This window comes from Lepisosteus oculatus, chromosome 3 (genome assembly GCF_040954835.1).
Source record: "Lepisosteus oculatus isolate fLepOcu1 chromosome 3, fLepOcu1.hap2, whole genome shotgun sequence".
Lineage (NCBI taxonomy): Eukaryota > Metazoa > Chordata > Actinopteri > Semionotiformes > Lepisosteidae > Lepisosteus > Lepisosteus oculatus.
In genome coordinates, this window is record NC_090698.1 from 22,889,111 (window position 1) to 22,961,199 (window position 72,089).

The 72,089-nt window shown below is 36.0% G+C and overlaps 1 protein-coding gene and 1 long non-coding RNA gene across 2 annotated transcripts; both read right to left on the reverse strand.

Annotated features, from left to right (window-relative positions):
• Nucleotides 1-8,125: 8,125 nt before the first annotated feature.
• Nucleotides 8,126-10,880, reverse strand: LOC138237712 (uncharacterized). Its single transcript, XR_011189060.1, has 3 exons — nt 10,806-10,880; nt 9,052-9,120; nt 8,126-8,714 (listed from the first exon to the last, which is right to left on the reverse strand). It is a non-coding gene; the product is annotated as an uncharacterized lncRNA (long non-coding RNA).
• A 1,181-nt stretch (nt 10,881-12,061) lies between these two features.
• On the reverse strand, nt 12,062-31,427 carry tars1 (threonyl-tRNA synthetase 1). The gene is made up of 19 exons (XM_015340165.2): nt 31,238-31,427; nt 30,078-30,158; nt 27,800-27,990; nt 25,867-25,990; nt 25,330-25,454; nt 24,760-24,877; nt 24,590-24,654; nt 23,568-23,646; nt 22,266-22,412; nt 21,047-21,145; nt 18,793-18,959; nt 17,587-17,749; nt 16,503-16,640; nt 16,315-16,392; nt 15,761-15,861; nt 14,909-15,013; nt 14,370-14,442; nt 13,660-13,774; nt 12,062-13,218 (listed from the first exon to the last, which is right to left on the reverse strand). Exons 1-19 carry the CDS (start codon nt 31,295-31,297, stop codon nt 13,070-13,072), a joined length of 2,178 nt encoding a protein of 725 aa, XP_015195651.1. The 5' UTR covers nt 31,298-31,427; the 3' UTR covers nt 12,062-13,069.
• Between the last annotated feature and the right edge of the window lie 40,662 nt (nt 31,428-72,089).

The window sequence follows — 72,089 nt, forward strand, 5'->3', positions numbered from 1 at the left end:
ACAAATGTCTATGTGCTGATTTTGGCCACTTAAAATCCCTGTCTGCAAGGCTCATAGACCTTTTCATTGCATGCTTTTTTAAACACACTTGTCTCAGATGGAAAATTAGTTTGTTCAATTCAATAGAGCATTTTGACCCATAATGGCCATGGGCCCAATGAACCATATGGTGAAGATCTACCAAGATGAAAATACTACAGTACTTAAAAAAAGACTGTGGATTCATAGAAGTCTCTTGTGCATATGGTAATGACTAAAGGTTAAATATAGAGCAGCGCTGTCTTTCTTCAGACTGTATTGCATCTGCTATACTGTCTTAAGCCACTTTTCAAATTAGCCTTTACATAAATGTTATTCTTTCCCACACTCTATGAAAACCAGCTTTTCTGTTTGCCTTAAGTAGTATCTTGCCACCTAGTGGCAGTGAGTTACAACACAAGGCTGCCTCCCTGTTCATCTGTGGCCACTCTGGTCAGGTAAAGAGTAATGTAATGTTGTAATAAAGGCCATTTTGGGTGGAATTTCCACTCCACAAATATATATTTTTTAAACTTTAGTCATGATATTTTTGTACAAAAAACAGATATGGTTAAACTTAGTACTCATAAAAAAATCAATTTAACTTAAAATTGCTAAACTAACCCTGTCTGGTATTTTCACTGTCTAACTGTAATACTGCAATAAAAATCAGAATTTTTCTTATTTAACATGGGCCACAGTTTCATGCTATATTTTATTTAAGCTGCCACAAGCAATTAAAAAGACCAAAAGCAACATTATTAGTGTAACAAGTATTCTCAATGTGTGAAACCCTCATCTTCAAAGACAGTAGAACACAATGCTTCTAGCATATTTCGCACCATTAAAGTACTGATAAGAAAAAGGTACAATAATACAGCTAACTAAGTTTCTCAAATAAAGTATGTGAAAGGGATCAAATTGACTAAATAATGAAACCAAAAATATGAACATTCAGTTCAGAAAGTGTTCAATTTAGAAATACAGCGTTTTTAAGAAAGCAATTGGCTGGTCATCTGTGTGTTTACGTAACCTAACAAGAGAAATGTAAAAGCCACATTAACTGGAATTACATGAGAAAAATAAATGACTATGCTCACTGGCTTGAAACTCATTTATTTTTTTTCTTTTTCTCATTTAAGAATTGACATTAATAAATTCTTTTAGAACTAATCTTTGGGTGGTTTTGTGAAAAAAGAAGTCCTACTGTCTATAGCAGTGTGTAGTCTTCTCACATTTCACAGGTGGGTTCAACAATAATAGTTTTTCCTATATGGTAAGTATCCATGTAGTGTGGTAATTTTAATAACAAAAAAACAGTTTTTGAAGGTTTAAAAATGAGTCCTTGTTACAGTTATTTCAGGTTTTATTTTACAGTATGCTAAACAGAAAAAAAACATACATGAAAGGGGATAAACACCGCATTTTAATTGTAAAGCAAACCAACTCTGGTACACAGTTGGTACACAGGAGCTGTGATATATGCCTTTAGGGTTGTCTCTTTATGTGTGAAATTAACACAATGCATACATTACCTGGTCTGTGTGAACAGATGTGTGATCGCTCACCAGTGTGAAGTGTTGCCTTTTATCCAGAAGGGGGATCTCCATAATTAATCCCATGTGCTGAAAGCAATGCCTTTTTCAAACTACGGTACCTACTCAGCATTATATTTTTTATAGTTTATATTATGTCCTTTAATCTTGATTTTGGAAATTTCTGTTCTTTCTATTAAGGTATCAAAGTTTTTCTTATTTGATTTTTTTTGCAGTTTGACAACACTGTATTTTCAATTATTCCTACTCTGAGCACTTTCACTTTTATGTCTTTTTGCATTTTTTCTGGAGAATAGTTTTTTATATTTTACAATGAAATTTGTTAAATGTATTGGAAAAAGCTCTTAACATTTATGGGCAGATGAACACATTTGAGAGGCTTCTCCCTGTCTTTTTGCTATTCATAGTGTGTGCCACTATTAAAGGAAAAATACTATTTACAGGAAAATGTGTTGCATTTTAAATGAACAAACAATTTGTATTTTTATAAACATACTTCTTTTAATTGGAATATAAACCAGGACTGTGTATTCATTTGAACAAGACTGAAAAGTATTTAGATTACTGACACAAGAAACAATATTCTGAAGTGCATTTTTTTGTTAAAGCAGTGTTGGCAGTATTTTGTTTTTATTTTACCTTTTATTGTTAAATTACATATTAAGATATTGATCTTGGTTTAATACAATAATTTACTAAATCATATCTGCTATGAATCCAGCATAAGCAGAAAAAATATTTAATTTAATGAACTGTAATCAGGGATATGGTGAGGTGAATTAAATATTATCCCAGTGCAATTACTTTATTGGGTGGCTTTCACAGATGCCAATTAGCACTAAGCCTGGTGCAGTACAGTACTCACTAAAATTAAGTGCAATATTGCAAATTAGGGTTTCTAAAACTACTGTTTTATAGAATTTGAAGACTGATTAAATTGCAGCATGTCGATGCAGTGGTTGTCCAGCACTGGAGCCCTGGGTTACATTCTGAACCTGGGGTGCTATCTGTGTGGAGTTTGTATGTTGTTCCCCTTTTTGCAAGGGTTTCTCCTGTGATTTCTGGTTTCCTCCCACACTTCAAAAACATACTGGTAGCTTAACTGGAAAATTGGCCCTGGTATGAGTATGATTGTGTCTGTGTCAGTGTGTGCAATGGACTGGCATCCCTTCCAGGGTGTATCTTTTCTTGCATCCTTTGATGCTGAATTGGATGAAGGAAAAAAGGGTGGATGAACCGAAATTTAGCCAGAGAGAACATTTTATGAACAAAGCTTCCTTTTGAATGTAAGAACCCCATCTAGTGTTCACAATGTAGCATGTTGTTTAAAAGATTCTTCAAAGCCACATAAACTGCTAAGAGTAGACCGCTCATAAAGCACGCTTATAAATTAGATAAAAGAATATGAGTTTTTAACTTTTTTTCTTAGAGCATTAGAAGGGCTGCATGCTGTTAGCATGCATATACAGGAAACATGACTCTATTTTTAATTAGTACAAAAAAAAATCACTTCTACCGAATAACTGATGGCTTCTCATTCTCTTTAATTATGCAGGACCTATAGCTGAGCCAAAAGTAAACTTTTTATTGGCTAGCTTTCAGTTTCTGGGCAGACGGCCCATTAAACAACTTGGAAGCAGAAATGTACCCAGCTAATTGTCTTCACTTAGTCAAGCAAATTGCATCTTCTTTGAGGAAACAAAGAGCTTTTATTATAACATCTATCTAAAACTCCAGTGGGGATACAGGACATTTTTTATTTTCTTTCTGTTTTAACTAACTTCAGTTGGGGTCTTTTTTACAAATAACAGTTCCAATGACCAACTTTTTTTTTCAATCAACAGCAATTCATTCCTTTATTTCTTCACAGCAGTAAACTGTTGGTATTACTGTAAGTTTTTATTTCTCTGTAACCATCTCTGATATCCATAAAGAAATAGCACACATTACTAATCCATCCATCGCAGCCAGCAGCTATATAACCCTGCAACTCACAACTGGCAACCCACTGAGGCTAAGCAGATGTGACCCTGCTCAGTACCTGGATGAAAAACTAAGATTGCTAAGGGGCCAGCAGGAGGTGCTCACCCTGTGGCCCATGTGGGTCCTAATGCCCCAGTATGGTGACGGGGACACAATACTGTAAAACAGGTGCCATCCTTCGGATGAGATGTAATACTGAGGTCCTGACTCTCTGTGGCCATTAAAAATCCCAGGGCATTTCTCGAAAAGGGTAGGGGTGTAACCCATTGGCCCTTACCAGTCATGGCCTCCTAATAATCCCCATCTATGAACTGGCTACATTACTCTGCTCTCCTTACCACTGATAGCTGATGTGTGGTGAGCGTTCTGGCGCACTATGGCTGCCGTCGCATCATCCAAGTGGATGCTGCACATTGGTGGTGGTGGAGGGGAGTCCCCATTACCTGTAAAGCGCTTTGAGTGAAGTGTCCAGAAAAGCACTATATAAGTGTAAGCAATTATTATTATTATAATTATTATCAATTCGTTTGGGGTCTATCCCAGCAAGCAAAAGGGACAAGGCAGGATGTATCCTGAACAGCATGCCAGCTCTACTAATGTGTATTACATTTTTTTTATTCTATAAGCCCCAATATTACAAAATAAATAAAATATATACTGTAGGGTGGACAAATGAGCAGTTATTCTAATTCTGCTGTTTGTGCCCAAAGCACATGTTACATCCAACACTTGTTTAGGCAAGGTTTGCCAGGTCCTAATTAAATAACTGCTTGCACATTATTTCAGGTTTAAAGTTCTACAAGATTTTGTTGGAAAACTTAATAATTTAATAACCTCAAAGATTAGCTGAAATCAATTGGAAAATACACAGGAAAGCTGTAACAACGATTGTGAAGCATGTGAAGCTTTTTACTATTGCCTGACATCAGCTAGGGTCTATTGCATCCATTTTATGACACATTTAGCTGTCAAGCTATTGACATTATAGGCTACAAATCATAAAATGAACATTCAAAAAGCCAAATAATGTGTTGTGCAGTGTTTCAAAAAGGCAAATGTCTGCTAACCAGAAAAAATATCAGACACCAATGAAACACTGCTTTGGCCCCAAAGCTGTAACTTTAGTCTGGATATTTGAAGAGCAAGAGGGCATTTGTAGCTGTCTTACCAGTCACAGATCCCTAAGGTGTCACTTAATGATGACTTCTCTTTGCCAGAGGCGTGATGCACCTACCTGAGTTTTCAGTTTATATTTGGTGAATTGGTTAAAGTTTGGCTATAGTTTGTATTGAAGTGTCATTGGCAAACAAGCCAAAAAAAAATAATATCAACCAGTTTAGCCACAGATCATTTATGTTTGTCTGTTCTAGGGCTATATTTCATACAGAAAGTTAACAGGGACAGTGGTTTAATATACTGCTCAAATTTAACCTCTGTGATGACGTTGTTACTCAGGGTTTAATGGGATCAGTTGAGTACTTAGATTGGTGGTAACATCAAGGGCTGCCATCTCACTCCATACCTAATCAAACCTTGAAATCAAACAGCAGAGATCAAACTATATACAGTGCTGTATGAAAACATCAGTTTTAATAGAAAGTTCTCTGTTCCCCTTCTCTTGCTGTTATTTAAGAACGACTTAAAAAGGCAGAGAAGGGGCCCCAAACACTGTCTGCCAGAACACCCCACCCCTTCCAATTGTGCAAAGCATGGAAAAGGGTTCCTCCAAGCTAAATGACGCCAGAGGGACCGATCACAACTTATCACTCCCTCCAGAATAAATGACTTTCATAGTCTTTGGCACATTTCAATGCTGCATGATCAGGCCAAACACATTAAGAACAAGTTCAGTGTATTTGGGTTTGTTTTTGTCTCCAAAAAATTCTAAGAAAGCAAACAAATCTGTAAATTCAACAAATGTATATAGGAAAACCAACTATATACAGTATTTCACTTAGCCAATGTGAAACTCGCAAATTGTATTTGAATTGAATGCTTTGTGAATGTTTGGGAACTTGGTGAGATAAGTTTGGCTTAATCCGCTTGGTTAACAGAGTGATGGTGTAGCTGCAAGGCGGTAATGGGGTGGAAGAGGGATGTCTGAAATTAATGTGAAGGGAGGTATTTGAGTTCTGTATATATACAGTAGATAATTTCATAATGGTACTATGGACTAGGTACAGTTGTGTGAGATTGACTTCTCATTGTTATCCTCAGGAATTTCAGTTAATAACTTCCATATAATACAATATTATCAGAAAATAAAACTTACGAAATGCTTAAAAGCACTTAGAATTCAAGAGAAACTTTTACATAAAATAATTAAGAACTTTTACTAGAAAAAAGAAGACTATTCACAGAATTAAATGTAAAATGTCCAGTACAAAGACAATTATGTAAATTACATTTAACTGTTATACTTACAATCAGACTGTGTAAAAAAAAAGATGTTCCTGTATTATACTGTACAATAGGCACTATTCACTATCGTGAATATATAAAATGATCTCTATCATTTTAGCTCATTTTAAAGAAGTAATAAAAGCAATATATTTTTATATATTATTATGTTAAGTTATATATAACATGACACACTGATGCTAATCATTTAAAAAGTGGTCATTACATCCTGTACATGCTATTTTCCTATATCTTTTATTAAGGTATAGGAACTAAAAATGTGCAGGAACTTCCTCTGCATGAATCTTCACTACAACATTAAAGAAAAGTTTTGGTGATTTAGATTACAAAGAGTATGATGCCAGCAAAGTACAGTACATTCTCTTCAGAACTGATAACAAACTAAATTGTTATCGTATTTTTCAATCCATGCAAGACAAAAAAAGATATGGGCTGTGAAAATAAAAGCATATTTTTCATCTAAGCATTCTGGGCCATTTATGAAACACTCAAAATTCACTCTGGTGTTTTATCCTGGTTCAGAGCTTCTGAATGAATGGGATGGGGAATATCTGCAAAACAATATGCTTTGAGGTATTGCTGCATTAAAATAACTAAATACTAAACTCCCTTCCTGCAAAATATCCTAGTTGTTCTAGTTTTATCTTTACTAAGATTTAATTTCCTTAGTAATTTCCTTTACTTTAGAAGAAAAGACATGTTTAATGTACTGTGTTTTTTTTAAAAGCTTGGCCTTTTCCGTGATTATTCATTTGGACTTTATATGATCATATTGGCCAAACTTAAAATCTTCCTGCATTTTTCGAACATAAATTTAATAAAGCGCTGAGTGAAAAACGATCAAAGCAAAAACCAGGAATCAATAGCACCTCTTCTGCATTTCCAGTTTATGACAAAAAAAAAGATACAGGGAAAATTGACACTAAACAACAGGGCGACAAAAGTTGAGAGTTGAAAAGAGAATTGAAAGCAGACAAATGAGAAATGATTTACAACTGGCATGGACACAGTCATCCAGAGGTCCTGGCCAAATAAGGCAGGAACACCCTCTGGACAGGACACCACTCCATCACAGGGCACACACACACAAGCACACAGGGACAATATAGGGATGCCAATTAACCTAATCAGTGCATCTTTTGAAAGTGGGAGAAAAGCACCTGTCAAAAACCTCTCTGAATATTGGGAGAACCTGCCAACTCAAGATTTGCTTCAGGCCAGATCTGAGCCCTGAACTCCAGTGCAATGAGTTAGTAGTATTAACTGTAATGCCACTGGGCTGTCTGCTGTATACATCATCCTGTGAGAAATCTTAGCAATGTATTTAGGTCTCAGCATGCTACTATGAGTTTGTATTTTTTCCTAAATGAGTTGACAGGCACATATTAGACATAATCCTTTCCAAGATTCTTATTTAAAACAGAAGTACATAGCAACATGTTTTCTTTAAGAACCTGACCAAACTATTGACAATCGTTATGTCATTAACATGTATTCTTGTAATCTAGTAGAAAAGTGTCCTGCCAGTTGTGGCTTGCATTACTGTCCTTTGCTAACAGTTCTCAGCCACCTTGGGTTTATTCTCCCACAGTAAGCATTCTGTCACGTCTTATTGCATACATAAAGTGGTGGAAACTGGTACTAATTTCATAAAACAAAACTTATGAAACCCCTTATGAACAACATTCCCAAATTAAAAATTGAACTGAAACCAACCACTTCCTTGCAATAGCAGAAAGAAAGAAACACATTTGCAGGCAACAAAGACGGTAAGGAAATATCAATATTTTCATATGTCTTGCTCATGTCTTGCTTGCAACACTTTTGTCATAATCATTTACAAACTTAAAACTAAAAGGCCCATCTTAGGCCCTTACTTTGAAAATATCAGTTGATGTGCTTGGAAGTCAAATACCTGATCCAGTTTGTCTGTTTCAGATCAAGTGGAAGAAGGCCCTCTATTGCAGATTAAAAACAGCATGGGTGTGATATTGTAAAGAAAAGTGTCTGACAAACTTTTGTTCCAATGTAAAATACTGGAACTGTTATTACAGTAAATATTAAAGAAATAAATATTATAACTTGATAATATTGTTCGGAACTGTACCACAAAAGTCCTATAATAGATCTGAGTCAGTATTTATAAATAACACAACAACTGTCATCTTTATTCTGGAAAAACATTATAGGAAAACCAACATAATGAAACAGATCTGTACAGAAAATACTAGTGACACTGTTCTCACATGCATTTTCAGATATATGAAACTTTATAAATCATTCATATCTGAAAAAAATGGTATTAACACCTGTGTCAAGGCAGCATTTTGCATGTCCAAAAAAAGAATAGACGGATGTGGCCAAACGGCAGGTCCGAAAGTTCGGGAGGGACAACAACAACCAAGCTCAAACGTACTCAGCTGTCAGTAATTATCAATCACTCCTGTCATCCTTCCTCTACAAAATGCTATAAATACCTAGGTGATCCCCATCTCCCCCTCACGTACGTCTTTTGCATCCCACCTCCACTTCATTCAAAATGAAGAAATACTGCAAAAACAATTCTCATGTTCCTTTAGGAGTGCAGCGTTGGTTATTGTTGTGAAAACTAGATACCACCATTCCAAATCGGAGCCGGGCCATGAACTCAAACATCCATTCTTCAAGCACACTTTGTGGCTTTGCAAGGTCACGAAGACATTTTTCCAGTGGTGAAAGCGTTCCATCATCTGAGGCCTAGAAAAGTGCAAACAGTATATACATGTAATTTTTTGCACAGTAACTAATTTCATCCTCATAAAATGAGGTAGTCATTTACTACAAAAGATTACATTTTGTATTTTCAAGCATGATGGTAACTGACTTTGTGGGACTGTTTGACTCACAACATTAACAATGAAATCACCTCCCTTTTAGAACATCTTTTTCTCTGACTGGAAAGTATGCTGTATGCAGATAAAGAAAACATCTTTCATGCTTGTTGTGTTTGACCCTTAAGTTCAATGAAAATCTTTATTGATGGATTGTGCATGAAAATATCAAGAAAAAGATATTGATTAAGAAAATGCATTACCGTGGATAAAATTAGTTCCAGCCATATTTTCTCCTCTTCGCTGAAATCCATTATAAACCAGGTGTTTTACTGAAAACACAGTAAGTACAGTTATTTAATCTCATTTTAACTGCTTTAAGACGTGTTCTAAAAAGGCACAAATTAATTCACATAGTCAATACAAACATGAAAACTGATGTTCTTGTTTTGTAGAATGTCAGTTGATCTGATCTGTCACTTCTATGCAATATTCAGTGTAAGCAAATATCCTACCTTGCCCTTCTATGAAGGAAATTATGTTAATGCTTGTATAGTAATGAGAGTATTTTTCCAGCAGCCATATCACAGGTGGCAGCCCACTGAAGCTCAGCAGGTGTGAGCCTGGTCAGTACCTGGATGGGAGACCTCCTGGGAAAAACTAAGGTTGCTGCTGGAAGAGGTGTTAGTGGGGCCAGCAGGGGGGCGCTCACCCTGCGGACCATGTGGGTCCTATTGCCCCAGTATAGTGACAGGGACACTGTAAACAGGCACCGTCTTTCAGATGAGATGTAAAACTGAGGTCCTGACTCTCTGTGGTCATTAAAAATCCCAGGGTGTTTCTCAAAAAGAGTAGGGGTGTAACCCCGGCATCCTGGCCAAATTTCCCATTAGCCCTTACCAATCATGGCCTCCTAATAATCCCTATCTATGAATTGGCTTCATTACGCTGCTCTCCTCCCCACTGATAGCTGATGTGTGGTGTGCGTTTTGGCGCACTATGGCAGCCGTCGCATCATCCAGTGTAAGCAATTATTATTATATATATTTTCATATTGTAAGTTCCCTAAGCTTGTTGTATAGTACAGAAACTATTTTAAATGATAAAATTATTAATGTCTAATTGAGAGAACTAATATTTCAAGTGTTCAATTAAGTATCAGTGCGATGTTACACATAAAACAGGAGCAAGGATGTTCTGGAATCAGGTTTATAAAGCCTTGTGGATTTTGTTTTGCCTCCAATGTAAGTACTAAGCACCAGCTATCAGCACTAGATGGTGCAGTTTTCTAGTTAACCGTCAGGTTACAAGATTAAAAATGTCTTCAAAACAGCTGATACGAATTGCGTCATAAACTTTAAACGTACAAAAACTCAAGACTAAGAAATAAACAGCTAATAAAATTCAGTAATATATATATATATTACTCCAGAACACACAGATACAAACAGTACGCAAACTCCAGTGTATGCTGGCAACTGAGGTGTCACTGAATTGTTTTTGCCCCGATTTTCTAAGCATTCCTGAACAGAAATCCTAAAAACATGAATTTTGCGGAGTTAGCAATTACCGTATGTTCAACCAACACCTACGCCTCAGTGCGACACCAATTTTATATAGCGACGGCCGCTGGGGTGGCATTAATTACATTACAGTAACTATTATCTTTTACAAAAGGTTATTAGCAAATGTGTCAATTGCAAATGGTATGGTTTTAAAGAATATCTAAAACCAATGCAATAATTACAATAAGACACTGACTTGGTTCCACAGGGAAAATATTATTTTTCTGTCTGTCATGTACCTAGCGGTACTTAGACAGATAGACGTTTTTAGAAAATAGTTGTTACCATATAGAACTGAGTACATAGTCTTGTAATCATACATTTAGAAGCATTATTTTGACATTATACACAGTAGTTGCATTGCACTATGATGACCTCTAAACTCGTCCAAAATACTTCAACACCATTTTAAAGTTAGGATAATACAGTACTTATAAGTATAAAACGTATACCTTTTTGTCCATAAAAGAAATAACTGCATTTGTTTCCCACACGATTAATAAAAAGAAAGTTAAGTACGGTATAACTATGGTTTACCTTTCAACATCAGAAGGCCAGAAAAGTGCGGTCGTTAAAATATCCGATTCACATGAAAAGACAGAACTAACCCTTTCCAAGAAATAATGCGACTGTTTCACAGTTAAAAGCGAAAGTGAAAGTATACATAAAAATGTCTGTGAACAAAAGCAAAACAAAATCGAATCTATGTCAAAATCTATGTTGTTAAACCCGTGTGTGAGAAAAGAACGCAGAACCTTATACTGTACATAAACGTTTAGAACGTTTAGTCATCTGGTGTTAAACATACAGTACAGCATTATCACAAAATAATATATCCTGTCGTGTGGTGTTTCACTGTTGGAATTCATTCTACAATTGTACAAAACACTCTCACATTCCTCCCGTCTCCCAGGACTTTGGGCTACTACAGTACCTTGCTGGTTGAGTGCAAGTTAAATCCTACAGGCCCAATTTCACTCTTTTCAGACTTGGCTATGGCATTAGGCATCTTCATCTGATGCTCCCCAAGTACCAACAAACACCAGCCAGGTGCCAATGTGGCTAAAAGCACCTGCATTAGTTGGGATACTTTCATTCTTTCGTGCCACAGCAGTTTCAGTGTTTTGTCAGCTTTACATTTGTCAAATGCACACAGAGCATTCCTAGAGCAAAGTCTATTTAGTATAGTTTTATTGTATTGCATTAAGTCAGGGGCCACAGTGTCAAAGTGAAGGTTTTGTTTGTATGCAGCCAAACAGCTGTATCATGATGTCTTAAAGTATTCCAATTGCCCAATTGTTGAATTACAGATATATACATTTTTGGTGAATAGTAGTCAAAACTAGTGCTCAAATTGTGGGGGAAAGAATTTAGTAGTTTTTATGACATTTAAAGAAAAAACACAAACTAAAGTGTTAATGGCAAAAGTATTCACCCAAATGATGTGACAAACTCAAATTAGTTCAGATACACAAAATTACTTTGACAAGTCACAATTAGTTGATTGGCCTCAGTCTACATGCAATAACAGTGGTTCACATGATAACAGAAGAAATTAATCTGTACCTCTATTCCTATGCATAACAATGCATACATATTTAATCTAACAAAAAACATTAATTTTACTGAAGTGTGAGAAATCTTATGACACATGACATGCAAACATATGTTCACATTATCACTTCTAAAATAATACACAACACAAAAATGCAAGAATAATCCTTTACTTTTATTTTCCTGGGATGTGAACTGTTAAATCTGATATGTTAATGATGAAGCAAATCCTCGTTTGAGGGAAGGAAAAAAAATTTTTTCTTTAACCTTACTCCTAACTATTAAAAGGTCCCTTATATCCATCCAGATCCCAATAAATTATGTCTCCAGATACAAAAAACACTGTAAATACCCGTTAACCTGTACTGTACAGCATCTATTTTGCAGAAAATAAAAAATTACATTAAATTCATTGACATGGAATAAGTCACTGAATTTTACCAAACATTTCTTAAGATGTAATTTTAGAAAACCTTTTTGTACACTACCACTCAGATTTCCAGTGTATTCCCAATGACAGTGCATTGAAAGGTAAAATAGTTACGGCATTTAACTTCACGAGAAAGATGAAAGCTACAAGCACTGGTAATCCCAGTTAATTACTGAAACTCTGCCCTTGTGGCCAGACAGAGACCCCACATTTTAACACAAAATCAGTCAAGAGGATTAGATCATCACTTCACAACTCTGATTCTGTCCTTCCAGCTGGAGTCTTGGTTGCATAACGGAACCCTGGACTGAATTAACATGTTTGATTTTAATCAGTTTTATTTTCTGCTCCTGAAGATTCTGACTTAATGTTCCTTATAAATATTTAAAATCCCACATTTGATGGACATGAAACAATTCAAAAGTGTCTAATCAGTAAATCAAGTATGGATTTAAATTAAATAATCAAGAATTCATCTGGAGTATATTTGAAAATTGAAAGCCATGGATAAGAAAAAGAATTGAGTGTTGACAGGACTCAGGACCAAAGTAACCCTAATAAACCACCCTAACATTGGAAACCCAACACATTTTTAAAGGCTGCAAGGAAAAAGTAAAGGTTGTCTTGCACAATGTAAGTGATGCAAAAATGATCCGTTGCAAAAACAAATTGGCTGCCTGCACATTTTCTTCCTATGCAACTGCATTGCAGCAAACGTTTAAGGCAGTTTGTTCAGAACTCCTCTTCTGCGTTTCTGGTGCGGATAGCCTTGAGGTGCTGCAGGCGCTCGACACACTCCTGCAGGCCACGCTCCCCATGAACTTTGTTGTCTCTGGTGCGCACATTCACAGTGTCGCTGCTCTTCTCCTTCTCACCCACAACTGACAAAGAAAAACACAACATCTCGCCAAAATCCTTGCGTGTTTGATGCGTCAGATCCTATTCACAATGTACAATTACACTGTGTGTCAATGAAGCCACAAAAATACTTGATCATATTTTAGAAGGCTCATTGTACTCAATGTCTTTAATTGTATTTATTATACACTTCATTTATACAGTGCAAGGCCACATGCCTTATTCATGTTATCCATGAAAATCTTTTTTAAGGTAAAGCAAATATTGTCTGCTACAAAAGTCAGTCATACAAGCTGTATGCATCACACTTATCTGCGTTTTCTACTGTACGTCATGTCAACACGTCATTTTAATAAAATGAATGAAATTACTCAGTTTTCCTGATACCTACGTTTTTCAAAAAACTAAATGTAAATGTGCTGTTTGACAGTATCACTGAGGTCAAGCAGCCCCGGTGCACTCACCCAGGATGAAGTTGTACTGTGCCAACTGTGCATTTCTGATCTTTTTATTAAGAGTACAGCTTGGATCCAAGTCCACATCACACATCAAACCACCACTATAGAATTGGTGCCGCACCTAAATTTTGAGGAGAAAAACAAATAGGCGTTTATGAGTAAAAAAACAATGTTTTTAACGCTACTTAATAACTGGCATTAAAGTCTACTAATTAATGTTAAAGTGAGTAATCAATCATGACGTAGCCCAGTTGCAGCCCTATTACAGTCGTTTCTCTTTAGGAAATATCATCAATACTGATGTCTGGACCTTTATTACTGAAGCAAAATTTAATTTAGGATGGACATCAAAAGACTGCACCTTAAAGCCATAATCGAACTCTATTGACAAATGTGAGGAAAAAAAGTTAGGTTGGAATATCCCTGTATAAAATTCCCTTTAGTTTGTTCAGACTACATCTATCCTAAACTGCTGAAATCATTTGAAGGCACAGACTGCAAAACTGAGAAAGAGAAGCTAATTTTTCTTGTGTTTCCTGTTCACACAGTTACACACTGCACAAAATGTTGATCTATAAAATAATGGCTACACAAGCTCATGGTCATATTTAAAAAACAGGCAAATAAGGCATCTGATGCCAGATATTCATTTGAACTTTATTTAAATGTTAATTTGAAAATTAACCAGAGTACGAGGACTATTGCTTAGATTCTACCTTTTGCGCATACTCTTCACAAGTGGGTCCAACTGGTACAACCATCACCTGACGTGGAGACAGCCAGAGTGGCCTGTTCATGGAGAACATAGTTCATCATTTCAACAGATAGTACAAATAACAGCTGACAGCTGGCAAAACCAGCACTGAAATTTACATACTGTAGACGCAAACATCTGATTGTATTGTATGAAATAGTGGGACAGAATAAGATGTCTGAATCTGGAGTAATATCAAGGTTAATTTTCAAATGCGACTTGTCTACGAAGCTGCAAAGCATGGATATAAGTAAAAAATGAGTTTAGCCTGTGATGCGGATGCATTGTTTCTCATTTCCCATTTAAGGAGACTTCAAACAGGTCAACTTAAAGAAAACATCAAAAATAGGTGAAGAATAATTTAGGGGATCTTTAATCAGACGAATTAAATTTGAGTTGGTCTGGTATTTAAGCTTCAGATATGTAAGTTGTCAAATAGGAAATGTGAAGTGCTGGCATAGACTTTTATACATTTGATACAGTAAAAACATTTCTTTTTACCATTTTCCACCATAATTTTCAGTCAGAATAGCAATCATTCTTTCGACAGAGCCCAGGATAGCACGATGAATGATAACTGGTCTTTTCTTGTCATCACCATCATGGCTACATGAAAAATAAAAGAATATCTTAATTGCTGAGCTGCAAGTGGAAATTAAAAAGTATTTATCTAGTTCACATAGGTAGCTGTGTCAGCATGCAAAAGCTACAAAGGAACAGGTTAGGGTTTATTCCATGCTGAAAGAGACAACATTTTGGCTGTGGAGCCTTCTTCAGGTGTGAAAAATCCATTCCTGTACTGTTTTTTTTCCTGTTGTTTATTTAGCCATTTATCAGTTCTAGATTCTACCCTCAAACCCAATATTACTTGAAGAAAGCTCCATAGACCAAACTTTATCTATCTTTTCATTTTCTTTCTGCACGAAACAAACCGTAACCTGTGGCTTTGCAGCCTATTTATCTAGTTACAGCTCTTTACATTAACTTGCTTTTCAATAACCCAAGACATTCAGTTAAAGTTCAAGTACAAGCAAGAGAGTACTGAGAAAGCACCCCAATAAAGTCATTCAATTAACTTGTATAATACTGGACAAAGCAGAACAGTTATAATTTCTCACCGTGAAAAAATATGTCAAGACTAATATGTATGTTTATTATTATAAACCTGCTTAATGCTATTAAGAAAAATAAAACTACTTACCTCCTAAAAACGCTGTTGCAATGTGTAATTAAAGACTTAAATGTAAATAAAGACTTAAATGTAAATGCATTTTACATACATATACATTTACATTACATACATATACAAGTAATTAGTACATGGTACATCTGTTTCATTAGAGTGTTCCATACCTCACATAGGTGAGATTAAACCTAATTGGAAGCTGAAAGTCCAGCTGGATTGTTGCACACTGATGGTACCTTCCAATGGCATCCTTAATCTGAATATCAATCTGCAAAAAAACATGTTTGATTCAATATTATTTTTTTTTTAACAAGATTGAATTAAAAATGTGAAGTCTTCCCAGGTGTAAACTATGTGGGTTTTCTTAGTAGCTCAACCAGGTACAGATTGACTCTTACTTTCCAGATGTCATTGATGCTGGGTGGGATATTAGGCAGCTGTGACCAGGACTCGGATTTTAATAGCCCAGGGTATCCTCAGCCTGCTACACTACAGAGGACATTGTCCCTGATTAAATGCCTGTAATTTTGCCATGTGCTCCCCTTCTTACAGTACTAAATGATCTACTTGATTACTTAAACCTTCAGGAAAACATACAAAACCAAATCTCCCCTAATAACTATTTTAAGTGTTAAAAATTAAAACTGTGAAAACAATTTGACAATCAAGTGATTTTTTTTGTTTTTGGTGAAAGATGCCTGCAGCAAAATGCCTACTTCACCTTTGGTCCATAAAATGCTCCATCACCAGGGTTAAGTACCCACTTCTCTCCAAATTCATTCAAGCTGTTCTCAAGTTGCTAAAATCAAAGAAGTAAAAGCACAACTGTAATTGCTTATACACCATTTTCTGTAACTGATTTATATAAAGAAGCATCTTTCTCTCTCTATATATATATGCTCTCCATACTTTCTCTGCCTGATTCCACACTTCGGGTTCACCAAGGAACTTCTCCGGACGAGTGGAGAGATTCAGCTTGAATGTGAATCCAAACACATCATAAACAGCTCGAAGGAAATTCAGGCAACCTTTGATCTCCTCTTCAATCTTGTAGATAGAATAAGAACAAAAAAAGAATAGAGATATTTTTAAACAACTACAGGGACAGAGCTATCCAAAATCCATTCCTGTTCTGTTTATTTTTCTTCTGTTGTTTATTTATTCACTGATCAGTTCCAATTTCTACCCTAAACCATAATATCCTTAGCAAATAAAAGATAAACACGACATTACAAAACCTATGGTATCAGGCCCTCCAAGGAGCTAATTTGCAGTACTTTTCAATAACTGGACTTCAATAACTGGAAACCAGGACAGTCAAACTAAAAATGGTATGATATTTATTTTGGCATATTTGCTAATTTAATAAGGCCACATCTTCAAAGATAATAAAGTTTTCTACAGTTCCTGTAAAGTTAGGTCTTGGGTCGGCAAGATAACTGAGAGAAAAATGGACTGTTTTGTGGTCCAGGTTCCAAAATAGCAGATTAATCAAAATGGATTTGAACATTTACAAAACAATCAAAAATGTAAAAAAAAACATTCCCCACAGACTGCAAAATGCCTGAAAGAATTGGTGGGTAGCCTTTTTCTTTAAGTACCTTTTCAAAGATTGAGAACTTGAAGTCCCATGTCAAACTTTTTTTTAGTGATTTACAACCTTTTGCTAATAACTCCTCTTCCTGTGACCCTTCTCTTGTTTTTAGGTGGTGGGAAAAAGAACAAAAAATGCACCATCCCTTTGTCATACAAAGCTTCCAGTAAGGATATGTTTTCATAGATGGCAAGCAACACAATATGATGATATATTAAGGCATCAGAAATGATATCTAGGAAATTAATGTAGGGTGTGGTGGTGAGCTTACTTTCTAGTACTTCTTCTTTACCTTAAAAACAATTACAAAACCTTGCTCGGAAGTATTTAACCCAATAAACCGTAGCTTTGAAAGAGGCAGCTCAAGCAATAAGGCCCTGGTGTGTGCTGCAACCACACCTGGTCCATTGAGCAGAAGATGTGAGCGTCGTCCTGCTGAAAGCGCCGGACACGGGTGAGCCCAGTCAACGCCCCGGACAGCTCGTTACGGTGGAGCACGCCAAAGTCCGCCAGGCGCAGGGGGAGCTCTCTCCAAGAACGTGGACGGTGGTCAAACATCAGGCTGAGAAGAGGAAACATCTGGTTAACTACGGTTTAAAACACAAGGTTACCACAGCTTTACACTGAAATGTAACAGAACTTCTCCAATAAAGACCCACCCAAAGGGTCTTTACATTAACAAAAAAGATCCAATTTCAGTTATTTGGAGTAAAAAAAAGCTGTCACACAAAATTCAGTCTTTTTACACAGAAGACAAAGAAAGAGAATTTGCTTGTTGTTTTTACAAAGTAATGCTTTATGCTTTTAACCTTAACACTTCAGATTCTGTATCTTTTCTAATTTTTATCTAAAATCCAACTAAATCCAAAACACAGGACCACAAATTCTGTAGTATCAGTCCAGTTCACCAGCAAAGGCCCAGTGAAGAGTGTGTGAAAAGAACAGTAAAGGTCTAATCTAATTAATGTCAGATATCCATAACTAAGTAAGAGGGGTCTGGTCATCAAGAAAATCAAGTAGTATTGGTGGACCAATGTTTGGCACTCTTCTCCCTGGACCAAAACTTAACTCCTTACATTTAAATAATGCATCTGGTGAAAGTACTTCTACTGCATCTTCTGAGCATATCACATTTGACAAAATCTTGTATCTCTGCCTAACTAATTTACTAGAGTTCTTTAATTACTCAAAAGCCTGTTTCATGGTCTATCACTATATTCTGGTAGACATCTAAGTTCTTTAACCTAATTCATCTACTTATTGGTTTATATGGAGAAAGTGTTGAATGATCCGAGTTCTTTAGATGATGCCGATATAAAAAAAGCCTAGAGCCAACCTGCTGGTTTGCCTCCCCACAGTCTATATGCTTTTTAAATGCACTGAAATTTTACCCTGACAAAACGCTTCACTAAACCAAATCCTTCAGTAATGCTGAAACTAATCTGCTTTCAAAGTAATTTATTTTTATACTCATCCCTTATTTTTCTTATACAGTTTAAAAATCATGGCTTTTTGACACTGGTATCCTGTTGATAGCACCAACACACTCTGCTTAATAACGGATATGGTTTAAACATTACACTGCATTGTTTGCAGTTGGGTTACCAGTGGCCTGGACAGTTCATGGGCTTGAGGGCAAAGATCTCCTTCTCCACCTCAAAGGAGAACATGTTGTCGCTGTAATGGTCCCAGTGGCCGGAGGTTTGCCACAGTTTGCTGTTGTAAATATTTGGGGTCACCACCTCCTGGAAGCCTCTCTTTCGGTACTCGCTCTGCAATGAGAGAAAAGGGAGGGCAAAATTAAGAAATACTGTAAATTTAAGGAATTTGTTCTATTCAGCATTTCTCAAGGAATATCTTGTTTTGGTCCAATTTCCTCTTGACACGAACACAAAGCTTAACTTTCTTAAAGCCTGTTATTCCTATTAAAAAGATGTCCAACTGGACTAGTGAAATTCTAATAAACAAGCCTATCATGAAACAGGGTTCCGAACAGATAAGAAGAAAAACAGGACAGGAAAAATAACCATCACCACTTATAACATGCCTTATGTTTACAATACCATTTATTAAAATGCACAAGTCTAAAAGTACTGAGAATATACAATTAATGAATTCATTTGTTTTCAAATGCAAGGCAGTAGATAAATAACTTTTAGACCTTTACAATCTGTGATTTACCTTTTAATGTCAAATCCTTTTATTTTTTGTATAATTTTCAATCATCAAATAAAACAAGAATAACATAAGCTCTCCCCTATACTCCCTCACCCTTAGAGATAAAACCCTCCAAATCCCTCCTGGACAGGCAGAGATTTGAGTCTTCCGTTAAGAACACCAAGCGAAAAAGGAATATCCTGACACAGAATAATGGTAAAAGAAGATAAAACCTGTGTTCAGAACTTAACTAGACTTATGCCTTACTGGAACATTCTTAGTATTACTTTTGCATCACCTACTGTGAACTTGGGGCAGACAATCTTTCTCTTGGAGAAAATCTTCTGTTTTTTTATCCAGCTCTTTGTTAAATACCTGAACCCCAACCTGATCTGATAACAGGATTAATATGAACTCTGTAATCGGCTCTTAAACCTATATTGAACGTTGCCTTTCTTACCCTTCTATTTAATCTATACATCCAGTTTAAGAAACCACTGTATTCCTAGGTTATTCCTAGAGTCGATCTCTGCAGTCACAGGACACAAGTTAAAATGTCAATCCATCACAATGCAAACACATCAATTCACGCATACAGAGGGCAATTTATGGACATCAATTAAACCTTTGACCAGGACAGTACATCTCTGGACTATAGGAGGGAACTGGAGTGCCTAGAGGAAGCTCATGTGAACTTGGGAAAAACATACAAATTGTCCCAGAGTCAAATTTAAAAATAGGACCCAGGAGCTCTGAAGTGCTGACACTGCGCTGCAACATCATGCTACCTCTATTGTGTTACATATACACTTGAAAATCAACATAACTCTTAAGGAAACAATGCAAATGTAAAAGTCCCGATCAAGCACTCTGATGTTTAATAAAGAGTTAAATTTAGAACTCAAAGTAAAGAGCTCAAATAAAACAAAAATCAAATGTGTGGACTTTCAGGACCAAGACTCGCAATCCTAGCTGTAGGCTGTAGTTTTGTATTATGAACTGGTCACTGTATTTTGTGGCATTTGTACTGTATCAATTTCTTTCCAAATTGTGTATTGCGCTATTGAAATTTCACACTTTCTGGGTTTACCTTGATTTGAAGGAGTTGTTGAATAAATAATGCTTGCAATGCGTGTAGCTAAAAATTTTCTTTGAACTTTCAGATGTGAAATTACAGTTAAGAGCATTTTAAAAACATTTAAATCTAAATCAGTAACATATTTTGGGAAAGATACTTTTAAAAGCAATCTTCTTCTTAAAATTAAGAATGTGAGGGAAAATTACTCTAATAAGTCCCAAGTTACAGTGGTCTTCATGGTGTGTGTACAGTTCCTATGTAAACTAATACATTCCATCCTAAAAGTAATTTCCCTTTTCTTCTTAGTAGCTTAATAAGTAACCCCTTACATACTGTAGGTAACTTCCCCATTCATAATACACAAACAAAAAGAAAACTATCTTACACACTCCAGTGGTTATTAAAAATAAAAGTTGTAAAACAGACTCTTCTTCCAAGGCATAGTAAAGCTTGCTAATCTTTTGTCTTCTCTCATGTGCAGCAGCAATGCAGCTTAATTGGTGAATGTATAGCCAAAGGGCACCAGACCTCATAAACTACTGTACTGTTAACCTGGGGAGCACCCAGAATTCACTCCCCTCCCTCCAAGTAATTAATTGTGACCAACTGAAAACTGCTACTTACCCTGATAAATTCAATTAGAGTGTTATAGATATAGGCTCCTTTTGGCAAGAAGAAGCAGCTCCCAGGGCTTAGGTCATGGAAGAAAAAGAGCTCTTGTTCCTGTGAGAAGAACACATGGCCTCATTTATGAAGCTATTCCTATTATAGAAAGCATAGCGCCTTTCAACAAGCAGTAGCAGATGGTATCATTAATGATGTCAAATTTATACAGGTTGATTAATCATTCTGCTTACATTATGGGCATTGATCCTCCTGAATTTGTAACCATCCTCATGCACATTATGTCAAAAGATCAAGGAAGACCCGATCTGGTTTAGCATAGAAAATTATTAGAGCACCACAGAGTTCTTGCTCTAACTTTTTTCCAAAACCGATCACTTTTGTTTCTAGGATCTGCTGATAACATTAGTGCATACATACATTTAACTTAAAACTTTAAAGAAAAATAACTTGAGTGATGAAATTCATGTGACTTTCTAGAAGACTGATGCTGGCTAGCTTTAAAATTACAGGAATTCATGAATCACCATTAGTTCCCCCATTAAGAAGAATTTCAATTTTCCAAGTCAAGTGACACAAGTAAGATAAAGCTGTCTTTAGTCCTGATTTAGGCCTAGATTAAACTCCAAATCTTAACCTACAGTACCAGTCATTTAAACTCTGTACTTTAAAACAGCTTTCCCTATGAAAAAAAGGATTCTGGTTGCTACCTACTAGAAAAAAGCTTTCAAGGAATGCTTAATCTGAACATTAATCTAATAAAATTCCTGTAGCAAGTAAATAAATCGAAGTTCAGTTAGTGCAGCTAGTGATTTAAGCAAGCTGTTTTAAATTTGCAGAAAAGCAGCCAATAAAAAGCTTCCAATTAACACTTGGGAAACTTATTTCCATCGGTTAAGAATATAGAAAGGTTACAAACAAGAATATGCCATTTGGCCTGTTTTGCCTATATGGTACTTAGTTGTTAATCGATCCAAGGACCTCATCCAGCCATTTCTTGAAAGAAGCCAGGAAAATTACTTCAACAACACAGCTAGGTTGCTTCTTTCTACAACCCTCTGGGTGATGTATCTGAATAATCCTTTATCTGAATAAACCCCTTGATTACTATACGATCTGCTTTTAACTTTATATCCGAGGATTTTGTTTGTGGTTCCCATGTGATTGGGCTCATGTTGACAATGTACAGCTTCTATTACCAGAGTGTCCTCTCACCTACCCTGCCCAATTTCCTGTGATCTCGATTTTTAGCCTCCTCTTGAAACCTCTCCCATTCCTTCAGCATCTTGGGGTCTGGAAAGGAAATCCCATAAATCCTCTGCAGAGTTTCCATATCTGCTTTTCCTTCCCAGTATGTAGAGGAGTTCTGAAACAAGGTGGAAGAGAAATGAATCACATACCTCAATACATCTCCCCCCCCCTCCCGTCCACGAATGAAAAGCATTTTAAGAAAAAAAACATTTTAAGGATTTTTCTGTGTTTAAAAGCGTTCTAGTCAGAGGGCTTAAAACAGGTGCAGAAGCATATCCTCAAGGTAACAAGCTTTTTATAATGCAAGAGCCATTATAACAACGGGTGTAACAAAGTTCGCTGTGGCTTGATCCCTGTGACTCCTCACTGTGGTTTGTGCACGAGCAATTTGTTTCTTTGCCTCCAGTGCTTTTCAGAGATCAATTAGATGGTTTAGGAGTTCAATTATGTAGAATTCACACTGGGAGAGAAGGTTCTTTTAGCTGCTGTATCCTGCTGGAATCAACATGGGAGTCTCATATTGACCTCTGCAGGCTTGAAGCACAAAGTACCTGACAGATTGGCTCCCACTGGCCCAGCATAACAGAATTCTTACATTCCCACTTTGCAGACCTAAAAAGGGATGTGAGTGGGCTGATTTTTTTCATACTAAAGCACTGCATGATATCATTAAATCCTGAAATATAGAAATTGGGGGGAAAAAAAATACATGTCTGTGTCATTGGTTTTTGGCAATTTTTTCACAGGATACAAAAAGATTTCAGTGATCCATATTTGGTTGCTCAGAACAGGTGTTTCATTGTCCTGAAGCCTAAACCAATTCTAACCAAGTCCACTGAGAAAGGCAGGTCAGCCACTGTTAACAGGACACGGTCACTTCCCCACTGGTTCAATTGTGAAATTTAGTTATACATCAAAGAGTATTCCCAAGATGTTGTAATACAAACAGGAACCTATGCTTCTGGCTGTTTGAGGCTGGTTGTTCCAGTGTCAGCACTGGTTTTCAACTTGTTGCAAGGCCCTTATAGGACTATGCCATATGCCTGCTGTCTGGCTGGCACTATTCTGCTTCATTTAGTTTCACAATAGCAACAGGGCAAGTGGTTCATATAGCAGCTCATCAGGGACTGCTATATATGTATATAAGTGGTTTCCCCAGAAGTACTGGAGTGCAGCACAATGAATGGAAGCTGAGAACACAGATGTGGACGTGGAGAGAGCAAAGCTGCTTTCAATTCTAAATTTTAAAAAAATCAGAAGTAAAACTTACCTTGTGTATCTTCAAGGTTTTAATTTTTCCAGTGTGTCTCACGTGAGGGCCCCTACAGAGGTCTATTAATGGCCCACACCTGGGAAAACAAAAGTATTTATTAATCAGAAAAAACCTGTTTATGGGTTTTTACAAATGATTCTCTTTTTTATTCTCTAATTTATTACTTAAACTTTCAATCCATTACTCAACTTTTATTCAAATAGCAAATAAAGAATTTAAATATTTGTGATCGGTATACAGTATTTTAATATATAATACATGTTTAGGGATGCATTTAACTGTGACTAAGTTTTATCTTAACATGCATGAAAAAAGTCTAGTAAAGCCTATTTTGTCTTTCAAGGACTGAATAAAAAATAAATATATTCCAGCACTCTGTAGCTAGATACTTATTCTACTCCCTTGTCTGACTCAACAGTGCTTAGGGCAAGAGGTAAAAGAGAAGTCTTTCTTCAATTTCAAACACAGACTTCACCAGCAATTTATCATGACTGCTTGTTAAACTGATACATCTAGTCAGCTTCATAATTCGGTGGCAAAAGGTCTTTATCCTCTTTGGTTTTAGATGGAGTTCCTGATTTAAGATATACAAATAAAATTAATAAATCTTGTTCAATTTGTAAAATTAAGGCACAAATTAAACATTTGGCCAACTGACCAATTCATCCAACAAATCAAATTTTGGACATATATGTCATTATTCATAAGCTTAAGAAGCAAACTAGGTTTCTTTTTTCTATGGAGAAACAATCCTGAACATCTTTATGACTTGATTAAATACGAGAGAAATCCAGGTAAAACCTCACAGAAGGAAGCCAAAATGAGTCTTCTTGTTCTTTTATCACCACAAACAGTGTGAATGCACATAGTCAGATGCAGAAACAAATAGCCTTACAAAGCATCAGTCATATAGTGTAGCCATACTGTGGCGGACTTGGCTAAACATACTCCAGTGTCATGTGCATAAAATAAAAAAATGCAAAGAGGTTAAAATAAAAAGAAGCTGTTCTGCATCCCACCTGTACACAGTAGTAGTTGGAGTCTGTACCTTCTCATTTAAAATCCTGCGCTTAAACTCATTATACTGCAAAATAAAGTAAACAAAAACATGAGGTATGAATGAAAAGGTTCCCTTCTTTGGCAAAGTCAGTGACAAGTGTAAGCAGGACACGCAAAACATCGAATTTACCTTAAACATTTCAAGCAGCGTTTCCTTCTTGACCTCCAGCCTTTCAAATGGCTGCTTTTCCTTTATGATCTTCTTGCACAGGTTCTCCAGGCAGGGAAAGTCATTACTAGACACACCTCTGTAAAGAAGCACTTCTTTAATAATGTGCTATGTAATCAAACAAACTGTTCTGCTACCCAGGTTCTGTACAACAAGTGGGTAGCATGACCTTGTACAAAATCCACATTGAGAGACTGCCATAAAGGATGAGTGTCTAATTTGGTACACAACAAATAAAAACCTTTGGATGATTTACAACAACACATCTTCCTCACTTAACACTACCTTGAAAAATTATATCCAGACAATGCTTCTCATGAAAGTCCATGACACACACAGTACATTTCCCACTTGGTTCAACTACTTATTTAGTAGAGTGTATAATAGTCCAAAAGAGCTGGCCTAACAAGGACAAAACTATTAACAATTTGTTGTGTCCATGCAATCAAATTGATTCGTTAATATACAATATATCAATATTCACATTAGACAAACATTCCATGTAACACAGAAACATATGCCAACACTTACTCATTACTCTCAAGGAACATATCATAATAAAAACCATTTTCTATGGGAGGACCATAACACAGGCAGCCTCCATAGACCCTCTCCATAGCTTCACCCATGATGTGAGCGCTTGAGTGCCAGTAAACCTGAAGAAGGACAGTAAACAGAACAAAAGCGCTTGGCTAAATAATGTAATCAATTTCCACCTTCTTTTTAAAGCAGGACTGTTATGGTTAATGCCAAAGAAACAACTTCCGAGTTAAGTAATAGTTCCCCTATACAAACTAAAGAAGCACACAAAGCACAAATTAAGATTCACAACACAGCTTTCAGGACCAGTGACTTAAGGGTTTTAATGGAATGCTCTCTAACATTTTACCCAACAATAATAACATTTTAGAAATTCTCAAAATTAGGGCAGTGGTTCTGTTAACAGAACCAATTATTAACATAAGTGCTTGAACTTAAAGTACAAAGTGTGTATTAGGTGATGTTATTTTCTACTTTCTCACACAGATGCTGTAGTTAACTGTAAGCAGAAGTACTGGAAATACTTACAGCTTGTGCTTCTTCATCGTCAAACTTGAGCAGCTGCAAGCTACAATCACTCTCCAGAGGCCTGTCCAGGTCCCAGACCTCATTGTTAACTTTCGCTATCACAGTGTTGTCAGCTAGACCTTGGCTGTAAAAAAAAAAAACTTCCTGAAAACCAACCTTTTGAGAAGGTCAAACGTAATCAATGCACAACAATTCAGCAGTGCTATAATTACAGAACCTCTTTGTTTATACCTACTTGTGTATTTGTTTATAATTACTTGTATGCAGCACACAGAATATACAGGTACTAGAGAAATGAATGGCAACTCAAAACCAATCTAGTTTCTCCACAGCTCACAGATAACTTGTCAATCCTATTAGGAAAAGGTGGAGCACTAACACAAATGATTTAGAGCTCTAGTAAATCTAAATCTAGAACATTCCATTGTTTTTTTTAAATAAAGACTTACAAAAGAAACTTTTGTTTTGGGGCACTGGAAAACTTCAGCAACTTGGTACTCCCCACACTGATTTCTTTATGTGAGATAAGATATAGCAGACAAACTCAGACTAAACTTACAAAAATCATTGATCATTAAGGTACAGTATTGGCAAAATACCAATCTTGTATTATACTGTGTGGATAACCCAAGCAGTCCTGGAATACAATTTATATGAGATACTCCTGGAAGATGGTTTGCTTGGATACTGATTTCATCCACGCAATGCTTATGTGAAGAACACTGGCCAAGAATAACCTTTGCAAAAGGCGTACATCACAAAATATTACATATTTTCCAACTTCTGTCTGAACTATGCATGGCCAATTAAAGTCATTAAAAGAGATTTTTCAAAAGAGAGGCATTAAACATGGTATATGGGAATAGCTAATTTTCCATTCATCGATTACGTACAAAATTACATTGCAGATAGATGAAGCTCATATTCACAAGATGAAGTGGTCTGACCATTTTGTTTTTTCTAAAAAAGCTAATCTGTTACAGACACTCAGGTGTCTGAAGTGTGCTCATATTTTCTGGGCTTTTTGTGCACCAGTAATTGGTATAATTAATATAATTAAATAATATTTTTCAGACTGCAGAGCATTTTTACTTAACCAGGAAAGGCTTTTCTATTGACTAATAATCACCTTTAGCTGTCATCCACGAGCGAGCTTTCTTAAAGCTTAATCATGGTACTTACAGATTGATACAGAAGCACGTTGCTGCCATCAAGGAAGAAAAACATTCCTGAACCTCATTATTACAAGATAGCGTTGATCATTTCAGTGTATGAACAACCTGTTACGATGTGATAATGGGCAACACTACAGAATGCGGACCAATGTACTTTTCACTGGGGTTTATTAAAATGAAATGTTACACTTTGTAACATGAACTTGAACTAACATGAACACAGTTCTAACCATGAGGACACTCACACATATCCTTAAACAAGGACAAGTGTTCCGTGGAATTGTTTCAACTGCTTAAAACCAAAAGTCAGCTAACGATAATGTTGGTATAGTATGACAATTCCACTATCGAATTTATGATCACATAAATTACACGAGAATGTACTATCTTGTAATTACAAAGAACTTTCTCACAATTATGAGATCACAGGATTTTTTTCATTGGTAGCGGCAACGCACTTCCGTAAACTGAAGGAAGTATAGTAAAGGAAAATTTAACATTCGTCTTGCTGAGAAACACTGCAAAGACTGTCCCTCCACTCAAACGCTTTATTAGGACCACAGATTTGAAAGTGATAAAGTGTCCTTTTACTTTATCAGAGCCGCTGACCGATGCGGGAAGCTTTAAATTGCAAGGCAGGCTGTACAAAGTTCAGAAATTTAACTCTAAAAAGCCAGAAAACTGTCTGGCAGTGCTGGTTTCGAACCTTTCTGAAATCTGTGAGGAACTTTTGGATGCGAAAGATCATGCAGGCCTACCTGATGCCAGAAGCAATTTGATAAGGCGTGGTTTTCCATGACTCTGCCTCAACCACCTTTCCGTCAGGAAGGGTCACTTTAATGGGCTTACGTTCTTTCGCTGCTTTTTCCACCATTAGGGCATCATGCTCCTCTTTCAGCTTATTGTAGAGCGCCAAACGCTCCTCTATATATTTAGGCCAAGGATGTAACTACAAAGCCAAAGAGAAAAAGAGGTGCAAATATATTTCAGAAAAAACATCTTCAGTTAATATCCCAATTAATAATAATGGAGTTAGTATTACAAAAAATCAATGGGAATTTTAAAATGAAAGTCAAATTAAAAGAAGAAAAAAAGATCAACATTAATTCCATACTGAAAAACAGAAAAGAGAAAGTGTTTTGGCTGTACAGCCTTCTACAGTGGACTCTGCAGGCTCCACAGATGAAATGTTGTTTCTTTTCTGTTTTTCCAGTGTTGAATTGACCTTTACTTGCTCCTTTGCAGCCAACGTACACAGCTGCACAGCTGTACAAAGCTGCTACCCAACTGAACATGAATAGAAATGAAAATAGGAGGCAATTCTCGGATCAGTAAACTAACATTCAAAAGCCTAATATTTTATGAAAGGGCCTCTTATTAGTAAGTGCATTTAAAGTGCATTTTATTAGTAAAGTGCATTTAAAGGTAGGTCTGCACTAGACCTTACCTGCATCCATTGGCAGAGTATAAATTCAGTTTTACCTTGTAAACCAATTTTACCATCTTTTTGCTCCTGGTACACACACTCTGCAACCCACAACTGAGTTAGCCTAATTTTGGAATTGAAAAAAGCTTGATCTAAGGGTGCATCACATTTGACAGCCCTAATTTGTAGTGCTTTTTTGCACACAAATAACCTGTATACTTTCATTTAATAACTGTAATAAACTGGACCAATATTCCATAGAAAAAAGATAATTTAATTTAATTTTGGGAGCAGCAATTCACAAACATGAGGGAAAGCAACATAATACCACTATTAGACAGCTGACGTTGGTAAGCTTGGAAAAAAGCGTAGCTTTTTAATTGGTTGTGTGCAGGTGTGTACCATCCCTAGTAAATCTGTGAATTTATTTAAAAATTCCAACTATTTACCTGGAATTCATGTTCTTCCACAGTTTTAGTTTGAACACATTATCCAAATGTATTAAGTTTTCACGAGTCATTGGGCATATAAAAACACAGGGAATAAACACTAAACACCCTTTGCTTTTCATTCACATATTCACAAAAAAAACGAAAAACTACTATTGTTTGTTTCCAATCTTGAACAATTACAAGAAAATGAAAATTTGAAGGAAAAACAGGGACATATTACAGCAAGAAACCCACAGACTCAAAACACAAAATTGTACCTTGTTTTTATTGGTGTTTCCTTAAAAATGAATTATATTGTTATAGCCTGGTGAGAGGCTAATAGACTAGGCTGGGTTCTGAGCTTGTACAGCTGGTAATTTTAAATGCCTTTAAATTATGGAAATTTGCATACACTAGGGTGTGCCAAAATTAGTTTTGCAACCATTTACTTGCTGTAGTGTGTTTTCTGATCTACCTTTAAGTAGGAAAGATGTTTTCCTTAAAGAGCACGACACAATAAACAACTGCTAATACTACCAGTAGCTTTGTTAAAAAGGTTTGTATATACTGTATGTGGCTCTGCTAGTTGCTAAAACTGAACTACTCATGCCCTTAAATACCCAATATCTTTATGCCGTTTATGCTTCTGTTTTCATTTCTCACGTAGACACTACTAATGTCATGTTTTGATCTTTTAGCAACAATGATTACATATTCCTCACTGTTGGAACAACCAGAACAAGCAATTCTGAACATAAACAGAATTTCGATACAGCATACTTGATACACAAATCTTCTGGCAATGAATACCAAGCAACAAATTAGAACCAGTGTGTGAAGACCTCAAGCTTGCTGAGTCGAGGCAACAATTCATGCTCTTTTCCCACACAGATTACTTTATTAGAACAATTAAGCACATAGACGGAAAGCTGATTTCGAGACTTCTGTGAAGGATGTAATGTGAGGTGGCCTAACTCAAGGTGAAGCAGTTTTTTTTGGGGGGAAATGACTTTGTCTTTCAGAATTCACCTTTAAGAAACCTTCAGGTTGCTGTTTATTCTCCAAAACCAGTTCTAGAAATACTAAACAGAGGCTTATCTAATAATTGGCCACTTATTTCACTGGAGTTTGCCAGCTCAAAAACAGAAATTCGGCCACACAGACATCATTATTACTCACCTCAGCCCTGCCATTAGAGTCACCACCTTCTTTTGTCTTTTTCTTTCCTCGTTCTTTGTTGCATTTTCCCTCTTCGCCACCCTGAAATGGTATGTCATACTTTAGTAACAGTAAATAAGTATGCATTGCAACAGTCTTTGTATTTAAGCTACCTCAGCTAAAAAGGGACAATATGAAGCAAACACCCATTGCAATGCAGGATTCCTCCCAGCCCAAGCAGACAGCAAGGGCATTCAGCTACAGAGTTACTGGGAAGAAAATGCTTGCATTTTACAATTATGTATTTCCTATGTCCTTTTTCTGCTAGTAAATATTTTTACCATCAGTTCTTAGTCTCGCGCCCCTGCATTCCAAGAAAAACGCTCGGGATTTTTCTGCATGTATATTCTAAGTGATTATATTGATATTACAGGATTGGGGGGAAAAAAGTAGACTTTTAGAATACAATTCAAACAGGCTATTGTATCTTTTACAAAAAGAGACATGGTGTCTTCTTGATTCCCACAACAGAGAAATCGTACAATATAAAAATAAAACCAGACACCCAGTAGCCGGTCTCTTAAGATTTACTGACCTCTGGAGCGATTTTATGATTTATTGTGAATATTCTTTCCTGGAAATACAAACTTTCTAAAGCTTAACCCGAAGAAGGGAATACATGAAAATGACTTTTAATGACTTTTTCTTTTTTTATGTGATGCTGTAAAGTGCCCTGGGATATGATGCATCTTGAAAGACATGGTTATTAATATAAAAGATTACTGTTACTTTTGTTGTCGATTGTTAGGTGAGGTTAAGGCCCCAGGTTGCACACAAATAGCACAAATAGCACAAATATTATAACTTTAAGACAAATGTGTATACATATTTAATAACTATGTTTTAAACGATTTGCTACAATTTCTTCTCTATTCAAGCTCTAATTTGAGTACCTGCTGCATGAAAAATAAAAAGTCAGAATTACTGACCACTTTTAATTTTCATAAACCAAAGCATTAAAGAGAAGCATCTTTCGTCGTTTGATTTACATTTTCCTTCCAACTGTAATAATTCTGCAGGTTTCGAATGAACTATGCATATTTGACAATTTCACATATACAGTACAACTGCGAGACCCCATGGAGTTGAAAGTGTCACACTATCTGTATCTCACTGTTTACCTTCTTTCCCTCGTCTACATGCAATTCCTTCATCTGCTGAGTCACGTTTTCTTCAGCCATGTTCTGAATTATCTTCTTAGCGGGGAAATTCTCCTGTTTTATGCACTAAATGTATAAATGTCTCTTAAAAGAACCAGAGTATGTTCCTGCTTGTCAGTACAATTTACGTCTCCCGGATGTTGGAAACTGATGCAACACTGCCGTAATAGGTGACCATGACGGTCACCCAGTTGATTGACACTTGTATAAGCCTACCAGCAATCACAATGTACTGTCATGGCTGAACTTTGGCTAAGGTAGGCGGAGTTGTGGTCTGTATTAAATCCACGATAGCACTTCCTATTCGCCCATGTGCTGCAGTTTCAAGACTGTTGTAGGGGCACTGTTACGGATGTCTGGTAGCAGATACTGTATCTGTGAAAACGATTTAATATTTTTTAAACAACCCTTTTGTTTTTAAAAAGTTTGAGATTACTGGTTTTGTGGTGTAGTAAAACGTTGTTGTTTTTTTTTACCTTGCTTACCTTAAATTACGAGGAACAGAATTATTTGATTAATTATATGAATTATTTTTTTCAACTTTGGAGAGTTACTCAAATTAATCTCAGGAATACTTCTCACAAAAATAATTCAGTCACTTTTTCATCCGTGAAAGAAATTGTTATTTGGGGTTAAAATCATAGTTAAAGATTTAATAGATTATAGAGTGTTTGTTTATTGTGAGATTTCCAAGCTGGTTTAACCTAGATTTAAAACAAATTGTAAACTTAAATCCCACTACCTCTAACCTTCACCCCAGTATTATAGATTTGTTTGGACTAGTGCAAATCCATTATTAAATCCTGGACTAAATTAAGGGTGGGAAGTAGAGTTATTGTAGGTATTTTAGGGTGAGGGTCCTCTTCAAAAGGGAGAGATTAGGAATGGTGTCGTGGTGTTAAACTCAGGTGGGAGGCAGTGGACTTATGCTTTATAAAAATCCCTTTTGTCGACATCTCTGAGCCTGTGGAATAATCAATAAAGGTTTAGTCTGTCGTTCAAAAATGAAAGAAAAATCCTTCAGATTACTGCAAAAAGAAGAAAAAGGATGCTTAAAGGTGCATGCTGCAGAGGGTTTTCTTTTTTTTTTCAAGGACTTGTGAATAGGATTTTGATCAATTGTAAGTATGGGGTTGTTAGAAATTAGAATATCATAATAGGCCTCATGGGATCATTGCCACAGTACAGTGTGAGTGTTCTTATGGGCTATGAAATGAATGGTGCAATCCGGAACCATAATGTGTAAACCCGCACACTTTAGAGGTAAATCAAAGTGGCAGATTTATTTCACCTCAGTCTGAGAATCCATTCAGCAGAATAAACAAACAACACAATAAACATCCAGCACAACATAATTCCAGTCAGGTCCTGCAGTGTTTCTAACTCCCTCAGCAGTCTGAGGTAAATCTTGTAAAAAGCAATTGAGCCATAAACACGCTTGTTCAGTTTTGTGCTTTCCTTGCACTTTTAAAAATGCATGTGTCGAGCCACATTTTTATCTTTAAAAGTAATAACTAACTTTAATGTTATAGAAATTTTATTGAAAGCAAAACTTGTTTTCTAGCTATATGATAATGACAGAGAATGTTAAGTTTAATTCATGGTAGTCGATTGGTAAGTTATTAATTCAAGTTTAATTGCGTTTTAGTGATTAATGTTTTTTTGTTCCGCAGAACAAATGGGTTTGTATGTACAAGTTTAATGTTTGATGCAATGGTTTATTAAGTAGAAAAAATGAATAATTGTTAATAATTTAACAGAGGGTTTAGCAGCAAAGGTGGGGATGTGGTGGAAGAGGGATGCATAAGACAAAATGCAAAAAGAGGGGTTTGCTTATGATACATATAACTTTAGAAAAATTACGCTAGAAATTATTATGATTTAGAACAGCTTTTGGATCAGGTAGGTGTTGTTTTAAATGAGATAAGCTCTGGTGAATCTTAAAGCTACCTCTCATTCTTAATGTCTCTGAATCCCTGTGACCAGTCCAGAAGGAACCACAAAGCTCTACAATCCTCTTATATGATTTAAGAGGCTTTTACAATGATGTATGGCCATTTTGATCCACCCCGATGTACGTGAACTACATTAATTGCACTACTTTATCAGGAAACTTCCAGTGCTGCAATGAAACTACATAAAGTGTGACTTTACTGTTATCTTACTAGCAGACCACAGAACAACCACAGCAGTATTGTTTGTTTTAGCAATGTAAGGAACACACGTTGACATACTAAAATAATGTCGGTTGTGCTCCTAAATATGTACCAACCAAAAACTTGTATTTTACATTACATTCCGCTTGATAATGTAAAGCCCACAGACTTCCAAGCAACTTTGCCAAGTAGAATACCTTTGTGTCAAGAATCTCATGTTTGAACCTGTACTGTGTCACTAACCAGCTGTGGACAGGATGGAGCACAATTCTGGGGTAGTCAGTAAGGCTTGCGTTCTCAAGTCTCCTTAAAGGTACTGTTGACCTTGCAAGCAGGTTAAAAGTGCCAGAGCAGGTGCACTGGAGGAGAGCAGTCACCTTCTCCTTGTTCTGATGTCAAGATCATGGTGGGTGGCCGAGCTGATGAAGAATTGGTGATTCTAAAGTGGAGGGGCAGAGAAATAAAATTAATTGGTGATTCCAAATTTAAAAATGGAAATGTTCACACATTCAGTACATAAAATATGGCAAAACTAAACATGCTTAAAAATCAGATTCTGCAACAAAGTACTAGGAGAATATTTTACATTTTGGCTAGCCAAATCTCTGTCTTCAACTTAACATTTAAATATGAATCTGCAGAAATTGTTTAGGGGGAATTCTTCCTTATTCATTTGTATTATTCTTGCTTTATTCATTCGTATTGGTGTGTAGTGTAATTCATTTCAGTTTTTGTATTCATTTGAAATGCTAATTTGAGGGCCCTTTTCGTTTAGTTTATATGAATACAGTGCAAGATCAGAAGACCTTTAGATACTCTAGGTTACCCATGAAATAGTAAGAAATACCAAAAAAGAGAAAAATAGGCTTAAGGTGAAAATACCTTTTTTTTCAAATATGTTATACTGTTTCAAAATATGTTCAGATGAATCAGCAATGTTTCCTCAAGGATCTGGAAACATTGTATTGTCACTCCGGGCCAGCTTCATTAATATTGACATGTTATGACTTGTATGCTCTGAGGTCACTTCAAATACAGAAACTTACAAAACTATGGAGAAAAATAAAGGAAACATTGAAATATATTGAAATATAACATGACTGCTTGACTTTGCACTATTTACTTTGCTGAAATGTATAGTTCTTACATACAGTATATGGGTCTCACTTCAACAGCCTTCCTCCTTTTCTTCTAGTCTGATCATTTCACCTATTTTTTTTCAGTATCTTTGCTGATCCCTGTCATCTATCCCTCTTCATTTTAAATTAAGCTCTTTATTTCAGGAAGGTCATGGCTAGCTGAGCTATTAAAGTCAATAACCACATCTGGAAGAATAAGCCTGTAACAGAAGTGGCTGCATTTAAGCAGGCTATTGGCATTGTCTTAGTAGCTTTGGGATGAGTTTCTCAAAAGTAAAGCCACCTGCACTGAGATATGTCAAAAATTCATTACATACCAGAAGAAATGTAAGGAGCACACAATATACTGTATGTGTAGCAATGTAGTAAGATCAATATAGTCTGTATATTTCATCACTAGCTTTCACACTGCAGGCAAGATAAAGTGATATTAAGGAGATGTTGGGTCAAGGTTGAAAAAAAAATAGAACCAACACCTCTTTTCTGTGAAATTCCTAAGATGACAAAACAGAAACTGAAAAGCCAGAGATCGGTTTCGCTGTACTTGATGTGTCAAGCTAAAGCACTATCTACAAGAGAGTGAAAAGCTATACATTGTCTACCTAAATAACTAGAGGTTTATGACAAAATGTCCATCAGTTATGGAAAAAAATACAAAAATCTAAAGCAATATAAATTTAACATGTATTAAATGTCAATATAGATAGTTGAAGAAGTTGACTACATGGAGTTTGTATGTTATCCCCGTGTTTGAGTTTGGGTTTCCTCCAGATGCTTTGGTTTCCTCCTTCAATACAAAGACATACTGGTAGATTAATTGGCCCAGGGTATGAGTGTGTGTCTGGCTTGCAATTGACTGGTGTCCTGTCCAAGGTGTGCCCTGCCTTGTGCCTGTTGCCTCCAGTTCCCCCATGACTCTGAATTGTAAAATGCAGTTAGAAAATGGATGGATGGATTGCAGCAGTGATCTATAAGTACAGTATGCTGCTGTTGTTTTGCAAACCAGACTTTTTTTCTAGACTAACCAAACATTCCAGCTGTGTTCATGAAAGGCAAGCCTCTTAGAGGTTGTCAGACAGTCTAGGTGGAAGAAGCCAGAGGCATGATTCTACAGACCACTGACTTACACTCTCAACTACAGATCCAACAATTATTAGACTTTCTATTATAATTAGTAGTACTGTAGTATTATTTTCTAGAGTGACGCAACACACATAGGATATTTAATATATAATATGTCTAAATTAATTAGTTACATAATGCTCCTATAGAATATCCATCCAATAGACCAGTTTCAGTTGTGACAGTAAGTTCTCTCAAACATCTGACAACTTCTCTATTGTTATTCTTTATAGGTATTGCCACAAGTATGTGTGATTAAGCTCCTGACAGTGTATTATATCACCCAACTGAAAATTGTGTTCCATATACAGGAGCCTATCAGAATCTACAATGTAATAGAGCAGTAAGAGTGAATAAATTGGAAAATGTTTATAAAAATTTCAGTACCAGTGCCATCCACTGGAGGCTTGAGGTGGTGTATGATTGATGTGAGCTAAATAAACATGATCTGATTTTTTACTCAAATCGTGTGAATAGAAAATATAGTTAGATTCAAGACCACCTCTAACACAGAACAAGCAAACTCTAATACATTTTACAATCTGTTTAACCAAGACTGTTACAATTTTGTTGTGTATTTCTCCAATTCATGAACAGCATTTACTGGCATAGTTGTTGCATTATCGTAATGAAAGGTAAAACTGTTAAAATGCCCCTTTCCCTCATTTGCATAGACTGAAATTAATTCACAGAATCACTATGGTAACTGAGTGTTTAGGTTGCATTTCAGTGGCTGAGATGGTTACCCAAAGTGTATGACCATCCCCCTTGTTCTCCTTCAAATGTGGCTCTAATATGATGCATGCAGCTACTGTATGCAGTATGTTCGTGTAATTGAAAAACAAATCTATGAAATTTAATTGTGGGACTCTGGAAGGAATGAGTGAATTATGTACTGTATGAGCTTCAGAAACCTTCTCTTCTGTCAAGAAAAATCTGGGTGAGATCCTTCGATCAATTATCTACTAGTAGCCAAATGAGCAATACAGACTGAATTTCCCCCTCATATTGATGACCCTTCTTACATACTCATTGAAATATGGTATCATTTGGAGAAAATCCCCCTGTGGTATTTTCTGTGGTACAAATGTAAACAAATTCCATTTTGGTGGGGATAATCAAACAACTACATAGTTAGGTGCACTACTACAGTGCTTCATCATTCTGAAATCTTTAACAATCAGGATGTACCACTAGATTACTGGAATGTATCTAAGCCTTTTTAGTTTTTTACAAGTGTATGAAATACAGTATATACTGTAACATGCTTACATAGCTGTAAACTGGAGCCTTGATGTTAATTCCTTTACAAATTTACAAATCATGTGAAGGCCAATGTGTGTGACCATGTCTGCTCTGAGATTGTCAAATGTGTTCTTCCTCTCTTACAGATGCAATTTAACTTCTGATAAAGTACTTGCCATTTAAAGGCTACTCTCTAAGAATATGTTTAATAGTGGAGAAATTTAAGATATTTTTACAGGATTTCTACATCAGCCATTTGATAAGGGCAATGTTTTCTAAAAATCCCTACAAGAAAGAGGTGCATATGTGTATCTTTCAAAGAACACCTTTCACAATTATGTTGTCTTTAAAGAGCAAGCTGGCATTATGGCTGCCAAGATGGACTTTAAAACATGTAGCAGAAATACAAGTCTGTTTAGATGGTTCCCTCTACCTACACTTAATGTGAATTTGCTGTTTTAAAGTGCATGGATAAAGGCATCTGCTAAGCAAATTAATAAAAAATAACTGTACTTAATTTGAAATAATGAAGTACCCTTGCTTGTTCAGCGTGTATTAATTATAAATGAGATGTCAGCCAGAGTAATCAATTATACATACAACCATGTAGTCATTTTATTATAATTATTTTACTACAGTGGTTTGTTTGCTCTTTCTATTTTATATATCTCTTTGGACCGGTGATATAATAAATTGTGTCTTGTATGAATTATAAAGATATCCAAAGAGCAACATGAGATATAATTGCACTCTTCTTTGCTGAGTTATAAATGGCAGATATTTCTATGGCTTGCTAAATACTCATCCTTACTTTTTCCTTTTAGATATACATTTGTTGTCTATAACGTGCATTCCCTGCAGCTAGAGTTGTCACTTATAAATGACATTTCTTTTACAATGCAACAATAAAGGACAAACTATTCTGGCATCTGGTGACTTACACTGAATAGCCCTGATAGAAGGTGTGGGCAGTTCCATTTACTGAATTAAAATCAAGCTGCAAGAGACTATTGGTTTGGAACTGGACTTATGGACTGGGTTTACAGATTCTGTTTGAAGAGTTACAGCTCTGTGCCGTTGAGGTTATATTGTCTGTTTCAATTCTCTCTGTCACTGAAAGATTCTGTATTGCATAGGAAAAAGTGGTATTTCTTTGCTGAAATAATGATTTTTAATAGTTCTTTGAGCTTTGAGTTGAGAAACATTAGTTGCCTCATTGTGTATTTCTAAAAAGCACAAATTTTATCCTGATTTGCACTTGTAAGATGATTACCACTGGCAGGCAGTTCAACTATAATACAGTATGTTAGATCACCTTGGCGTACAGTACATACAGTAGCTGAGGTAAAAGCAGATATCCAAAAGCAGACAAGCTTTTGATTAATAGATATAAGTGCATAAACCTAAGAAATTTAATATTTTATTACCACTTTTAAACCAGAATGCTTTATATCTTATAATTGTTTAATCATAAAGTATTGCATGTTCATAATTTTATCTTTGGCAAAATACATAATCTAAAGATACGTCTTAATTTCAATGTCTAGACTGTCCGGAGCAGACTGAGCCTCTAAGTCTCTTAATGTTATTTAAAATCAGTCTTTCTTCAGAAGTGGTACAAAAAGCCATTCACATACAGTAAACACATAACAATACATGAAAATGTGTATTGTTACTGTATGTCTTTATACTACAGACCTGTTTGCCAAGTTCAGTGTAAGTAAGCACAAGTTTAAATTTGTTATATATAATTTAATAATTATCATTCATGGTTTCTGTTCATTTTTCTCTACACATGGAGCTGCAGCCTTGTCCCATTGTGCTTTGAGCCAGATGTTTGGTTATCTCGTCCTAAATGAAATGAAATACAATAGTTATTATAAATCTAACATTGAAAGCAATTTTGCACAATCACTTTAAAATTTTACTAAATATAAAATATTCTTTTTAAAATGTTCACTAAAATGCTTTGTTTGTTTGACAGTGCCTTTTTACTACAAAAGCCTCGCCAGATGCAATTTTCTCACCAGAAAAGATGTCAGTGTCTGCTCTTTTAAATTTAATGCAATCAAAAATTGATTGCTGTTTTAATCGCAAATTATAGACTAGTTTTGGCACTACAACACAGAACCAACACCTACTTATGATAACAGCAGGGACAATAACCTCATAATTACACACTTCATTTAAAAAGGGTTATTTTCTACTTATTTTTCATTTTGCAGTTGAAAAACTGAGTAGTACCCTGCTGTTTTTATAGTACAGCTAAATCTCAGTATGGGTAATTTCCCTGATTTTTAATATAGCACGTTTTACTTTGTACCATATTGTTTTCAAAATAGTTCCAAATTTGAATTGAAAAACAGACATGCCAAAAAACATAATTGGTAAATATCAGTTCCTCTGAAAACATTTTGCTGCATTTGAAATTATAATTTTTTTGCTTTTGTCTTTTTGTTTCATTACAGTGGTGTCAAGAGTAGAATGAGGAACCTTCTGTTCTTTTACTATTAGTGGTGAAATGCAGGAGTGCACTATAGCTGAGAGGAGGGCAACATAATTAACATGTCCTCTGTCCAGTGTCAGAATGCAGAGAGCAGCTGATTACTGTCTGTCTAGGTAGTACAGGCCTCTTGTTGGTGCCTGACTTGCTTACAGTATGATATGTGATAAATCAAAACTCACGGTTATAGAAATAACAATTATTAGTTGAATTTAAATAGAATGGGACCAACATCAATCACCACTGAAGAGCAGACTCTTTTAGGGTGATATGTGGCAGCTATTATGCACCACCTGAGAGAGGATCTGCTTCTACAGTTATTAAAGGAGGCCGTGCTACTCAAAGAGGAATTTAGCCAAAACTCTAATACTAACACCCCTACTTTAAAGGAAGAGTGCCATGTCTAAATGACAAAATAGTGTGGACATTGGTTTCATCCAAAGGACAGCACCTCCTACAGCACAGTGTCAAAGGTTATCATACTCTGGTGTTAGTTTAGATAGTCTGGTCCAGAGAGACGACTGCCACTTACCAATCTTCCAACACCATTTACAGAAGCAAGCTGGTTTATCTTGGGAGTCTCCCATGCTGATATGGCCAATCCAGGCCTCGCTCACCTTCTGTGATGTGATGAAGTCAGAGCACTTTGTGTACTCTAGGTGGAGAAATGCCATGGAGGAAGATCTTCCATTAAGGGTATAATATGGTTTATGTTTTTTTTTAAATAAATGACGTGACGGTCTCAAACATTCACCTTATACACTTAAAGCTTTTTCTGAACCTAATTTTCATTTTTCTGGAAATGAATGACAAGATTGTTTACATGGCAAGAATTAGATGTCACTGGCTTAGCAGACAGGCTTAGAGACTTATTATTTGAGGTTGGGTTTTATCTAAAATTATCATAAAATGTAATAATCCCAAAATAACCATCATCCCAAATACCATCAGATGATGGTGCCAACTTCTACATGAATGAAGCATCATTTTTAAGCAGTAAATGAATGGGATTTGTCAAAATATCAAGAGATCATTCAGGACTTTGCTTAAGCCCTGCAGTTTTTACAAGTCTACTTTGAACTTCTGAACAAAAGCAAACTCAGTCTGTTACATAAAAGGCATCAGTTGAATCCTTTTCCATTTATTTAATTCCACCATTTAAATAATTTTGTGAAGATTAACACTGACTGGTGACTGCAAGGAGGGCTAAATTCAAGTTAATGTCCAATTGAGATATTAAAGTAGTCTTATCTAAAGGAAAGGCTGACAGCATATGCAAATATATGTTTTATAAGACAGTAAATTATTCTGAGGTTGTTGTCACAGGATGCAGATTTACTAGGGCCTGCAGAGAGAGCTACTCTTAGACAACTTGTATAAAAAGCAAATGATGTTTGGGGGGATTCATTTGCATGTAAGGTCATTATGCTAATTTCATAACTTGGCTTGTCACTTTCAGATGATTTTTGAGGTCTCCCAGTCTGAGGATTAAATTGTTTTGCTAATCTAGCTACTTGTAAACCTGAAGATTCAACATACACTTAAGGAAGAATTCATAATCAGTAGGTGGCCTTTTAACTACCAGAGTTCAGGCAGAGTAAAGGAGAAATGTTACAGCTGTATATTTGTTCATTTGTTCACTCTGCAGTTCAAAATCCTGCAAAACTCCAATGTAAATATGGGAAAGCTGCAAAAGGTTCTCAGTAATCTATAATTTAAATGTAATTCAATTTAAACAAAAGCCACCGGGATTTGGTATAGGGTAGCATTCCAGTTTCTAACACTATAGTGCAAAGAGACGTGTCATTTTGAACATAATTTGATTTTACCATGTGTATGTACTGTATGTTTGCTTAAATAGTTTACTCAAACTTTCCAATACTATGGTAAACTTTTATAATTTTGTTATAGAATAGAGTTATAAATACAGTTTAGTTTGGTTGAGAATAAACCAAACGTGTCATTTGGGAAACTCTGGTCAGAATCTTCAATACAAATTATGGTACACAATATATGAACAGCAAGTACTGTAGTAGCTGAAATATCACACTTACTTAACAAATCTAACTGACTTATTGTTAGGTGTCCTTAATTATTAATATCAGTCCTGCGTTTCTATACAGTACATCTACTGTATAATACTTAAAGGCTACTTATAGCCTTTATACAGCTTACAGATCAATCAGGATTTTTACTATTAACTTAAAACACTGGCTTATATTTCACTACAATATCACTATGGAATTGTAAATCTGCCTAGAGAAGGAAAGCCACGAGTGAAAAGAATAGAGCAATGCAAAATTTCCTTTTGTATACACTGCTGTGCAAATAAATACTGCTCAAGATAATTAAGGGAGAAAACATAAAATGTTGCATTTTACCTAAAGTATGATATTTAGAAGGTGAGGGTGACTTACAGGACAATTGACATATGTTTTGGGCAGAATCTGCTGTTAAGGCATCATACAGTACGTTTGTATGAAACAAATGAAGTACGACATTCAGCCACTGGGACAGGCTACGTATGGGACAAGTTCTAGTCCCTGACCTTTTTTAATGGGCATTTTGTGAAATCTGCTGTGACAGTGAGATATAGAATATGGCGGACATCACTGCTGCTGCTATCGTAGTTATCAGGTGGATATGGAGTCTTTCAGACTATCTGAATGAGTGAGATGTATTTAGAGCACTTATGATGTTGAAAGTTGGCTATACACAGAAGAACTGTAATGAACAGAATCAATGATAGTGGCTTAGAGGGTAAGTATGTGTAGTGAAGGTATCGAGGAGGTCACTTCTGTTTGGCAGGACTGGCTGCTCTGTTACTGGTACCTCAAGAATTGTCAGGAATGACATTTGCCCTAGAAATTGACTTTCACCACAAAATAGCATGCACTTGTCAGGTATAACAGACACCCTGCTGTATGTCATGATGAGTTTACCAAGCTGAACTTTGGTTGTGATCCTATTAAAATGCTGTTACTGTGTTCCAGTAGTGTTTCCATGTATGTGGAAGAACAGAAAATTCAGGAAATTTTACATTAGATGAGCTCTGTTTGCTTGTTCTTTATGGTAAGCAAGTAATGGCATGCCAGTGCTGTTAATATTAAAGGTAACTTTGTTAATAAAATAATTTGTTTCTTATACATTTGCCCAGTCTATTTGAAAGGTTGCTAATCCACTTACCCACCTTTACACCAAAAAGACAAATCTTTTCCAGCAATATGTTTCTTTTAAAACCAACAACACTTTCTTACATTGAAAGAATATCCTGGTTATCTTTGTGGAATTGCTTTCTGCTGACAGTGGGCCCCAACAGAGCATTTATTTTATTTACTTTCAGCATGGAATGAACCTTTACCTTTTAATTTGCAGCCTACGTTTGCTGATGCAGCTCCCTACTTGAACTTATTCTCATTATAGTGCAAGACACGTCCATACTGCTGTGGTGTCCATGATCTTTATGGTGGAAGAGCTTATCACAGTTGGGAACTGGCCTACAAAGTCACCAAATATGAATCCTATTGAGCATGTGGAAGGGATCCATGACAACAACAACCTCTAGGTGACAGTACTTAAGCTAATGAAAGCTTGATTGAGATTCCATGAGGCCTTTCAGAGCCTTACATGACTGATCAAACGTATGTCACAGTGTTGCCAAGAGAGACTCAGCTGACATTTTTCTACCTTCACTATAAAGCTGCCAGTGTTCTACTCCAAAGCCTTTTGAATTAGTTCTTGACAATATGTAATTAAAATGAGCCTTTATGGACATATTGAGACTTTCTGTCCAAATGTTCTTCACAACAAAGAGATTAGAGTACTTGAATAGGATATTCCTGGCAGAATTCTGCTCACTTTTTTCAACCCAACGCCAGAGAGAGGCGGACCTGTTTGAAGTTGCAGTTGAATCAGCACGAGATGAATATTCATAATAAGTGAGTGAGTCCATTATCTTTTTTTTAATTGCCGCAGTATAGGGAGCAAGTGTGGCTGTTCCAGAATGCCTTAGCTCAGTAATTCTCAACCTTGGTCCTAAGGGACTGCGGTGTCTGTTGGTTTTCATTCCAACTGGGCACTTAATCAACAGTGCTAATTGATGCATGTAATTGATCTGTTTGCTTGTTTAGACTTATCTTTGCATGCAGTCCTTAGTTTCAAAAATACATATAATATTTCCATCAACTTTAACACAGAGAGCTTTATGTAGTCACACCTTATGCTGCTGATTAAGAATCCTGGTCCCTTATTTCTTATGTTCTTAGCTGATAACCAATTTCTAATGAACGGACATATGTCAGAATGATATTATGAAACACATCCCAAAGTAAGTGTTTTTTCCATCTGTTTAGTTGGTTACTACACAACATAATTAATAGAGTTCTAAAACTCAGGATCTGGCACAGGGTGGATAACAACTACAACCCTATACAACTTTTTAAGAGAGTTCAAATATTTAACTTTCTTTTTAAGGAACTAAATCAGGAAATGACAAACTTATTTACAGTATTTACTTCACACTCTCTGAGGTCCTCTTTTATTATTTCTTTTCATATTAATTTGAAAAATAGCAGCACAATTATGTTGCTAAAAATTAAATTTTAAATTTAATTCAATTTACATTTTCTATTTTTCAATTTTAATATTAAGCCAAAAATTAGTGACAATCATTTTGCGAAATAAATATTAAAATCTGAAAGAAGCATAGGGTGTGCTAGAAAAAGGAGAGCTACATTGAGCTCTGTGTAAAACAGTACTAATATTTACAGTACCCCCACCTCCCTGCCCCCAGAGCACCTTCGTCACGCCTCCCTGTTCGTCTACCAGCCCAGATCCTCATCTCCTCCCCGTGTCTGTTCACTCCATTCCGGATTGTGATGTCTGCATAGAGTCTTGAAAGACGCTTCGTAACAGTTACAGCTGGATTTAACAAACTAATAGCCTAATCGGAAAGGTGCATTAAATCATATATACAATATCTTAAAGTACCAATGAAACAATTATTACAATAATAAATCAATCAACAATTAAGGAATTAAGGAGTATGTGCAATAAGATACTAAAACAATAGCCAAAACATTGTTTTCTTTCTACTGTTTTCAGCATGGAATAAACCTATTACTTGTACCAATGCAGATTGCTTCTGTGGTACAACCAGAACACAGACTAGCTAGACACAGCACAGGTTGAAGGACAAAAATGGAGCAAACTTAAAAAGGACATAGAGTATGAAGCAGCAGGGTCATCAAAGCCAAATATGACAGCAGTGCCTCCAGTGTAACCAGTCGAGTTCAAGTACCTTATGAAGCTATTTGAAATCAGGAGAAGTAACCAAACCCAAATAAGTGCCATTACGGTCAGTCATAGAGTCAGAGAAGGCTGCAGCTGACATTAGATCTTTAAAAAGAGAAACATGTGGATAGAGGCAGAATCAAACAAACTATCTCAATGTCTTTTATGAAGTGTGACTGTCAAGACCAATGGGATGGACAATTTCTAGGCACTGAGGCTATAGATGAATGCTATACAGTAGGATGTTATTGTTTCCTGAGATGTTCACATTCTGTACCTTGCAGCAATCCAATTATAACTCTGAACTTTTCTGCAACCCTTTATTTTTATGGGTTGAAAATTATTGTCTTTTACAAGGGAAAAAAATCCTGAGTGTGCTTTGTTATTTTTGTTTTGAAATGTTTTTTTAGAGCACAAAGAAAAAGTGGGACAACATTAGAGCACTGCAGCAGGACGCTAGGATGTTACTTTGGAATTCATTTATTGTTTGTCTTGTTTATCTGTTGTCAGAATATGTTTGAACATTAATGATGAATGAGCTAGTTGTAGAGTTTGGGGATAGAAATGTTTGGGTTTTGCATATAAATGATTAATTAGAACATTTTATGAATATATTTCTTTGTTGAATAGATTGCATTTTTTATATTTGACAAGATCTTTAAATAAATGGCTGGCACTATTTTATTTTTCTTTAGTTCAACACTAAAATATTTATAGGTTTTATTGTTTTTTCTACTGTACGTGCAAGCATTTGAACAGCAATTCTATTTGAATATTTGAAGTCTTCATTATATTTCTCTAAATTAGCCTCAGCACCAGATGTATTAGGGTGGGTAAAATCCCCAGACAATTATTTGGGTGATCCTGGTCTCAGCAAAAACAGAATTGGAGACATGCACATGAAACTCTGAGAAGAAGAAATAGGACTCCTTCACCACTTAAACTCAATAACTTTTCTGCAGTGCACTCTTACAATTTGCTTCAGGAAACGTAGGTGTGTCTTCAGTTTTCTCAGGTAAAAGATGTGAACTGACAAAACAATTTTAATAACAGTTGAAATTACTTTTGAAAATATTATCAAAAATGAATTAAAAAAAACATGAATTGACTCCATAGTTATAGTAAGACAAACACAAAAGACAGTCAATCTCACATGTCCATGAGTATTATGGAGGTGTTGACATATTAAGGTTTAATTTCATTATGAATCCTATCACTTAAGGTAAATAATAAAAAAAACGAATTAACAATGCCTTAGCACCAGCAAATGACACTGTAGCTTTATATACTGTATAGTGTTATTTGTAATTAAATATATACATAATAGTCTATAGTATATGTAATATATTGTACAGTACTGGAGAGTGCCGCAGAACTAAATTGAATAACCTTGCAGTTTGATCACACACCTTTTTCAATTTGCCTGTCTCCCTTGCCTGTCGGACAGTAGTGCAAGTCAGTCCTGTTAACTGTTCGCTTTATGTAATCCTTTTCTTTTTGGAATGACTTTAACAACAATTTGGCATCTCAAAAAGCAATTCATATACTACCCGTGTACTGACTAAACCCATTTTTATTAACTAAAGGATTGTAATGAGAAATCTTAACAACACATCTCTCCTCATCTTAAATAAAATGCCCTGTCAGACACTTCTGTGAAAAAAGAGAAATAGAGGTAAGATATGATAGCAAACAGTACCAGAATGCGAAAATTGGAGGAACATATAAAAACTTGTTAGACACAAATTAAAACTTTCTTCCAATTGAAGTACTAGTGCCCCTTAAGACCATGGGATATTGATGTGTTCAAGTCTAAACAACTATACCGCATCTACTTGTTTTGTCCTTTGTGCAAAACAATGAAATTATCCATTGAACTGAAACTAATTGAGCTGGCTGCTGGGCATTACTGAATCTGGCATTACATGTTTCTATAGACTTTTAAGGGCTATCACAAACCATTTTTTCCACTACATTTTAATTATAACATATGCAAAAGAAGACAAGCTAATTGGTTATCAGCTTATACAGTGTTGTTTTTGCATTCAAACAAGAGGCATTGTAGTGACATAATTACTGTGCTTTCCCCCTCTTAAACTCATTCTATACAAATATCACAAAGACTAATCTGTATTTATTTTGATTTTGTGTGTTGGTATGGCATTATTTTGCCAATATTAGAATTATTTTTAAGCATTCTTGTACACACATTATCTTGCATTTTTGCTAAATGGCCATATTATTATAGAATCACACAGTAAAGGGAAAGAACTCCATGCATTTGTGTCTCATTTTCTTAGTATTCACTTAACAAATTACATGTACTGTAAATACAGAATATTGTACAGTGGTTGTGATTGACGGCTGGAACGGTGTTGACTGGGTTATGTGTTGCATTGTGTTGGACTTATATGGCCAGCAGCCATATCACCCACCCATACAACTCACAGCTAGCAACCCACTGAAGCTAAGCGGGTGTGAGCCTGGTCAGTACCTGGATGGAGACCACCTGGGAAAAACTAAAGTTGCTGCTTGAAGAGGTGTTAGTGGGGCCAGCAGGGGGAGCTCAGCCTGTGGTCCATGTGGGTCCTAATGTCCCAGTACAGTGATGGGGACACTATACTGTAAACAGGTGCCGTCCTTCGGATAAGACGTAAAACCAAAGTCCTAACTCTCTGTGGTCATTAAAAATCCCAGGGTGTTTCTCGAAAAGAGTAGGGGTGTAACCCTGGCGTCCTGGCCAAATTTCCCATTGGTCCTTATCAATCATGGCCTACTAATAATCCCCCTCCATGAATTGGCTACATTACTCTGCTCTCCTCTCCACTGATAGCTGATGTGTGGTGAGCTTTCTTGCGCACTATGGCTGCCGTCACATCATCCAGGTGGATGCTGCACATTGGTGGTGGTGGAGGGGAGTCCCCATTACCTGTAAAGCGCTTTGAGTTGAGTGTCCAGAAAAGTGCTATATAAGTGTAAGCAATTATTATTATATGAGAAACAATTCTTTGCATTTAGACCTAAAAGACAAATTTTTGCATTGTCTGATCAGAAAGGCTTCTGTCAAATGTCTGTAGTACCATTTACTGTACATGCTTTATTATAAATTATTTTTTATGTAAAAATATCTTTCTTGCCACTCATCCAAATAGGTCAGGTTTTTGTAAGGACGGGGATATATTCAATGTATAAACACTATGTTCTTAGACATAGAACTTTGCAAATTTTTCATCACTCTCACTGTTGACTTTACAGAGACATCCTTAGCCATTTTCTGCTAGCTCAGCCAGTCAATCTGAAAGAGCAGCCTGGTGTCTGAGTAATAAGATGTACTGTACATTCCACTTCTTAATGATCACCAGTAACTTTAAAATTTCCATGTAACATTCTCCTGCTCTGTGCTCCTCTACCACTCTATCCCTGGCTTGTTTAGAAAGCTCCTTGGTCTCCCTAGTTGATTTGTTATGTCATTATGTGAGTTGTAGCTTACAATTCAATATCTAACTGGCAGAACCTAAAAAGACAGATGCATTACTCTGAAGTTAAACCACTTTGACATCCAACAGATAGACACCATTACACTATTTTTATGACATCACCTAAGCTGGGGTATCAGTAGCAGAAAAGCTGAAAACTTTGAGAATCATCTAATACTTTTCTAACTTATTTACACTGACTTGCATAAGTATTTTATTTTCTATTGTTTTGCAGGGCACTGTACAGTACATACTGTACCACTGGCACTTGTAAGCTTTACCAGTATGGAGCACATTGTGTAGATAATAACATAATAAATCTTAAAATCTAAAATTATATAGAATAATACTTCTGAAATTTAAGTACTACTTGAAATTATCATGATTGCAAGCTCAGGTGGCAATAAAATGTAGTTACCTTGCAGGGTTGTGAATATGTTTTTGTAAGACACTGTACAGTATACCATATACAGTAAGCCATAAAAGGAAGTTCACAATAGTAATTAAGCTCTCTAGTCAGGCATGCTGGTGACATCATGGGGTAGCAGAACAGTGAACTAAGAAATATGCTATCTGATCAGCTTTTCAATGAATTTATTTTAAAATTACACGCTTCACATTCATGTTTCAGTGCTTCTAATTTCATTCATTTATTGTTAGCTTTATAGGTCATAACCTCAATTTTTAACCTAGAAAGACATTGCATCCAAACAAAGTCCTTCAAGAATAGGCCATGATCTGGGATATCAATAGTCATGACACCTTACCGTGGTTGACATCATTGTGCTCCATATTCAATCATTTTCACGCTGCCTGTTCCATTGCATAATAACCAAAAAGTCGCAACAACCCACGCATCAGCAGATCAGCTGAAGTGAGGAAGGTGGCTAAAGAGACAACATTTGCTGATGACTGCACCAGTGCCTAGTGTTCAGCAATGTTAACTGAAAGAACTGAATGAGGGAGTGACATCCCAGGTAGACTTGACAGCTATGGATCCAAGGCGTCTTAAGTGATGAATGAAGGTTTTGTGTAGATCACCTGAATTGCTGTGAACAATAGACGTAATTGATGGGGAGGCCCAGGTATGAATGTTTGGACAGGAACACTCCTGCCCACAGTCGTTACAGAACTCCTTTTGCATTGATTGGCTGCATGGCAATATATTCTTCAAGTCCAAGTACCTCACCTGCTGCCCTTCCAGTGGGCTCATCTTGACGTGACAATATTCCAGCAGGACAGCATTGAGCCTCATGCTGCTTATGTACTGTAACAATGGCTGTTTGGCAAGATGTGGGGATGTGTGGGAATGTGACAGGTAAGCTATAGATGTCTGTTTTGCTGTTTGTGGTATGAACCAAAAAGATGCGCAGTATCTAGGGCTCAGAGATCAATTGAACAGGTAAAGGACATTGCGAGAAAGATTAAACAGAATTCCACAAGACAACATCTGCAACCTGGTTTAAAGCATGTGTCGTAAATGTGCAACTTATATTTCTTATAACTATTGAAACATCAATTCTGTTTGATTGACTCATGTGAACAATAGACTTGCATCAGCTTTATAGGGAAGAAATATACAGTTGTTAAAATCATTTATGATTTAGTTGTTAAAATCATTATGCCTGAGCAGGGGATGTGTATACAATACAGTGTAAAAATTTCCCATTGTGAGATGTAGCCACGTCATCACTTCACAGTTGAGATGTTTCCCACACCTCAGCAGATGAACATTCGTTTGGAGTGCAGTTGGAAATCTGTGTTCTTGAATGCAGTGCATTTCACTCTTTCATTTTTCGAGCAGCTTGACATATAAAATCACTATATGTTATGACTCTAGTTTATTGATTGCCAGTGCTTCATAAATGCATTCAATAAAATGTGCTTCATGCATAGATACAAGTGTTTTAGGTATCTTAACACCAAGCATTGCTAATGGATTTAATACAAAGAATAACAGGAAAGGATGCACTTCTCTGTTTTATGAGTCATCCATCCAAGTGATCAAGTGCTGGCAGGTGGGGGAAGGATTCCAACAGAAGAAAAAAACAAGAGATGAGATAATTTGATATCCATCATCAGTAAACACTAGGGCACACAGTGTGGCCAAATCCAAGTGTCTCAACTCCTGATATTTATTGCAAGACAGATTATATATATCTAAATCCATTTAAATATATCTTTAAGTGCATTAAGAGAAATTTATAAATGATAATTTGGCTTGCCAAAGGGGAGATATTCTAGAGAGAACTGAAACACACTCCATTAAATAAATAAAAAAAACCTGCAGGCAAATAAAGAGTATTTTCTGCCAGTATCTCCTTATGTATGGGTGTTTAGAAACTTAAATCACTCATTCATCCTTCTAAGCCAATTTTATTTAAAAAAAATAGAGAAAGATGTTTTCATAACTGAAATAAGATGTGGATTTTAAAATGTTTTTACAATTTCTTAGTGCCTGTGCGTGACTGTGTGGATGCACAGTTTCTATCATACATGGTTTGTTCCAGGGCTGGTTTCACAATTGTAAACTGTGCCTTGGGGTGCAAAGAAAATTGATCATTCATTATTTATTGTTAATAACTATAAATAAAATGAGTGACTAAGTATCTTGCATAGTTATCTTTTTTCTCATGTTCACATATCAGCTGTTCCTTATCTTTGATAACACCTTCGGGTTTGTTTCCCCTTTTCAATCTTGTAACAACAAGAGAAACTTTTCTAAATCTTACAATTTCTTAGATTAATCTGTAAGGGCTGTTAGTCATAGTTATGTTTAAAAAAATACATAAGTGCTTTAAAAACACGGCTGGGTAACTTGTTCCATACTCCCACTACCCTCTGGGTAAAGAAGTAGCCTCAATAGTTTTAAATGCATTCCCATACACTTTTCACCTGTGCCCTCTGGTTTTTCAATGTGGTGACCTAAGTTGTACACAATATTCTAAATGGGGCCTTACTAGTGTATTCAACAATTTTAACAAGACATACCATGATATAAATTCTGTGGTCTTAACTATATATTCTAACATTACATTTCACTTTTTAATTGCTTCCCCACATTGTCTAGAAGACAATATCTTAATCTCTCACTTTTACTTGGATTCATTGCTACTGTATATGGCCTTAAATACTAAAGAAATGGAAAGAATTTAACTTAGTTTTAATAATGGGAAACGCATGGTTTCTAGACCGTTAAAACATTTTTCTAGGAAGAACATAATCAAATGTTCATACTTTTGAAATCAAACATAATGTCCTTACCATCTTTGTTATGCAGAGCTGAGTTGATAATTTCCCTAATGTTTTACCCTAGTGAAGTAACTAAGTGAGAGTCCACACCGTGTAGGACTAATTAAGGGATAATGATTTTGTTGTGGTACAATGCAAGGTAATACACTTAAGTTAATAATCCTTGAAGCTTGGGAATTCAAAGAAAAGCATTATAAAGGTATCATTAAGCTACTTTATTTCTTATTAAAGCAAGCTCTTTAGCTTTTTGGATGATTACTTCTAAAGGTGCTCTAAAAAATAAAGATGTTTATTATTAAAAAAAGTAGTAGAAGAATCTTGGGCTGTTAAAATTATGGAATAAGAGGTAAATCAAATACCAAATTTTCTGTCATCAGCTTGTTATTCATATACAGTACAGCATATACAATCTATAACATGGCACATGTTCTTTGTTTCTCCAGTACAGCACAGTCATAACTTAACAGCTAATTGGCAATCTTAAAAACTGACATTCAGATGTTTAATTACAATAAAATAAAACAACACAACACACAGCGTTTATGGCAATGAACAGATATTTGCAGTTCTGCAAGTCAGGGTCCTGCCTTCATCAAACACAGAAAAACACTACCTGGGAACAGAGAATCAATAAAGTAGAAAAGATGGAAGGAACGTGTTTCGTATGATATTAAAGGATCCTATTCAAAGCTAAGTCACTCTCTAAAATTAATGTTAAACAAACGGAAAACTCTTCTCTTATCCAAAATAATGTATCACAAAACAGAGAGATTTCTTCCCACGTGAAGGCTATCAGAAATTGCTAATTCAAACAAATATAAAAAGTCCCCTTCTTTTAAGCCATAAACACTGGTTCTATTATAGTGCTCAAATCACCTGGACAGATTCTGTTTTTTTGTTCTGTTGAGAAAGGTTTCTTTCAACATTTCCTATCTCTTTATTCTTCTTTTGTGTTTTCTTTTCTAGACTGAGTCTTCTTTTTATCTTCTCATCTAGGGATCTGACTAAATGATTGTAACTGAAAAATCAAAAATGTTTGACTAACTTTCAAAATGGGACAAAAGATTTGTAAGATTTCCAAACTTGTTGAAAAAAAATAAATAATCCAAGAATCGTTATCTGCATTCACGCACACTTGCATCTTGCCCTCATTTCCTTTCTGAATTACAGCCTATTTCCCCTTGTGATGGATGGCAACCTGTCTGCAAGGCTCTACATCGAACAAGCCCTAGAATCTCACTTGCTACCTTTCCTGCAGCCTCATCACGATCCAACAACTGTCCAATGGGGGAAAAAAGCCCATCATCAAGCTGCTCGTGTAGAAATGGCTCTGTTGTGAGATGAGAATTTGACAGTTATGTTGTGGATGCCCAAGTTGCTCCACTGAACATTTTTTGGTATGAGATGGGATGATGTTTGGCATCTGGAATTCAGAGACCAGAGAATAGACACAGGCTTGTCCAGCCTCTATGAGAGAAATGGGATGATAAGACACAAGAAAGCATCTGCAACCTGATGAAAAACATATGTCACAGACATACAGCTTGTATAAACGCTAGAGGCTATTAGTCGTTGGTTTTCACAGCAGACCCTCTGTTGATCAAGGTTGTTGATGGCAAATGTTAATCAGAAAAATGAATTTACCTATGTAACATCTGTTCAATAAAATGCCAGTGCATTTTTTTAAAAGTAATTTTCCTGAGGATACTAATAATGTTAATGTTGCAGTGACAAAGTGATTTCATTTCATACTCGATATAAAAGTCTTTGTCAGCTAATATTTTAAGGCTTTTCAAAGATGGGTATTATGCTATGATCACTTTAGACTAATTTAAAATTCTTTTTTGGTTTGGTTTGATTCAATGACCTTTATGGCTTTTTGCATTTTGTTATGTTAAATGAACAGATGGTATCTAAACCTATATTTTGAATAATCCCAAATTAGAATTAATATAAAAAATGATGGCAGTCAGTTCCGGTTTTCAAATAAACACCCATGCACTTTATTTAAAAATATTATCACTTTGGAAAAATATGCTGAGGACAAAATATAGGTAAATAAGAACAGAAGAAAATGAAATGTTAATGAACAAGAGGATGTCATTCAGACCATCTTTCTCATCTGTTTGCTGCTATCTTATTGATCCAGGAATTTGTTGAGACGTTACTTGAAGGATGCTAGAGATTCAGCTCAGCTTGGCAATTTGCTTGAGACAATTTTTTTATCCTCTGTAGTAGACAGGGCTGCCTTCTTTAGCAGCAATGTGACCTTTACAAACTTCCCTAAAAACTTCAGTCAAGAAACAAATTGGGGCAGACGGCCAGCAGACATCTTTTTGCAAATCTTCTTTCCTCTGAGAATCAGTCTTCTTTGTCCTCTCTTTGCCTTTAAATAAGATGTCACTGAAGTATGTACTTTGTCTTCCCCTGTGATTTTTCTATATTTGTGTTTTTATTATTTTAGCAAAGAGACTTTTTAGGATAAGTCAGATTTTTGGGGCATTTGAAAGTGTAACTGAGCACTGTCAATGAAAGAAGTTTAGTACTAAAAAGTAAATAAAATTATGCAACCTAACAGCTTTACTTACTTTAATGTTTTGCCATGTTTAATAAAAAAGGGACAAGTAAGAGGTTTATTCTATGTTGAAAAGAGAAGACAGAAAATACAATGTTTCAGCTGTGGAGCCTTCTTCGGGTGTAAAACATGTTTTATTTCTTCTCTTTTCAGCATGGAATAAACCTATTACTTGTTCATTTGCAGCCTATGCATGCTCACGCAGCTACCTACCTGAACTAAATAAAAAAAAGGGAACACAATGTTTCGGCCGTGGAGCCTTCTTCAGGTGTGCACACCTGAAGAAGGCTCCACGGCCGAAACGTTGTGTTCTCTTTCTTCTTTTTTTTCAGCATGGAATAAACCTATAACTTGTTCCTTTGCAGCCTACAAATGCTGACGCAGCTACCCACCTAAATAAAAAAAAATTTGTATGACAGAAGGACTCTTATTTATTAAATTCTCCATGTGAAATGTAATGCTTTTTCTCACTTTTGTATATCTCGGAATATACTACTGTATATTACATACTCCATAAAACATAAAGTATAATACTGTATTCACTATTAGGCTTAATGTAATTGAAAGATAGTATAATATCTTATACTCTAGTTTTGGCATGTGCAACAATGGAATGCAGTTTTTTTCATCCATTATGTACACAGTCATGTAGCGGTGATAGTATCTTACACATTCTCTCAAGACCTGGTTGATGTCAACCCAGAAATAAAAGTCATTTCACTTCTGCTAGAACCAGAATATTGATGTGTAGTTTTGCTCACCACCTAAAAAAGGGAACTGTGATAAACTCTTATGTGATGCTGGAAGGGTAGCAGTCAAGGTAAAGGATTCAGCTGCAAATTTCAGTGATAAAGGTGCAATCACCAAAAGGCACGGACTCCTAGCAAGAAGAAACACTTCTTCTGTCACCTGTAGTGCACAAAAGGTTCCAGCAGGTGGCAATCACAAGACAATACACAAATCACCAAAACAGCCATGGACTATAATATCTCTATTATTAACTCATGCAACGGTGTATTAGAAATGTAAAATAAGGTACGCTAATTCATTTTTAAATATTGTTAAACTACATCCTGTTATTTAAACAACAGCTAAACTCTGTAATACATATTTTGCAAGCATAACGGTTGCTTAAACAAAAGCTAAAACTTGTGACACATTAATCAGACGAATTTGTTTAAACAGTAGCTAAACCTTTTGATATATACAGTACCTGTATTTAGCAAACATAAAGGGAGCTGGAGGGCAATATGGTTGAAGCATTGTAGGAGAAAGGTCTTTTATTTACAGACATTACACTGGCTGGAAAAAGTAGCAGTTAAGTTTTCACACATAATATAAAACTCGGGAGAAGCTGTTGGTAATCAGGCTGCAGTCCTGCTATTTTACACAGGGACAGACTGACACTATTACTATATTTGGGTGCAACAAGTAAAACATTGCACAGAATAAGAAAAAGAACTTTGGCATTGTACATATAAACAAACTGAAGTGCAATGGGCAATAACAGAGTTATAATGCAAAAAATCACATTAAACAAAGAAATGGAGATAATACTTTTATTAATACTGGAGCTTCAACATATCCCATTGAGATCCATACTTGCAAATTCTTTCAGAACTTGTCCACCTTTTTCCACTTTCAAATCCACCTGTTCAGCCTATTGAGTCCCATCTCGATGTGAAATACAGAATCCACCATCATCATTCCAGTGTTTTTTTTTACAATGACTACTATAGAAAATGATTGATTAAGCTCAGCTTGGCAATTTACTTGAGACATTTTTTTTATCCTCTGTAGTAGATAGGGCTGCCTGCTTTAGCAGCACTGTTTAATTGCTTCCCTGAAGTGTTTTTCTGGAAGGAAAAAATATTTACAAACGAAAAAGGTAAAACATTTGAAATAGACAACAAACTGCAGTTTCCCCATGGAATTTCCTGCTACTTTTTTCTAAGAGTCTACAACCAACCAAGATGTGTTGGCATCAATTTTAAATTTGAATACAATGACTGACTAAGGAAAAACAAACTGACCACTACACCATGAGTGCCAGGTGAAATACCAAAACCCTGACCTCAACTCCTCTTGATAAACAGTTAAACCTCACTTTAAAGGTGACGTGACTGAGGGTCTGTAACTCAGCACACAACAGTGGAACAGGCTATAGACAAGGACAACACTGTTGATACATAACAGATAATACACAACACACTAACAACATTCAATGAACACATGACAATGGTATTGAAAGCAATAATGAGAGTGGATACTGTATATAAAATTAAAGGTCCCTTCTTTCCATATCTTCCAGAATGACAAAACAAAATGAAACAGTTAAGTGAATACTGAATATGAGAGACCTCGTGAGAAGTCATGTGACAAGGGCATGGAACAATATTAATTAACAGTATTCATTTTCTTGAATTATAAGCTCTGTGTTGTATCACTCTGTTTCATGTAGCTTTCACAGTATTTTTGCACTTGATTGAATGTAAGCCACTATAGATAAAGGCGGCAGATAAGTAAGGATAATAATTTCCAGTTACAAAATTACTAACCTTGCAATGGAAACGAATACAGATATGGCTCTCTAGACTAACCTCAGGGTTAGATGGAACATATTTTATACTGTATGAACAGGCAAAACATAAAACACTATTTTATCTAAAGCCAAGACATCTTCAGAGAGGTCTGACTAAAACTTATCAATATTGTTTCACATCCTCCAGATCAGCAGAGACCAGCACCTGTGGACACGTCAGGAAATTGAGTGGAAACAGATTCAGGACAGAAGCCAGGAGCTGCTTTTAAAAACAGAGTTGGTTGTATGCGATGTGACACTGAACTAAAGCTGCTGATTCACAGCAGTCCTCTGTGAATTTGCAGTTTGGATCAGCAGGCAACTGGCAACTTGATTAGAATTGATGAGCCTAGAGGCCTTTATTCTCTTGCAAAACCTAAGTTATTTTAAAAAAAGTTTTTTTCTGAGTATCCTTGTTTTAGAAATGACAGAAAAGTGCTGAAGCAGCCAAGTGCCAAAGGTACCGGTCTACACAGAAAAAAAAAGAATTCAAGATTTAGAAGTGAAGATCAACAACCAATAAAGCTCATTTTTAGATAGATGTAAAATCCTGCTAGAGTTTTAAACTGCTGTAGAATTTTAATTCTAAACATTTTCCAAAGAATTCTATTCCATTAAAAGCCTTTGCAGGGTAAAATTAGTTCAAATCATCTTGCAATAGTGATGATGCGCTATCATGCTGACAGCACATTTAACAGGAATTTTGAAATTGTAGGGGATTATAATATTTTTGGTGCCTCATTCCTGTAAGAATCTAAGGCCTTTCTCCATTTACATTTACATTTTTATTGCAAGTACAAACCTCTCAGCTACCATTACAACAAGTACTTATCTTGGTAATGTAATATGGTACTTACAAATCTTGGATCAATAAGCTACTATCAATCAAATGAACAAGGTGAACTGCATGGTCTCCTTATTTTGTAACTTCCTAATGTTGTCATGTTTTAGAACCACCTCTTTAGATCATATATGTTTAGATATTTATCTGGCTGATACTTTTATTCAAAGAGGCTTGCATTCACACATTTATACAGTGATTCAGATGAGGTACAGTACCTTCCCCAAGGATACAATAACAGTGTCTTACCTGGGACTTTAGCTGCCTAACAAGTCCAGAATCGTTAACCAGTGCTCTACAGCAGATGTCTGAGCAGAGACAAAGCATGCATTTACTATGTTGGTTTAAAACATAAGACAAACAAAATACACGATAAATTACACTGAGCAAACCTTAGTTAATTGCCTTAACTTGCTCATGATAATTTAAGTTTATCATGAATTTCTATTATTACATTATATTTTTGTTTTATTTAGATATGTCTTTGAAATTTGATATTTTGGCAATTTTGGCAACAACAAATTTCAAGTCTTTTTCAATGTAGAAGGTAATTTCAGGGGTTTAGAGCACTTTCCTACAGCAATTATTTTTTAAACAGATGTAAAATGCCAAGCAATCTTCAAACAGTAAGGTACATGTTTAATAATTCAGGTGGATAGCTGCTTCAGCATGCGTAGGCTGCAAAGGAACAAGTTATAGGTTTATTCAATGCTGAAAAAAAAAAGAAAGAAAACACAACGTTTCGGCCGTGGAGCCTTCTTCAGGGAGAACAAAGGCTGGGAGAGAGGAGGAGTGAGAGGCAGGAGCAGGGGACAGAAAGAGAGGCCCATCAAGAGGTGTGAAGTCAGAATAGGTGTAGAGAGGTGTGAAATGAAATTTCCAATGAATGGAGAAAATTTAGAAGAAAAGTAGTTTGTCGTTAAGAGAACGGGGAAGGTGTGATCCTAGCTGCAGGATCATTTTGGTTTCTGTAGTCTTTGTGATGTATGAGTTTGGAAAACCGTCTTTGAGAACACAGATGGATAGATTAGAGTGGTCATGGCCGTCAGAGGTGAAATGAGAAACAAAGGGCTTTGAGAGATCTTTAATCTTCAACAGCCCTGACATGTTCTATGAACCGGTCTCCGAGTCTCCTTCCTGTTTCTCCAATGTAGATGGCTGGGCATTTACTGCAAGAGATACAGTAAATAAGGTTGCTGGAGGTACAAGATGCCATCTGTGTGATCAGGAATTGCCCTGAGGGGCCTTGAATGAGTGTGTTGTAAGATGTGTACTTGCAGGTGTTCTTGCATGTTTAATAATGTTTTGATGTCAAAGCTCTGATCTGGCAGATGATTGTCAAAGGACATTTCAACGGGATATCCTCCTAATCATGGAGATTGAGTCCATTGCTAGAAATTGAATTCTAGTCCACTAACATGAAACCCTCACAGAAAGTCGTTCAGTATGTCATACAGTACTGTACATACATTGTGAAGGAATCTCACTGCAAAGTCCATTTCTCAATAAACATCCTATCAGAAGATCAGTGTATCCACCCCTAGGGAAGACTCCCATCTGGGTAAAATGGTTTCTTTGATGACTGCTTCGAGACAAATATTGCAAAATAGTCCTTTCATATCATTTAGAAAATGGTCAAATCAAGACAAAACCTTTTCCTTAAATGTGAAGGAAGATGTGAAGACGGGGGTTTGAATTTAATCCTTTCTGTAGGGGGTTTAGACTTCTAAGTCACAAGCTGGGGTTTATGGCAGGAAAGGGGGTTAACTGATAAGGATTGCAGATGCAAGCTAGGAACCCCCCTGGGTGTAATGTTAAACTGACCATTTGTCCAGAACATCGTAAACTGGCCAAATACCATGAACCCCCCTCTTTACCATCAGACCGAGTGACGTCAGAAACGGAGAAGAAAACACTATATAACCCAAAAGTTTGTAACAGTACGTTGAACAATACTTCGGTTTTGTTGTTTCTTGCTGGAAACAAGACTTCGGCTTTATTGTTCCTTGCATGCAATAAACTCATCTGTTTTACTTCATCTCGGGATCAAGAACCTTATTTCTTCTGTTACAACAAATGTAAACTTTATTTTAGCATATGGATTTATTATAGGTCTGACGTAAATGAAATCACTGAAGTGAGGATTTGGAGTTTTTGTTTTGGTTTTCATTACATATGGCCATTGCTGTATATTTCAGAATCTCCACTCCCATGGGTGAGCTGTCTGTGCAGCTATTCATCTGTCAGCGCACACTTTGGCTCTGTCTCTAAGAATTAGTGGTGCATTTAGGTTGAGCAATAAAGAGAAAAGGCACTAAATTCCTGGCACCTCTGTAACAGGAGCTGATCCTTTTCTGATGTAGAACATTGATTGCTTGCAGAAACTGGACAGTGAATCCCAAGATATCTTGTCTTGTATCCTTAAAATGCATAGATTACAAAGTGGCTATTGGAATACTATTATTGGTGGTGGACTAAATATGTATGTGTGAATTGCAACTGGTAACAAATAATACATTTGCAATTGCAAGCATGTAATTTCTATTCATTTCAGGTAATCTCGCCTCATGGTGGTACTAGGAAATAGAAGGAACAATGGAATAAGCAGTGTGCTACCATTTCGTAGACAATTCACATCTACAAATAGTTTAAACCTGCTCCAGTTTTCTTCACTATGGCAACTGTATTCTATGTTAAAACTTTTCTTGTTGAACAGCACATGTATCTATATTTGGCTGGATTATACAGATGTCGGAAGCAATATACCACATACTGACAGTAGGAAAAAGCAAGTAAGAAAAACAACTAAAGATAAATTCTCAGGAAAAACAGCAGATAAAATAATCCTAAGCATTGTGACGGGGGGAAGCTCAACTAATATATTATGAGCCACTAATTAAGAGATTCTGTTGCATGATTCTTACACTGACTGCCTGAAGGCTCTTCAGAAATAAATACTGAGATTGTAGAGAAACCAGAATATACTATACATACAGTATTATTGTTCTTTTTCAGAGGTATTTCAAACCGTGAGCACTATACCTGTATGTCAAAATAATGATTATGGTATCTTTCTTTAATATTCAAGGTACTGTTATGAACTTTCTTCTGAATTTTTATGTTACAAGAACAAACTGCTCTATTTTAGGATTCATGTGAGGCAAATCAAATTCCCAAAGATTTACCCAGTGCGCACACCCACATACACATAAAGTAGAGAAGAAAAGTCAGCATATGTTAAATTTACACCTCAGTCCAAGATACGAAATCTGCAATTCAAACATTCTTTAAGAAAAGGGAAGTAAAATTAATAACCTGGTCAAAGCACTATGTAAAATTATTCATTTATTGGATGTCATACTATTTAAGTCAATCAGATATAATTCATGGACTCTCGGAGACTAATCTTTGCCCATTTCATGGAGTAGAGAGGACAGTGCTCAATCCCCACTGTATCATACTCTGACAGGTGGGAGAACCACCTACAGTTCATTCTTCAGTATTGTGTAAGTTTACTGATGCATTATGGTAAAGTAGCTAGCTTTAATACAATCCAATTGCTTCCTGACACTGCATCCAAAGTTAGAGACAATATTTCTTCAAGAACTGATAAAATGAAATGTTTTTTCCCATGCAGGTCTTAATGGAAGGTTTGCCAATGTTCTATCTCACTCTTGGGCCAAGCGAACACACAAGGCATCTTCTTTTACAAGGCAAAATCTTTTACACACTTAATGCACATTCCCTTTCACTGCACCAAATTGACATCACAAAAAAACAAACCTGTATTAAACATGTAACACTATTAAAGACTATTTTTCATATTGCAGTGAATCTGTACTGGTTCATTTTAGAGCTTGCTCACCCCATTCTAACCCACTCAAACTATACTGTATTGTGACAGAATTCTTAAAGAGGAAAAAGGAATATGTCAACATTAACTAAAGCAAGAAGATTTAGTACACTATTAGCATAAGACTGGAAAACGTTTACAGCACTGTGGCACGTCATCTTAATATGGTGCTGCAGTTGCAGAAACCTGCCACTAGAGACCACCAAAAGACCTCTTTAATTGTAAATAGACTCTCTGGGTGTCAGTTTGCTAATTATTAGATTGTTTTCTGATGGGAAGCGAAATGTCCATTCTTACATGAAAGTGAACTAGAATTTCTGATCCAATAACCCTAATATTATGAATGGGGACAATGTGTTGTTGCAGTCCTTCAGTTGAGACATCAAACAAAAGCAAGGTCCTGAGTACTTGGTCATTAAAGATCTCGTGGTGCTATAAGAGCATAGTGGTTTTCTCTGGTGTCCTGTCTAAATTCCACTGGCCTTCTTGAAGTGCCCTCTTCATCTAGCTGTTGAATCACCTTCTCGCATTTCTGTCTGATCTGTAGTGCAGTGTGGCTGTCTTGTAAACTTTGACTTGCAGAATAGCTTCTGGAACAAAGTTTTACATAAGTTGAGAGCTACTGTACCTGTGTATATGTAAAGAACTATTAACTTTGGGGAGCAAGTGTTTCCTAGGGTCTGCAGTTCAGGAGGATTTGTGTGCCTATTTAAATAACCACCTGCAGAACCTTAGTGCTATTAAAAACACAAGAACATACTGTACGATGGGTACAGTACACCAAAAGTGGGTCATTTGAGTCATTGAGTCCATTTAGTTGTTAGCATCTAATTGATCCAAGGATATCATCCAGGGCAGTCTTGAATAAATTTAGGGGATTGTCTTTGACAACATGGGTGGTTAGATTGTTTCATACTCTTACAACCCTTTGTGTAAAGAAGTGCCCTCTTTTCCAAGTTTGCAACTCAGGTCCACATTATTGCTGAAAAAAAAATAATGCTTGGTTATCTTTAATTTACCAAACAGACATTGATTTATCTAAGTAACCAAAGATGAGATCCAGCTAATTCTTTAACCCTTGAGAACAGAGTTTGTCCCCCATTACTGCAGAAGAAGACGTGTAGGAACAAATCTTTCTGTTTCAAATTTGGTTAAATATAACAAATTGTCTGCTTGTAACCCGCAACCCACCCCTACGTGTACATTCCAGAAAGCAATGATCTTGACTTCAGACACCAGCTCTCAGGCAATGCTCTCATCACAACACAGACATTTTGATTGAATTTCACCAGATCTCCAAAGCAAAAATGATCTGAAAGTGCTACTTTTAGCTCATCAAAACATGCTTCAGAAAGTTTCATTGATCCAGTCTCTCACTGTATCCCTTGAGGGCTTTATAATATTTTTTTTTTCTCCTTCAGATAAAAAAAAAACTTTTGAGAGAGATGGCTGTCTTTGGGTCTTGGATCTCAGGATCCAAGTAATCCTTATTCAGTAACCTTATTCAGCTTTGCATACTAGGGTGCCATAAACAGATTTTCTTATTCCAGTGTTTTTAGAAAAGACATCACTCATACAGTTTTTGCACGGAAGGTTGATCAAGGCTACAGATATAACGATACCGATATTTAAGTGCCACATTAACAATACTACATGTGACAAGAAAAGAAAGAAAACACAATGTTTCGGCCGTGGAGCTTTATTACTTGTTCCTTTGCATACTACATGTGATGCAGTCAAAAAATAAAATCTGACAAGAAAGGTACGTAGCACTAAACTCACTTGCAAGAAAATGTTGGCTAATATTTCTGTCTGCACCTCATCTCTAATATTATTAGTAAAGGACTGTCATGCATTGCCTTTGCCATTAAATATTTAAGGAAATCTTTGTTTTAGAAACTTCCTTAATCTTTTATTGAAAGCCCTAACCCAATGAAATAAATGGATCTTTTGTCTAATGTTTAACCTTCAATGAGTGCTGCATTATCTATAATTTGATTCAATGAGGTGAGATAGTTCCAAAAAAAGGGGGTCAGTTCAATAATGCTGAATACATATATATCTCAGGATATTAGCCTTTTGTACCAAACTCCGTTTTTCAATTTACCTAGTCCTGTGCATACTCAGGAAAAGATATTAAACCTTCACTCATCAGAACTGCTTGGTATTCAATAAATAATAAAAGCCTTTATGTGTAAATGAAGGACTGATGAACCCATTAACATAATATGTATTAAAAATGCAAAAATGAGAATAAATGAACTGCACTCTTTCAAAACCATTTCAAGGACATTAAAACGTTTTAGCCAGCAAATACTTTGGATAGTGGATAGTGGAGTATAATTTTTTTTCCCACAATTTCCTCTACAAACAACAATGGCTTAAAAATAAATAAATAATGAAAGTCTGCCGCAAAGTATATTTCTAAATCAGTATAATTTGGTGAGCAAGACACAAATCTCAAAATTGACTAATGTAAAGACATAAAAAACCAAATGCCAGGAAACAAAGTAACTTGGAAGTATTCAGAATTGTTTGTACTGTATCACTGAAAGAAAACCATAGATAGAAACCAAATATTTGTATTTATTGTATTCACAATAAATAGACCTCTACCTGCATTATGTAGGTCATAATGCTATGTTACACTTTCCAAATTATTGTATGTAGTGGACTGTGGGTTTTGTCTTTGAATGAAATGTAAGAATGGGATTTTGACATTAATTGTCCTGCACATTCCATATTTCTTTTACTTCATATGCATTCATATGATACTTTTTGATTTGCCTATAAGCTCATCACATCAGTTGTCACATATGCCATAATCTTAAAACTCTATTAAGACAATCAAACTCTAAAAACACGTTTCTAGACATATGCAATACACTTTATAGAATGATCAGAGCATAGCTCTTTAATTTGTAATATTCCACTCAATTATAGAATTTTGCTACAATCAACTCTTTAGTTATTACATAGTAATCAGACTAATAAAGTTAATACTGAAGTACTGAAATGAAATAGTGACATGTTGGTTAGTATTTCTGCCCTGAACAGGGGACCAGAAATAAACAGCTTTGATATTTGGTAGTTAATTTACTGTACTTTCCCTAGTTTTTTCCCTAGTTATAAACAAATACATTATTATGTAGCATCTGGAATACCTATTAATACTATTTTGTTTTGGTTTGTTTTTCAAGAAATGAAACAATTTCTGTTTTATCATCCATCTGCAGCAGATAGTTGCTGAAGTAAGGTTTTATCAGAGAAGTTATTTACTCACTTGTTCTGCCGAGCAGGCCCTAAACGAAATTCAGCTGATTTATCATTTCTATTTATATGAGCACACAGTTCTAAGTCTACTGGCTTTTCAAGGTCAGTCAGTCTTCACTATACATGGACTTTAATTAGAAACATTTTAAAAAGCCTAGCTATTGACCAGTCAGCAAACTGCTGGATGATGCATTAGACACTTAGCTGGGTTTACACAGCCATCCTACTGATGACTGTGACATCCAGGGTAAAATAAAACACATGAAAAATCATGTATACTGAAGTAAAGTAAAATATTTTAGCTTATTTAGTTTGAATTGGCATGTTATATAATTGGTCACTAACATTTATTTACATGTGCAATGATTTATACGTTAAGCATTTGCAATTCAGCTTGAGAAGGTTAACAATAAGCCTGTTGTTCACTGAAATTCAGCTGTGTCTGAATTTGAGAACATGTAACTACTATGTCAGATACTTAGCTGTGATATTTTTCCATCCATTTTCAACATGCCTTTTCCAATATGGGGTCACGGGAGTGCTGAACCTTATCCCCTTAAGCGATAGACTCAAGGCGGATACACAAACAGACATGCAAACATTCACACTGGGGCCAGTTTTTCCAGAAACCAATTTACCTTCTAGAGTACTGTATATCTCTTTGGGCTGTGGGAGGAGACTGGAACACCCAGCGAAAACCAGGTGAGAACAACCTCCTTGCAGAAAGCACCCCAGGTCTGGAATTGAACAAAGAGCTCCAGCACTGTGAGGAAGCAATGCTAACCACTGCATCACCCTGCCAGTGAACATAATCTGCAATTATATTCTAGATTATTAGTGGTTCTACACGGTGCTGTCAATATTTCATTTATGTTTTAATCATAGATCTGGATCAGAAACAATATAAGTTCCTATACTTAAACTTTAATACTATACTAGGCTATGACATGATATGTTTAAATGTACAGTATTTACAAGAATATAATAACTTTACCAAAAATAACACAGTATAATGAAAATCAGACTTTTCCTCATACAGTTCATATTCCTTAGTCTATGAACTGATGACATTTGAGCACTATGTGTGGCAGACCTGACATGTGGTCATTCTAGGCAAAAGTACTTCTTCAGTGTGATACAGTAGAGCTGATGGGTATGTCAGATAATTGTCTGAAAATAATATTTTCTTTCAATGGCTTCACTCAATTTTGTGCCTGGGGAGTGAAAATGGGCTTGCTTTCATAAAAAAGAAATCTGGTGATAGCCATTTGGTCATTTAACTAGATGCAGTGTATTCCAATAAACAAGCATTCAAGCATTTAAAAAATAAGAAAATATAAAAGGAGTATAAAAGACAACATATTGCCTCTCTCTTAGCACAGTTACCATTTTATCTTTGATAAGCATCCAAAAATATTCTCCAAACTGTGAGTTATGTATGCTTACAGAAACCTCTTATTGGATTAGGCTGCAAAATTAAGTATACATTGCCAAACGCATGTTCAGTGGTCTGCTGTACATCTGTGCATGTAGCAGATATCCTTTCAGTTCGATGAGTACATTTTCTTAAAGCACTGAAACACCATAGAAGTGGCAAAGTAGATTAAAAAAATGTATACAATATTCATGACTGGTAAAAAATCTGGCAAGAGACTTGTGATGTAGACAAGTGCACAGTATTACAGGCAAGTGGCAAAAAACAACTATAAATATAAAATGTGAAAGAAAGCCCTGCAGTGACAAACTAAAAGAACTGAACTTTAGTCATAAAACAAGAAGACAATGAAGGAACCAGATTCAAATATTCCAAATCCTGAAAGTCATTGGCAAGTCTGCTCCGTGAACATCTTCTGAATCAACAGGGAAACAAAAAAACAAGAGGACAAAAGTGGCAACTACTGCAGTGTGCATTTCAAATTTTTAAGCTTTTATAACCAGGGTTATTGAAGTCTATCTTATTGGATGAATGCCTGGATGAGATACTTGGATCATTTACTGTAGCTACTAGGAACTCAATGATCTAGAAAAGCCAAATAGACCCTTCTTATTTGTAAACTTTTTGATATTAAAGTAAACTACCAAACATTATATTTATCTTTAAGAAAAATGTTGATTCTTTTTAACTAGTGATTACACTGTGGCTAACAACATTTGATGTTCACTACAGTTTTGGGCCAAGTTGTGCGGATGAGATGTGCATTTTGAAATGCTTCCTTCAGAATCACTGTTGTACTCAGCTGTTAGCTGACTGACTATAGCCCGTCTGTTACTCTGCACAAGCCGTGTCAGCCTCCATCAGCCCCTTTTATCAACGGTCTGTTTCTGACCACAGGACTGCCATTGGCTGGATGTCATCTGGGTGGTCGCCCATTCTCGATACAACTATCACACTGTCTTGTGTGAAAACCCCAGCGTTTGGCACCCACTACCATGCTACAGTATGTTCAAAGTCTTTTGTCTTGCCCATTCTCCCCCTGAATTGCACACACACACATAACCCTTAGGGACCTGCCTACCTGCTTTAAATAGGATTGTCTGCACATTTGATGCTGTCACTGATTTAGCAGTCACATTGGAAGGGTAGGTGTAGATAATAAACTGGCCACTCAAAGTACTGTACATCATTATCTCAGAAAGCTTTGTTCTTATTGTTTTACCATTAAGAACTTAAGAATGTTTATAAAAGGGTATTTGACTCACCTAACTAATTTGGTTAATGCATTTGTGGATCTCATCCATCCATTTCTTCAAAGATCAAAGAGAATGAACTTCATCAATATGAAAGGTGAGCTTGAAAATGACTCCAAGAAGTTTTGTACAAAGAAAAATATATCCCTCCATTTTTCAGCCACAAATTCACATTTTCTTATACTTGGATCATTGGTTCACTACCAGTCCTAAAGTATTCTTATTATGCTTTTAATATTTTTATCAATTCCCCTTATAGGCTGTTCTACTCAACGCTAAGGATCTCCTTTACCCAGTATGTGTATAAGCTTTAAGGCCAAGAAGGAACTTTTGTGCTTTTTGCAGAGCAGTAATATGTTTCTTGTAAACAAGTGATTAAAACTGTAATATTCTAACCAAAGTCAAACAGCTCTTGGTGCTTTGAGAACTCAGTCGTGGTGGCTGTTTGTGCTACTTGTCTCTCCCCAATGGGTATTTGTGTCTTCAGCTTCATGTCCTGTCCACAGTCAGATGCTCTGTCACTGAGCTTCTTGCTTGCTTAGTGCTCTCACACTAAGTACTGTACTACTCTGTCTGAGTCAGTCTCATACTTTCTCAGGGTTAGTACTGCCTAGTAACAAAGTCTTGTCATTGCTGGATACAGTTCTGATTAAGCATGTCAGTTGCAAAGAATACCAAAACCTAATTTCTACTCACCATTCAACCTAGGTTGGCAAATGAGGCAACCCCTAATTTTGCTTTTCCATGACTGTTTATCCTTGGCTTGAAATTTCCTAAAAGCTCTTCTTAAGCATGAAAATATGTCGCCACCACTCTCACTAATTAATAGATGAATGAATCCATAAGACCTATTGAACAAAAAAGATAGACAAATGGTGGACACCACATATGACAATGGTGTTTTAAAAATATAACTGTCACAATAAAACCATCTATCTGGGCAGAGAGCCATACAAAGAATATGATTCAAGCATTATACAGAAATCAGTTTTTCAGTACATTAACTAGTCTCTATCTTCCAGGCGAGTGTATCGAAAACCTTAACAATGCTGGAAGAAAGTGAAAAAAGACTATCCTGGATATGGTGTTGCTCTTTACTTTACTTGAAGCTTTAATCCATCTACTATATTCCTTTTACCAGGGTGTAATATATTTTTGCATCCCAGCACACTTTTTGAAACTGTTCAACTCTTAAAATCTTGCAGTGCTCACAAGCCAAATCTGCATTTAGTCTCTTTTTATGAGGTATGTAGTGTGTCTTCCATGAGCTAAAAACAGAAGACAACTTGCCCTCTTTAATGGCCTGGAAATGACACTCAATCATTCCTGGTCATAATAACCTTGAACACTGTGCTTTTCTTTAAAGGTGAACCAATAAATCACCAGGACATTTTCACATAGTTATGAGGATGAGCAGTAAATTCATACAGAAAAACACTATCAGCTGGCATACCCTTACTGAAAATTGCTTTTGAAATGTAAAGTATCACTCAAGATTTAATAGAGGAGAAATAGTTACTTTGATTGGCTTCAATAGATTAACCATTATTGCAGCTCAGTGTAATGGCTCTGTGATTGGAAATACTGCAAAGAAATGGATTTTGTTACTGCATTTCTTCTGTAGTGTTAAGTGCTTTTCCTCAGACAATGTTTTAAAGGATAATTGACCCGAAAGAGCTAAATTAACTTTATTTAAAAAAGGAACAAATGTAAGAATCACAAGCATTAAGTTCACAGAGACATAGACATCAGAGAATCCTAACCTCTTAGAGCAAATTGATTTTAAATCTTAACAATCTTCTCAGCCCCATAAAATTATATCTTAGTAAAATAAATGTAAGGTATAAATCAGAAATACACAATTTCCCGAGCAACATGCTTCATTTAACAAGCATAGAATACATTTATCATTATGTTTCTTTCTGGAAAAGGAGAATAATTTAACAGAGTACTTTAATAAAAAGTGCTGTTTTTTTATCTGTAGGTGAAAGTATCAAAATGATTTGAGTTAATTATCTACAGTAATTCCCTGCATATTACCAAATTAGGAATACTGATATCAAATGCAACAAAATTATTTATTAAAAAAAACAAAGAAAAATGCTTTTTATTTGTATTTTTGCTTGAATTTAGGATTTAACTGATCATAAAAAAGAATTCACAAGTAATGCTTTTCTATGAGAATGGTTGTATGGTTTCTTTAACTTTTTCAGCTCTTGTTACACATTTCAGGGAATCTTTATCAGCCAACGACTAACATACTCTAAAGCACTGTACAGAGTATTCAACATTCATACTGAGTCAACAATCAGTAGCATGTTTTAAAAATAAATGGTGCTTCTCAGATGAACAAACTTTTGAAAGATACTGTAATCTCTCTTGCTTTTTATAAAACCTGGCTGTGCTTTCATGGGCCAGTGGCTGCCTGACAGTGACTGTTTAATTGGAATCACTGCTGCACAGCGCAAAGCATACTGTATGTTTGTCACGATAAGAAAGAGGGCTACATGCATATGTTCATTCAATTTAAGCAACAGAATTTGAGATTCTGGATCATCTCAAACAGAAGCAACCTAAAAGCAAACTGCCATGTGGATTTTAAGGCTACCCCTTAAATATGCCATTGACACTGGTTTCCATGTTTCCTAAATAGTCCCTTTTAGCCCCACCATTATCCTGGTTCAATTCCCATACAAATTTGAAAGTGGTTTTAGGGAAGTCAAGATGAAGTAAAAAAAAAACAGCAACCTCTGCTTCCTTATCTTACTGTACAGTACCTTACCTTAAATGTTACTTAAAAATCACTCTTTTTGCAGTTTAAACTTATAATGTCACCATGACTCAAGTAAAATTCATTTAAAATTCTCACAGCAGCATGCTTCTTATATTATACCGTTATAACACAGATATGTATTCTAGTTCTAGTCTTTAAACCTTAATTTAGACACGTACTCAAATGGGTACTCAAATGGGCTGACATCATGATGGATGCTGAACATGTACTTTAGAATTTTTTAAAAAGAGAGAAACATTTAAATGACCTATATAAAAATGTTTAAATCCACAAACTGAATTCGTATTGATCACACTGTAGCACCCCAGCAAATCTGTGATAGATGTTCCTCATTAAAATGATCTTAGTCACAGACACATTTGCCCTTTGTTCTCTAATTATTCGTTTAAAGGTGTCCTAGTCCAACATAAACACTTCAACATATAGATTAATTTGTCAGAGGTAAAGAATTTGATGTTCTGTTTCATTTTTGGTGTATTCTAACAATGATTGCTTAAGACAGTCCATCCAAAACAAGGCTGTCCAAGAACTTGTTCAATGAAAATAAAATGCCAAGCTGCCAGATCAACTTTAACTTCAGATTCTTGAAATTAAGCACCATATATCACAGGACAGCACAGTGGCAGAAAGAGCGGCATTCCTACAGTACCTCACAGTGCTGGGGCCCTGGGTTCAATTCTGGACCTGCGTGCAGCTTGTATGTTTTTTCTGGCTTCACGTGGGTTTCCTCCAGCTGCTCCAGTTTCCTCCCACAGACCAAAGACATAATGGCAGGTTACTTGGCTTTTAGGACAATTGGCACTGGTGTGAGGGTGTGTCTGTGTGCCCTGCGATGGACTGGCGTTCCAACCAGGCCGTACCTTGCCTTGTGCCTGCGGCTTGCCGAGATAGGCTCCTGCTCCCATGTGACCATAAATTGGATGAAGTGGTTAGAAAAGTGATGGATGGATAAATATCACTGCTAAATACCTGTCACAACAGTTACATCTTCTCAGATGACAGACTCAGAGGAATCTCAGTGAACAATGGGCCTATTATTAACCTTTCAAACTGAATTGCTTTTTCCATGTGTTTTTGGTGATCACAGTGCACTTAACAGAGAGAAATACAAAGTAAAAATTGGAAGTTATTAGATAACAACACTAGAAACAATGAGCTTGCATGTTACACATTTTTAATCATTACCTGTAATCTTCCCCAATGATACTGAAGTGGGAACAATTAATGCACTAAACGTGTTTATCCAATCATTAACAGAAAGCTGCTTATTCCCGGTAATTGCAACCCTGAGCATATCAGGATGGAAGGCGAGAATATGCTCTGGAGAGGACATCCCGGGGCACACAAGAGCAGCAATTAGCCTAGCCAGCATGCATTTGGAAGTTAGGAACAAACCAGAGCACCTTACAAAAACTGTGATAATATGTAAGATCCATGCAGAGGACAACTCAGGACCAATGAGGTATGGGTCTGAGGTAACTGTTCTATGAGGTAACGGTGCTAACCAGAGCACAGCTATGCCAACCCTTTGGTTTGATTGATTTCTGTACTTATTTGACCTCACTTACATATAATGTAAGAATCCTGTAAAGAGTTCACCACAAGCTCCAGTTCACCATAACCCAGCAAATACCTAGATAAGAGACCTCCAAGGAAAGCAAAGGTTGCTGCTGGAAGAGGTGTTAGTAGGGAGTGCTCACCCTACGGTCTGTGTGGGTTCTAATGCCCCAGTTTAGTGATTGGGAGACTATACTTCAAAAAAGATGCTGTCCTTCAGATGAGACATTAAACCAAGGTCCTGACTCTCAGTGGTCATTAAAAATCCCAGGGCATTTCTCAAAGAGTAGTGTTAACCCCGTTGCCCTGACCAAATTTCCCATTGGCCTTTACCAATCATAGCGACTTAATAATCCCCAACTAATTGACTGTCTTCATTACTCTGTTCTCCTCCCCACCGACAAGATGTGTGCTGAGGGTACTTTGGAGTTCAGCACATTGAAAGTAGTGGACGGGAGTCCCTCTT

What these genes read in the sequence shown, in the direction of transcription:
- tars1 (XM_015340165.2), bottom strand. Translation starts at nt 31,297, where the DNA reads ATGGCTGAAGAAAACGTGACTCAGCAGATGAAGGAATTGCATGTAGAC. An exon ending in CTCTAATTGAATTTATCAGG is followed by an intron (nt 18,960 to 21,046) that starts GTAAGTAGCAGT and finishes CTCTCATTGCAG; the next exon opens with AGCGAGTACCGAAAGAGAGG. An exon ending in TCTTCTGCTCAATGGACCAG is followed by an intron (nt 16,641 to 17,586) that starts GTGTGGTTGCAG and finishes TCTATCTACAAG; the next exon opens with ATTGAAGAGGAGATCAAAGG.